We start from the raw sequence: 72,089 nt of genomic DNA, 5'->3' as shown, positions 1-72,089 counted from the left end.
GCAGCTATTGAAATGACCATATGATTTGTGTCCTTTTTCCCATTAATATAATGTATTAAACAGTGTGATTTTTATATGGTAAAACAACCTTGCATTTCTTGGATAAATCCTACTTGGTCATAATGTTTGATACTTTTTATATGTTGTTGGATTTGCTTTGCTAGTATTTTATTGAAGATTTTTGCATCTATGTTTGTTTATAAAGGATATTGGCCTTTAGTTTTCTTTTCATGTGTTACCTTTGTCTCATTTTTGGCATCAGGGTACTATTGGACTCATAGATTGAGTTAAGAAGTATTCCTCTTTCATCTTCTGGAAGGGTTTGCCAATAATTATGTTAATTTTTCCTTTAAATGTTTGGTGGAATTCACCAATGAAGCCATCTTGGCCTGGACTTTTCTTTGTGAGAAGTTTTAAAATTACTAATTCAGTCTCTTTACTTACAGATCTATTCAGATTTTTCTATTTCTTCTTGAGTCAGTTTCAAAAATTTTTGTCTTTCTAGGAATCTTTCCATTTTACATGGTATTCTAATTTGCTCCTTCTTTAAAAGCATGATAGATATCTGCTATGTATTCTGGAGGACCCTGAACTCAAGAACCTACAGTCTTGTTGGGAAGAAATATATGAACACAAGTAATTATTGTACAGTAAAAGGGTTGTGCTTAAAAAGAACAATGTATGGAAAATATCATAAACATTCAGATGAGAAAGATATTACTTGCAAGTGTAACTGGCTTATGTTTGGAAGATGGTGAGATCATATGAAACTATGTGAAATATGTTATTTTTTTCTGGGTCTGGAAGGATGTTCAGAACTAGCACTGTTGGGAGACCATTTTCTGTGTCTCTTGTGTTTCTGCACATATTGTCAGCAAAGGCACTGGTTACATTTTTCAAGACTATCTTTTCAAGGATATTTGTATAGCAAACAACTTTGGAAGTTAGAAATACTGTCTCTCTCTGAAGCAAAAAGGCAACATACTGTTCAGTATAAAAGATTTTCCTAAACTCAGGGTTCTTTTCTGTAGTGCAACCTATTGTGTATGTAGGTATTACTGGGCCCTTTTCATGTTGGCCTGTAGGAAATTTTGCTTGGGGGAAGGTTCAATGGGTAGGGTAAAGGCAGTTATACCTGGAGAAAGAGTATTGGCAAAGACATGTATGGGAAAAATGGTATAATTATACATAATGTTTTTGTGGGGCCGTGGTGTTCATGGACAGGAAAATATAAGCTTGGAAAAGGAACACAGGGTAGTAGAGTTTGATATGCCATGCTAATGTTACTTAAGCTTATTCTGTAGGAAAGAGGAATAGCCATTGGCCTTTGAATAGGTATATTTTATAATAGGTAAGAAATAATTATTTCCCAGAGTTAGCTTAGTGACATTTGGAACTGAAAAAATAAGATAAATATGAAAGGCTTTATGTAAATAGAGCAGCAATAAACCGGATGCTGTGTGTTGAGCAGAGATCCTGTCTGCTGTGGGTCCCACTGTATTTGTAGTGAATAGCATGGTGCATGCACATGATAGGTATACAACAAATATTATAGAATGAGAAGTTGAATGAAAGAATCAGCAAGAATTCTAACAGAGCGAGAGAAGAGAGAAACATTGCTTCTATTTGTTTTAAGTTGGAGTAACAGGGAGAACGATAGTATAATAAAGAGATATGGGAAATACTAGAGTGAGAACAGACTTAAAGAGCACAATAATGAGTTTATTCTTCAGCACATTGAATATGATGCTTCCATGGAACAACTCAGATGGTTCTGAACAGCAGACAGGAATGGGAGTCACAAATCTGAGAAAGTTCTTAAACTGATATCCACCAGCATAAAAGTGATCACTGAAGGGAGATAAAGTGGAGTTAAAAAAAAAAGAGAGAGAGAGAGAGAGAGAAGAGAAGAGAAAAAAGGGCCAGAGTTAAGAAAGGAACCTTGAACAATACCCAATCCAGGTCAAGAGGAGGAAGAAGTTTGAGAAGATAAAAGAGTAGTCAGATAAAACAAAGCACACTTATTTCAGAGTTCAGAAGCTTAGAGGGTGGAGCGTTTCAAAAATAAAATAATGGTTGCATTCACTGAGTTTCCAGCAAAAATTAGATGAAGAGGTCTAGAAAATGGTCATTCGGAAATTAGTGATATGTTTTTGAGAGAATAAATCCTATAGATTGATTAAAGTAGAACATAGATTGTAGAGGGTGGGGAATGTGAAGGTTTTTCCAAAAGGTTCAATGGCAAATTAAACTTTGGTTGACTAAGTACTTGATTTTGGATGGAACTGGAATGTGAGTGCATCTTGTAAGTAGTGAGGCTGCATATGCTTGCTGAGACCAAAATTCATGAAACTGTTATCAATTTAATGTAAGTGATATTCTATGGACAGGGCTATCATTGTAAATGATGGATCTGAACAATACAAAGATGCCTGGAGAATGTGGCCATGTTATCCAAACACAAACTACAAAACTATTTAATCCTGAAACTACTGCTTGGATGGAAGATCTGAGAAAAGAAAACATACTTTTTTTTTAAATTAAACATCTTTATTGGAGTATAATTGCTTTACAATGTTGTGTTAGTTTCTGCTGTATAACAAAGTGAATCAGCTATACATATACTTATATCCCATATCTCCTCCCTCTTGCGTCTCCCTCCCACCCTCCCTATCCCACCCCTCTAAGTGGTCACAAAGCAAAGCACTGAGCTGTTCTCCCTGTGTTATGTGGCTGCTTCCCACTAGCTATCTATTTTACATTCGGTAGTGTATATATGTCCATGCCGCTCTCTCACTTCGTCCCAGCTTACCCTTCCCCCTCCCCATGTCCTCAGGTCCATTCTCTACGTCTGAGTCTTTATTCCTGTCCTGCCCCTAGGTTCTTCAGAACCACTTTTTTTTTTTTTTTTTTTTTTTTTAGATTTCATATATTTGTGTTAGCATATGGTACTTGCTTTTCTCTTTCTGGCTTACTTCACTCTGTATGACAGACTCTAGGTCCATCCACCTCACTACAAATAGCTCAATTTCGTTTCTTTTTATGGCTGAGTAATATTCCATTGTATATATGTGCCACATCTTCTTTATCCGTTCATCTGTCGATGGACACAGGTTGCTTCCCTGTCCTGGCTATTGTAAATAGTGCGGCAGTGAACATTGTGGTACATGTCTCTTTTTGAATTATGGAGAAAACATATGCTTCTGCACTGAAACAAAATGAATATTTTCTTTTTTTGTAAGTAGCTTTCCACTTAGATTTGATATACATTAACATTTTGCTCAATACTATGGCAGAAGTCTGGTGTTAGTTTAGGAATCTTGAAACTAATAAATAGACAGGACTGGAATGTAATCACTCAGCCAGGACAAAGCCCTCTTCTTAGAGAATATAACAACCCAGGGTTTGCTGTTTTTAAGAGCACTAGGTGCCATGAGCAAGCCAGTTTGTTGCCACATCATCATTTACAGAACATACTGTATACAAGTGAAAAATGATCCTGAAATGAAGAAGGAAACACTGAGGCAGAGAGATGCTCCTTTCAGGAAAAATTGTTCTTGTCAGGATTTAATGAAATGTCACCTGATGAAGACAGTGTAGTTTATTTTTAAGATATTTAATTTAAAAACTTTTTTAGAAAAGAAAATAGATAAATCCACTAGTTGGAAGCTTCAGTTTAAAAATTAAATAGAATCCTTAATTGGATTTTAGCATGGATAGCATTCAAATACTTAACTCAGACAAGCTGCTTCTGCTGGTGGGCTCTGTGACTACACATAAAAAACTAGCTGAGGGATTGCAATGAGGTGATGTGAGCCAAGAGCTAAATGGTTGCTTTTCTGGGATTCCTGGGCACAACCAGGAGAGAAGATTAATAGATTTAAAAGCTGGTTAGAACATTGTTTCATAAACTACTAAACCTCCTCTCACCTTAATCAGGTTGTGTTTCTGAGCAGCTAAAAAGTTAAACAGCTTTTTGTCTTCTTGCCAAGCTTTAATGAAACCCACCAATCCTGCAGATAGGTTTCAATGTGTCAGCCATGTTTGGGGTGAGGGGTAACTTGTGGACCTACAGACGATAAGAGGACACTAACTGTAGGTCTACATGGGGTCTACTAGATGGTCCCCAAATTATAAGTAGAAGCTAAACATAGTAAAAAGCTGTTAGCAGCTCCATTTAGCAGACATAAAGAAGAAAACCTGATTTTTTTTGAATGCTGTGAGGTATCACGTTTCTTTCCTAGCCTGAGCAAGGTCAGCTTTTTCAGCAAGTGACCTTGAAGGAGTTGTGTGGGCATGTATTGCTGGGCCATTTATTTAGAAAGCTAGGGTTACGTTTTCAGTTGAGAACTTTAATTTTCTGGTTTTTCTTAGCAGGATAGTGGGGACTTGAGGACTCAGAAGTGTATCTCTGACAATGTGTGTATATAAATACCTGTCAGCAGGCCAATTCCAAGCCCCTTTAATTACTCTGGTGGTAGGGAACAAGCCTAAGAATTGATACCAGCAGAGGAGAGAAGTAATATATTTTGCAGTAACTTCAAGTGTTTTTTTGGGGGAAAACCTATGGGTTATGCTGTTGTACTTTCTGAAGATTTTAGATTTTAAAAATATGGAGACCGTGCTTTGTGACCTCTTTGGATTGCTTTGTATTATCATCATGATGCAGAAAGAAGATAGGGGGTCACTTTCTCATTCATTCAGTCAAGAAATATTTATTGAGGATGAACTATGTGCCAGGCTATGCAGTGGGATGAGGATATGATGCATTTCAAGTGGAGTCTGTCTTCTGGGTGCTGACAGGCTGGTGGAGGCGGCCAGAATAGGAGAGTAAACAGCCCATGATAATAGAGTGTAATGTGTGCTAGAATAGGAGTACACCCAGGGTGCCCGTCCTAGGTGTAGGAGATTAGGGAAGGCATCTTTGAGAAGTTTGCATCTAAATTAAATTTTAAGGAACAAGGGCTTCCCTGGTGGTGCGGTGGTTGAGAGTCCGCCTGCCGATGCAGGGGACACAGGTTCATGCCCCAGTCCGGGAAGATCCCACATGCCACGGAGCGGCTGGGCCCGTGAGCCATGGCCGCTGAGCCTGCGCGTCCGGAGCCTGTGCTCTGCAACGGGAGAGGCCGCAACAGTGAGAGGCCCGCGTACCGCAAAAAAAAAAAAAAAAAAAAAAAAAATTTAAGGAACAAATATAACTAGGCAGGTATAAGCAAGGGCTCGAGTATGCCAGCTAGAAGAACAGAATATGTGGTCTTGGAGGCAACAGAGAACCTGGTGTGCTTGTGGAACTATAAGTGGTTAACCTGTCCGAGCCATGGTGGTGTGGTTTGGAGGGAGCATAAGAATTTAGAGCCATGAGGATTTAACAGTGAGTCAGATGAGGATTTATAGGCACATTAAAGAATTTGGATTTCATCTTCCTCTGAAGACAAACAGGGAGCCATTTTAGAGTTTTGAGCAGAGGAATGACATAGTAAAATCAACCTGGTTGGAAAGTGTTCAGAAAAGGAGAATCTGGATATAGGGAGACCAGTTAAGAGGCAATTCAGTGAGTGATAATGGTGAGCAATGACAGTAGTTCCAGCTGAATTAAGATACAATAGTCCCTCCTTAGCTCTGGCAGATATATTCCAAGACCCCCAGTGGGTGCCTGAAGCCATGAATAGTACCCAACCCTATATAAACACTATGTTTTTCCCATACATACATACTTATGATAAGGTTTAATTTAAAAATTAGATACAATAAGAGGTTAAAACAATAACTAATAATAAGAGAAAAATTATGATATACTGTAATAAAAGTTAAGTGACTGTGGTCTCTCTCTCGAAATATCTTCTTGCTCTGTACTGACCCTTCTTCTTGTGAAGACGTGAGATGATAAAATGCCTATGTGACAAGATGAAGTGAGGTGAATGATGTAGGCATTGTGACTGAAGTATTAGGTTACTATTGACCCCTTGACAATAGTCAGAGGAGGATCATCTGCTTTAGGTGACCCTGGATCATTGAGCCATGACAATGTCAATGGTTGGATGTCAGGAGCTGACCACGTCACTGGCTGGGGATCCTGGTGGGGGTGAAGGGGACAGAGTGGGATGGCACAAGATTTCATCACCCAACTCAAAGCTGCAGACAATTTAAAATTCATGAATTGTCTTATAATAAATTGTTAATTCATTATAAAAATGAATTAATATTTTTGGATCACAGTTGACTGCAGGTACCTGAAATGGCAGGAAATGAAACCATGCATAAGGAGTGGTGACGGGGAGAGGTATATTAATTTCAGAATTAGCAAGTATTATTCTCATTGGTGAGGAGAATCTATCATTTTCAGTACCAGATTTCTGAAGAACCTGCTTCCACTACAGGCTCTGCTGCTCATATGACTCTCCCTCCCCCAGGGTTCCCATTCCTAGGTGGCTTAGTTGGAAAAGATTGGCAAGGTCAGTGAGAATCTCCTCTCATTTTTTAGGATTACGGGAACTGAGATACCAAAATATTGGATCAGTGAACATTGGGAATTTGATCTTAAAAATCGTATAGCTATCAATAAGTAAGAAGAAAGAACAAAATAAAACAAAACAAAAAAATCCTGTTGATCAGAGGGAGGAAAATGAAACAGATTTACAGATTATGGCAGAAATAAGAGTCAGGGTAGCATTTGAGAGACTGAATGTGGCTTGATTCTATTTCATATACTGCTCTTAAATTGCCAAACACAGTAATACTTGCACAACAACCATACTTTTTTGTACTTGAGCAAGTTAGGGTGAGATTTTACCTTAGTTTTCTTAGTGCATCTCCTCCCCTTCCTCTCAACTGCATAATTTAAGATTCATGTGGTTTTCAGTCTGGTTTTCTATTTGATATTCATGGAAAAACGTTGGATTGGCTGGACTGTCATCAGAGATCATTTTGTTTTTATTTTATGCTTTCTTTTTCTTTTTTTTTTTCCTGTACAGCTTATAATACTTTGTTCTTTGTCCCTAGCTTTTCTCTGTTTTCTGCTTGTTCTTTTCTTATCTTTGCCTTCCCATTAAAAGTTATCTGCTTTCTTTCCAGCTTTCCTTTTCTTTAGTTTTCATCACTGTTCTTCCTCCCTTCCTTCTTCCTTCCTTAAATATTTATTATGCATCTGCCATGTACTGGGCCAGGCATTGTGCTGTATGCTGTGTAACAGTGGTAAAAACACAGAGGATCCTCCCTTATAGACCATGCTGTCTGTTGCACAAGATGACATTATACTTGTAAACCCACAAATGAATCTATATTGAATAACTGGAAAATTTTATAATGAAAAAAGAGGACGCTATAAAGGAGAATAACAGGGGGCCTGTTTTACACCAGATGGTAGAAAAGTCCTCCCTGACAGAGATGTTACGCTGAGACTGGAAGGAAGGGAAGGATCTACCCAGGCACTGGCAGGCAGGAATCCTCCAGAGACAGAGAACAGTGGGAAGAAAAACCCCAGGGATGGCCAGAGTTCGGTGCATGAGAAACTGTCTAAAGGTCATTGTGGCTGGATCACAGTGTGGGAGCAGAGCATGGACTGGGGGATGGGGGATTACAGAGACCTTTCTCCTTGTTCCTTCTCCATTCTTTACACCCATTTAGGTTGGACATGAATAAAGTATTTATCTCAACATATCCTTTGATTTTTTTTAGGTTATTCTCTGCGAAAAATGAGTACAAAACAGAACATGATGAAAAATTTTTTTTAAAGTAAAACAAGAAGCTTTTGATGAAGGAACTAAGTTCAAATGGGCATTGAGCAGCCAAAAGTGGCTACCATGGTTTTCTGTGGTATATGAATTAGCCTAGTTGCTAAGGTACACAGCTAAGGTACACAATATGCCCCTGATTATAAGGTACACAGTTACAAGGGTTAAAGACCTGAACAGGATTTGCAAGTTTGTGTAGTGTGTGTTTATGTGCCCACCAGGGCACGTTTATGCTGCAAGGTAGTATTTATGCCTAATTCATAATCAAGTCTTTTCCCATGTATTAAAAAAATCTTATTTCAGTGCTCTAAGTTGTTTTGTGAACTAAATGTCTTTGTCATGCTTTTTCTTTGAAAATGTTTTCATCTTTTCAAGAACTATGAGAAAATATGATACATATATACACACATATATGTTTATATATTTATTTATAGATGAAACTGGGTCATGTTTTAGTGGTTCCATTTTGACTGGCTCATTGTAGATGAATGATAGAGTGCAAAATACAATCAAGTAGTTCTGAGAAATAAGAAGATCATATATCATGAGTCAGATTATGACAGAATTCTCTATGGGTACCAGCAACAAAACAGTGTGCAACCTCAAAAATAAATATGCATTCTTTCTAGATATAACACTTTAGTTAAATGTTTTTACACAACCTGTGAAGACATTTTATCTAAAATATGTTTTGTGAACAGAATAATTTAGGAAGTGACTTCACACTACACACTTTCCTAGAGATTGAATTTAATTTACTAAAATTTAATAAGAAAAGAAATAATTTTCTATTCATTCTTTCACTTTCTTAAGAAAGTGTTAAACAATATCAATAAAATATTTTGTAATGTAGCAAATGTGATGTAAAACTATGATGCAAAGTAGTTAGATTTGATATTTGGATACCAATTATATGCTACATTTGTGTTTTCTAACAAAGAAGGAGTTAAAAAAAGACTTAGGTAGTCAAAGGACATAGTAAGTGTTTGAGGGTCACATGTGGTTATCATAATTGATTGTTACCTCTTAAGAGTAAGAGATAATGCAGATCGGAACCAACTTGTTGGCATTAGGAATGAGGAAAATATTAAGGAAGGAGGGCTCAGTGACTGATTGGATATGGTAGATTAAGTAGAGGGAAAAATTGAGAATAATATTTATGGTTCTGTTTTACATGATTCATTGTAAAACAGGCAAGAGAAGGTCACATTTATTGGGAAGGCAGTGACTTGTGTGGTGAACTTGGTGGGCTTGAGCTGTCTACTGGGTATCTACAGAGAGACCTTCAGCTGGGAGCTAAATTTATAGTCCTGGTGATTGAAGAAAATGTCCAGGCTTAAATAAGGGACGTGAAAATCACTGGCGTATAAGTAGATGTATCACTACAGAGTCATAGAGGTGCCGTTTGGTGTAATGGAAAAAGCAATAGGCAAAAAATTATAGTGTAGACTTGATCACTTCATTTGATAATTATGCCATTTAGACATGTCACCTAGCCCAGTTCCTTTTAAATGACTCTCAGTGTAACACTCTTATTTTCCTTAAAACGTTGTTGTAAGATTAAAATGTCAGTATAAGTGAAATGTCTTTGAAAGTCTTATGTGTAATGTAAGTTCTTTCCTCCCTCCCTCACTCCCTCCCTCGTTCCCTTCCTTCCTCCCTTTCATCCATCACTTATCTGTCTCCCCAGTATTCACAATGAAAAAGGGATCTTTAAGAGTAGGGGATGGGATTTGCCTGAAGATGTCCTTGGAAATGTCCATGGGCTGGGTTCTTAGATTTATCTTGAGAGCCCAGAATTTTCTCTTTCATATAACTTAGGGTCATTCGGAAAATGAGTTTTGGAGGTTTAGGTTACAACTGAAGACCTTTAATGGTTTCTTAAAGATCTCCTATATACTCAACCAATATAGAACTAATTATTTAACTCCCTTCCTGTGAACTTTTAGAGTCTTCCTTTCAACTTACTACAGCTTCTCCAACTGGTACTTGATGATCACTCCTTTCTGGTCTACTTTCCTATACCTATCCATACTTTTACTAAACAGAAATCATTACAATTAGGAAATCATGCCTTGTTTTTGATCTCCTTTTTCTTTTTCCCTGAAATGTCTTTCTCTCCAGCTTTGTCTGTTAAAATACTGCCTGATTTTTTTTTTTTTTTTTTTTTTTTTTGGTGTGCGTGTTACGTGGGCCTCTCACTGTTGTGGCCTCTCCCATTGCGGAGCACAGGCTCTGGACGCGCAGGCCCAGCGGCCATGGCTCATGGGCCCAGCCGCTCCATGGCATGCAGGATCCTCCCGGGCCGGGGCACGAACCCGCATCCCCTGCATCGGCAGGTGGACTCTCAACCACTGCGCCACCAGGGAAGCCCACTGCCTGGTTTTTAGAAACCGTCTTAAATATTATCTTTCCATGATCTTTTAATTATCCACCCACCCACTCTATTCCTATCAGTATCATTTCATATCTATCTATGGAACATTATATTCTATCTTATTTGCATACTTGTCTTATTCCCTCACCAGCTTGTGAGTTCCTTGAAGGTGTGGACTCCATCCTCTAGCTGTTCCATAACTCCTAGCTTGGTAGCCTGTAGATGATACATCAGGGAATATTTGCTCACTTGACTAGTCAAAACAAATGCCACAAAGGCGACAAATTATCACATCTAATCCAAAGAAGCACATCCTGCAACTGTGAGCTTATACTCTCTCTAATCAAGTTCATTTTAAAAAAGGACTAAAATTTAATTTTAACAAAAGAAAGAAAGAAAAACCTTCAAAATAATTTGAGGCATTGTGCAATGGAGCACGCTTGGCTATACAGAATACTAAAAAAGTGCAAGTAACCCTGTGAGAGTTACTAAAAGTTCCATTTTCTTCTCAAAGCTCTCTGACAAGATTTGAAATGAAAAACACTAAGAACCTAGGTAGCCCAGGAGGATTCTACTTGTAGCAGTTTCTTCTTTCCAAATTGGGTTCTAAGTCACTCCTGCCTACAGTCCTAGATATTTTGTTCTATGTACAGTGATGTGTTGAAGTGAGTTGAAGAACTCAAAGTATATTTGGGTTTAGGGTATTTATTCTTCTTTGGTCTTTTTTTCTCTAAGGGATTTTCGTTGTTTGCCCTTAGTACTTTATAAATACATGTGCATGGTCTGGCAAGAGATTGGTTGCTGCTGACAAGTGTAGGATTTTCAATTAGGATTGATAATATTCTGTACTGGAATGGTTATGTAAACCAGCAGCACTAGTTTTGACCTGCTGAATCACTGGATTCACTTGGATAGGAACTTACAGCCAATATTTGCCTGCTGTGTACACTATCGTCTTTTTCTTGGAATTTCCAGAGTTCATGAGTCCACTCTGCAGTATTTATTGAGTAGCTTCTGGGTACAGAATTTGAGGCACTGTAGCAGGAGCTATGAAAAATGTTCAGAGAATGAGGGACTGTGCATACATCATGTATTATGGGTTATAAATGGAAGAAAAGTTATCAACCTCGATGGTTAGAATAGTCAAGCCAGGCGCTTGCCAATTCAAAAGCCCTCTCCTGGGAAGCCTCAAAATGCCTGTTTCATACCTAGGTGCTCTGTGATTCCTAATGAAAGGGTTGACATAATCTGTATCTCATATCTCCACCACCTTGGACCCAGGGTAGACCAGATCTAAATTCAATCTTCTGTTGACTGGTTAATGACCTATTGTTGCTCAGAATGACCTAAGGATGAATAGCAGTGTCCTATACTATATGACAGCTAGTTGAATCGGACTCTCAGGGACTTTGAATAGGCAATGAGACAGGAAGAACAGGAGTAATAGATGGAAAGATGGGGACTAGCTAAGTCACCAAGGTAGGGCTTGAGTAGAGAGCAGTCAGTGTCTACTGTGAAAATGCAATCAACTATTTGAGTTTCTATTTAGACATCATAACCTCTAATAGACTCCAGGAGATATTTCTTTATGCAGAATTCTAAGGCACAATTTCCTCAGTCTCTCAGAGGACCCTTGAGATGCAGCTAGAGCAGGATCAAACCCATTAAGGCACGTTTATTGTTTCCTCCTTCCTTGTGTACTTTCTCACTCCCTCATAGTGCTTGCTGAGATCACCCCCCAAATCTACTACGTGCAAAATATACAAATAGGCACTATTTTAGTGCCTATTTTGTGAGTTTAAACCAAAGTAATGTTGACTGAAAAAAAAAAAGAACAACCTACAAGTTGAGAATTATGTTTTATTCTGTGAACTTACTGAGGACTTAAGCCCAGGAGGCAACCTCTCAGATAGCTCTGAGGGACTTACTGAAGAGGTAAGGGAGGATCCAGGATATATAGGAGTTTTTGAAAAACAACAATAACAATACAACAACAGGTAGTCAGAACATTGAAAGATTACTGTTGACTAAAGAAAAACCAGAGATCTCAAGCTAATGAATTTAGCGCTTTTCTACATATGGAAGGATTCAAGAGTCTGGGCTCATTGAACTCATTCCTTTGATAGGCACCTTAACTGTCTAGGACCAGTATCCTGCTTTTCTCCATCCTGAATCCCCTCAGGATATAGAGTCTGGGGTGGTTGTAGTGGCTGGTGGCATGATGGCCACAACATCCTTTGTTTACTGATATGGCAAGTGACAATCTTTGTCCACAGTACTCTTCTCTTGAAATTGTGCTATACCTCTTTGGGGAAGTAAGAATTCAGGGACTAGTATAGGACATGGTCATTCAAATGGATGTTAGTCCTTATAGTGTTGCCATTTTTAACAGAAACTTCCTAGGCAGAAAACTGAAAGCTTGAAAACACTTCTAGAGGTGACTTTCTTGGCTAACACCCAGATCAGGCCTCTTGAATTAACCAAGATAATTATCATGTGTTAAAATATTATTCAGCTGTTTTAAATTAGTGATCTAATGCTAAGATTAGTTAATAAAGTTGCAATTTTTATTAAAATGAGCAATGATTCTATGCATGAAATCTTATGAGGAATGTTTGGATATCTTTTCTGGATTTTACTGTTGACTAGCTGTTCAATTGCGATCTATTTTCTTTAGAAAAACCTTCAGTTCTAGAATTTAAGAAAACATTTCAAGTCAGTTTTGTTAATTTTTTTCTCAAAGTAATAAAATCAATAAAATATGGAAGCTAATTAGCAAGCATTTTTTTAATTAATCACATAACCTCAAGGCAAAACAATGACAATTGAATTTACAAGTCTGCACATTTACATGAGGAGTAGTTCCTACAGCCTACACTAAAGAGGGGGACTCAGAATGCCTTGGTAAATAAATAAACAGAGGACTCCAGGGAATGGACATTTATGGTAGGAGAAGTTCTGCAGAGAAAGTTAAGTGGAAAAGCCAAATCTGTTTTCTAAACGGTAAATTGTATAATACTTTAGACATTTTTTTCTCCGTATAGTAAAGTTCTCTATGAGGTAGACCTGTCATTTAGAGCTATACACAGTCATGTCTGAAGTTGCATAATATGAAAAAAACAGTATCAAATAAAAACATTCTCAATAACCAAGATGTAGATATAGTGACAGATCAAATCTCATTTGCAGGTTTCCAAATAAAAGTTGATTTCTCATTTTGCTTAATTATGGATAAAGGCTAGAATCTTACTTTCGTGTTTTCTCACCAATGGTAGCTAATGAATCTTTGATCAAGTTCAAGATTTTATATTTAGTAAATAGGCCCATTAGAAACTTTACACACTTTTTTTGTGAAATTAAAATCAGATTGGTATTTTCATTGAAGTTCCAGAGCTGCTTGTGTGCAGAAAGTGTGTTCTGCCTATCTTTCTGAGTCTTTATTATTCTTTCTTCTGTCCTTGCTCCTGTTGCTTTCATTGTCCTCAGCTCAGCATGGGGTCAGCACTTGCACTTTCAAAGAGACTATATGGTGCATTCCCCAATCCCTTTCCCTAACATAGCCAACTACTAGCGTCAAGTGACTTTAACAGGGGATGTGTGTCTTTATTCATTTGTGAAGTCACACGATCTGTATAATGAAAGCTCTGGCATTATGGCTGAGGTAGGTCTCATTGTTCTCACACAATTTTACTGTTATCAGCCTAATTGATCCTGCTCTTGTCAGAAGGCAATTTGTGTCAGGCCAGCACAAAGGGAGACAACCAATAAAAGGCTATACTCTTCAGGGCCAAGTTATACACTTTTACAGAGCTGCTGTCACGTAGATTTTTGTCCTTTGGCATTATACAGGGAGTGGGAAAAAAGATAAGGGTTAAGAGAACTGTTTTCTCAGTGGACCAATTAGATGAGAGGGTTGGATGTGAAAAGTGAACAAGTTGAATCTCTCAGGTACAGACTACCTAACATTCAATTAACACCCATAGCACATAGTGTTATCATTAATTCATGAGTAATGATGAGGGGAAAATTCATTTCATGCTTAGAAGGGGTAATGTAGTGTTATAAAGTTTGAGTAAAAATGTTTCAAGTGTGCACAGTTTTCCTAATATATCATCCTCTTTGATGAGGAGAGAAAAAAAGGTTGTGATTAATTTTTGCTTTATGTATAATATGAGGGCTGAATTTTTCTTAAAGAAAAATAAGACTCAGGATACTTAAACTTTTTTTTTCCCCTGTAGTGTCTAAACTGATTTATATGAATCATAATGTTTCCTTTCTTAGCTGATTAACATTTTGGCACTGAATAAAAGCAAAAAAAAAAGAACAAGCGAATAAACAAACCACTGAATGACCAGGTGGGCCAGAGTTGAGTAAGAGAGAGGTTTGGAGAACTCCTGGAGCCATAGCAACTTGATATGTACTTGATACAAGCACACACACAGAAGCACATACTCACGCCAGTGATAGTCACCTTGATATTATAAAACAATAGATTTCTGGCATGCAAAGCTCACGTGTAAGAAGGTAAACACTTTGATGGAAAAATCATTGCCTTGTATTTTTATTTTTTTATTTTATTTTTTAAATACATCTTTATTGGAGTATAATTGCTTCACAATACTGTTAGTTTCTGTTGTACACCGAAGTGAATCAGCCATATGCATACGTATGTCCCCATATCCCCTCCCTCTTGAGCCTCCCTCCCACCCTCCCTATCCCACCCCTCTAGGTCATCTCAAAGTACGGAGCTGATCTCCTTGTACTATGTTTCTGCTTCCCACTAACTAACTATTTTACATTTGGTAGTGTATGTATGTCGATGCTACTCTCACTTTACCCCAGCTTCCCCCTCCCACCCTGTGTCCTCAAGTCCCTTCTCTATGTCTACATCCTTTATTCCTGCCCTGCAATTAGGTTCATCAGTGCCATTTTTTCTTTTTTTTTAGATTCCATATATATTTGTTAGAATACGGTATTTGTTTTTCTCTTTCTGACTTACTTCACTCTGTATGACAGACTCTAGGTCCATCCACCTCACTACAAATAACTCAGTTTCGTTTCTTTTTATGGCTGAGTAATATTCCATTGTATATATGTGCCACATCTTCTTTATACATTCATCTTTCGATGGACATTTAGGTTGGTTCCATGTCCTGGCTATTGTAAATAGTGCTGCAATGAACATTGTGGTACATGTCTCTTTTTGAATTATGGTTTTCTCAGGGTGTATGCCCAGGAGTGGGATTGCTGGGTCACATGGTAGTTCTATTTTTAGTTTTTTAAGGAACCTCCATACTGTTTTCCATAGTGGTTGTATCAATTTACATTCTCACCAACAGTGCAGGAGGGTTCCCTTTTGACTACACCCTTTCCAGCATTTATTGTTTCTAAATTTTTTGATAATAGCCATTCTGACCAGCATGAGGTGATACCTCATTGTAGTTCTGATTTGCATTTCTCTAATAATAAGTGATGTTGAGCATCTTTTCATGTGCCTTTTGGCCATCTGTATGTCTTCCTTGGGGAAATGTCTATTTAGGTCTTCTGTCCATTTTTTAATTGGATTGTTTGTTTTTTTGATATTGAGCTCCATGAGCTGTTTGTATATTTTAGAGATTAATCCTTTGTCTGTTGTTTCATTTGCAAATATTTTCTCCCATTCTGAGGGTTGTCTTTTTGACTTATTTATGTGCCTTGTATTTTTAAAATATTAATTTGACAAGAAGGAAATCAGTTTTGTTTGAGAACAATTTTCTGGAATACAAATTTTATCTGTCGGTTGGTTTTGGCATTTCTCTGGATACCTTTTCATCAGAGGGACTTATCTGGATATTTCCTGTGAGTTTTTCATTTCTACACACCTGTCTTTAGGATTTTGACTCATCTTCACACTTTCAGATATGACTGAGAGGTGACCTCAACTTAAAGCTGAATAGAATTAGAGCTAGAGAATTCTTGTAAATTTGATGAAGCTTAAGACTTCTTATCGTAGGACTAGAGTAGTATAGGATAGCATATCCATCTAAAAAGTATTCTTAATAACTTCTTTTAGAAGTTGCTGATTAGGGGCTTCCCTGGTGGCGCAGCGGTTGAGAGTCCGCCTGCCGATGCAGGGGACACAGGTTCGTGCCCTGGTCTGGGAAGATCCCACATGCCACGGAGCGGCTAGGCCCGTGAACCATGGCCGCTGAGCCTGCGCACCTGGAGCCTGTGCTCCGCAACGGGAGAGGCCACAACAGTGAGAGGCCCGCGTACTGCAAAAAAAAAAAAAAAAAAAAAAAAGAAGTTGCTAATTAATTTCAAGCAACACGCTGATCCTCATTCTTCTTTTTCTTTATCATTTCTCTATATTCTTTGATTGTCCCTTTATACATAGCTTGAGCACTCATAGTGGATACCCTTTGTGGGAATGGATAAAATATAAACTATAGCACCTGACCATAAATAACTTAAAATCACTTACTTTTGTAGGTGATTACCAGGTATTTCTGGTAAGTACCAGGTACTTACTTCCAGGTATTTCTTCCTGGAAGGAATGTGTATGTCAGTCAAGAACTGGAAATGAAATTGGAGATAGGTAAGCAATCTCCTCTGGCTTTTTTAGGAAAGAAAGTTTGCTTTCTAAGACTGATATTTAAATTTCAAGTATTTATTAATGGAAATGTACACATAAATATTTCCTGACACTTGATTCTTCACCTGTTTAAGAATTTTTTTATTACACGTAGAACATCTACAAATTGTTCTCTCATAATACTGGCCGATAAATAGACTGCACATAAGCTAATGTTTTAATATCAGTTTATATCTTTTTAGTGCTGAGAAGGCAGTCAATTCAACTTTACCCAGCGTGAGTGTATCTGTGTTGAAAAGCTGGCCAGAATGGAAGAATAATCTGTACCAGAAATAGATGCAATCTTTGAAAATTTTCTACTCTGATAATATTTCCTCGCAATTTTATAACCTTTCCAGGAATATCAGTTATGTTTTTAGTAAGATCCAAAAGTATAAAAGTACAGAAGACTCATTTCCTATGATATACACACAGGCATTTGGTAGAATGATATTTGCAATATTAACTTATGCATTCCTCTCCTTCCTCTGATGTTTTTCAAATTGTTCTGTGACCTGCTGTCATTCCAGCAGCTAGACAATGAGGCATCCAAAATGTCAGGACTGTCTTATTACAGCAGAAAGCAGAGAATGTGAGTCAAGTTTTTAATTTTTGAATTAAAACATCAAGTATAATAGAAAAAAATTGAAAAGATATAAGATAAATAAGAGGCAGGTTTTGCCTTTTCCCACTAGGTATATAAAGAATATCCATACTGGGGAGTGGTAGGGAGAAGAAAAAGATGAAAAAGAACTCTTAGTTTCTGGTGGATTCCTGAAAAAGGGCAAGATATACTTTTTTCCATTCTCCACCCTCAATTGCCAAATCCAGAGAGGGGAAACATCCCCTATCCCCAAGTGGACTTGGTGAACTTTGAGAGTGGAATGATCCTGTGCTCTTTTTACAGGCAGATCCTAAGAAATAAAGGGTTCCATAGTTTCTCTGTCAGCATGGTACAGAAACATCTGTGTGGGTTTCTAGGCAAGTGGGCTTGAAGCAGCCCACTGGAATATCCACGTGCCCCTGCAGAGCTCAGGGAACAGCAGAAATATTTTTCTGAGTGGCAGAAAGCAGTAGGACCATGACACAGAGAGCCAATGAAACTGCAAATACCTTGTTTTCAAGACAAGGAGGCTGTGACAGTGATGTGCATGAACTAAAGACAAAAGACTGCTTGGAACACAAATATCTAGCTGATTGCAAGGTATTACATGCATAGATGATGACGGAAAATGCCCAGCTTTCTACCTACATACTGCATAACCTGTCACTATATAATTCCTAAAGAATTTAGCAGCTAATTCAGAGAAAAGATGAGAAGAGACACTGAAATGACTAAGTTAGCACCACTCAATGATTTAGATGCTTAGAATACAAATAAAATTTAATTATAGCAAAAGAAGTTATATTTCTTGAACATTTTATTTGGTAGAATTAGATTGATATTTACTATGTATTTTTTAATATGTCTTGAATGTATCATTGGTGTTTTTGGCTCTTGTAATATAATAAATAGTTCTAAATATTTAAAATATCTAAATAGTTCTAAAACTTTAATTATCAAATACACAGACAACTTGTGTTGCCCCTTTTCATTATGAATAGTGGTGATGAAAGTCATTTAGTGAAAGATCTCTCACCACAATTTATGGCAGCCATAGTCATTTGAATATTTTCATGTATTTAATGCCTATCAGAGTTGCAGATATCAAAACTTCAAATGTTGTAGGATTGTAACTGAAACTCTAATGAGTGAGATTTTCAACCATTTTAATATTCTCACAATTATTTTACACTTTTATCAAAGTTTGGCAAGTATTTAAGAATTTATTTTTATTCCTATAGAGAGAGAAATAAACAAATATTTCCAGAAAGCAAGAAAAGTACAATGGATATCTTATGTCTTTTTTTCTCTTGTTATGATTTCAAAAGCCTCAAAAATGAGGGAAGTGTAGGAAACCAAAACACAATTTATTATGTCCCATTTATATGAATTAAATTACACCAGAAAAACAGTTTCAGTATCCTCTCATAATGTCTGTCTTGCAAAAACACATCACCTTTCTTTAAGGAACACTCTATGAAGGACTGATGCTCTTAGAAATTCTAAGAATGACTGTGATGGATGTAGAAGGGAAAGAGCGTGCTCTCTGATAACTATCTACCTCACCCACTTTAGTAATGGCCTCTTTCCCTTGATCATTCCATCATAATGAAACCTAATTTCCTCTTAAAATTTTACCTATTTATTAATAATATATTTTTTTCAGAAAGAAACAACTGTGCTGAAGGCAAATTAACTTGATTCTTAAAAGTATGATGAAGCTTCTCTTTACTCACATTATAAATTTCAAATTGAATCAAAATTAGGTGAAATTAATTGTTTCCCTAGGTATTCTTATGCTTAATAAGATGAAGCATGACTAATTTTAGGGTGATAATCTAATTTGACATATGAGTAATGAATAACTTTCTGCCACCCTAAATTATAAAATGTATCAGTTATCTATTAGGTTAGTACAGAGAGAAATATATTTTGGCAACCTCTGAGTCATGTTATTGAAAATAATCATGATTAATCTGATTACAAATAATTAAAATATGTAAAGTTATTTATTCAAGTTCTTTGAGGAGACTTGTTTTGCTTGACCTGCTGCTTCTTAATTATTTGGTCAGATTATTTGTGTTACTTTTATTGAAGTAAATAAAAGGTGCAAAAGGACATTTTGTGGCTAATATAGCATGTTTCATTAGCCAATGGAGTTCAGCCTTGTTCAAATGATGAGTCCTGGGCTCTGCTTCCTGTTTCAGTAGGACCAGGCAAGGCGTGGTTCTGGGAACCTGGTTTATTGGACTCTTTGGGTAGATTCTTCTGCAGGTGTGCCTAGGACAACGGTTTGAGAAACATTTATGTAGAGTCTAATTTATGTAGAGAGTAATTATTACTTCTGTTTGTCATCTAGGAGCTCAACCAAAAATGTAATATATTCACCATTAACTTATTTTTTAAAGCTTTATATTTTAAAGCAATTCTAGATTTACAGAAAAATCGAGCAAGTAGTTCCTATATACCCTGTATCTGGTTTCTGTTATTATTAACCTTTACATTAATGTGGTACATTTGTCATAACTAATGAACCAATAAGGATATATTATTATTAGATGAAGCCATACTTTTTTCTATTTCTTTATTCTTTTCCTACGGTCCTTTTTCTGTTTCAGGATCTTATTCAGGATGCCATGTTGCATTTAGTCATCATGTCTCCCTAGGTTCCTCTAGCTGTGACAGTTTTCTAAGACTTTCCTATTTTCTTAGTTTCCTTGCTTGTGCAGTGTTTTGTCAGGTTTCTTCATTGTAAAGTTACTCATTTTTTTTCCCTTTTCATATTCTTTGAAAGGAAGTTTACACTTAAGGTGTGGGCAGTTAAGAGAGGAGTATCTACCTAAATTATTTGAATTCTTCTGCACAGGATATTTATCCCTTTTCCCTCATTTATTCATTTAGTCAAGTATTTATTTATCAGTGTGGACTCATATTTATTTTACACTTGGATTATAATCCAGTACTACTTAATTTATTTTATTGCTTAAATTTTTCCAGCTTTTGCCATTGGGAACTCTTTCAGTTGGTTCCAGTACCCCTTTTATATACACCCACTGTTTTGTTTCTATGTTTGTTTTACTGTCTATTTGATTTGATTTAGCACTTCTTTACTTTCCAGCATTGCAGGATGGTCTTGGCTCATTGTGTTTATCTCCTCCTCAAATTCTAGAAGTAACTATTTCTTCAACAAATCCTGGTTCCTTTAACTGGATGGTAGCATTAAAAACCAAGGTCTGGGTGCTGGGTGCACAATTATCGTTCTAAGAAAGAGTAGTAATAAATGATGCAAAATGTTAACAAGATTAATTGATGATATTTAAGAATAGCCTATAACAGCAAATCTCAAATCTTTTGTCTTAGGATGCATTAAAAACTATTTAGGACCTCAAGAATCTCTTATTTATGTAGGTTATATCTATTTATATTTACTGAATTAAAAAGAAAAATGGAGACATTTAAAAATATTCTTTCAATAGTTCTTAAATGAACTATTAAAATGAAACAATGATAAATGCAACATTTGTTTATATAACTAGTACTTGTATGAAAATTGTTTTCAAAACCAAAAATATTGTCAAGAACAGTGTTGTCGGTTTACATTTTGCATATCTTTTTAGTAGTGTCCAGCTTAATAGGAAGAAGGTTGATTATCAGATGTGCTTCTTCATTCAATCTGTTGCAATTTGTTGTTTTGGTTAAAGTCTATGGAGAAAATCCAGCCTTATACAGATATGTAATTGGAAATGAGAGAACTATTTTAGTAGCCTTTTAAGATAATTTTGGATATATCATGTAGCCTCTGGAAAAATCTACTGTATCTTTATTAGAATTAGATAGATAAATAATATCTTAGTATCATTATGTATATAGTTTTGACCTTGTGTACTCCCTGAAAAGTCTCTGGAGCTCACAAGGGTCTCCAGACTATATGTTGAGAACTGTTGGTCTTTATTATACTGTTTCAAGAGGGAAAATAAAAGAGTCTACAGACTGAGTCTTGTACTATTACTTATCCAGTGTCCATTTATTTAAGTAGTGATCATAACTGATTAAATAAACCCTTCACAGTTAGTGGTCAAATTGTCACAGTTAGTGTTGGATTAAATGTCAACGTAAAGGTAGGCAAAGCAAGTAAAATTAAGTAATTTATGGTTGGACAATTCGTCTTCACTTGGTATAATTTGCTCTCTATGCCTTCTCCATTTGCTTTCTTCGTATTTACACATTATAACTTGTCTTACTGTCACATTCTCAGTTTGGTTTAGGGCAGCTGTGTGACATGTCTGATGAGGGGTCACTGGGAGGCATTTTTTATGCTTTACGTTGACCATCAATCAGCCATGATAAATGCCTGTGTGAGCAATTTCAACCATGAAAACACCTTGTACGGACTCGACAGTGAAAGAGGAAAGAAAGGTTTGGCAAGAATGAGGAGACAAGAGAGGGAGCCCAACGCCAATTTTCTAAATCTGTCGCTCTGCTGGAATGATTGTGAGAGATGATGGATGACTGATATCACTCTCAAATGTCTTTTATCCCTTAGGATAATTTTGCCAATTTTCCGGTGAACTTAAATGTCCACAGATGTTTGAGATGAAACCTGCTGATTTGTAACTCAAAGGCTTTAACTGCCAAATTGCTGGAGAATGTCAGTGGAAACTGGCAACTTGACTACAGTGTCAGCAAAAGACCACTGAGTGTCCTGAAGATACTCTTATAATTTTTCCCTGGCACAAATGTCAAGTCTAATGATTTTTTTTTCCGGTAGATTAGGAGTAAGACTGGAATGTTAAGTGTTGCTAGTCTGGTCTCACAATTGGTGAATATATACTATACCTCCTGTCTGTTGCTTTTAATATTCTTCAATTCAGGAAAAAATGTTAACTAAGAAGTTAGTTTAAAATTTTGTTGTGTTTTACATTTATTAAAATAACTGTGGGGCCTCCCTGGTGGCGCAGTGGTTGGGAGTCCGCCTGCCGATGCAGGGGATACGGGTTCGTGCCCCGGTCTGGGAGGATCCCATATGCCGCGGAGCGGCTGGGCCCGTGAGCCATGGCTGCTGGGCCTGCGCGTCCGGAGCCTGTGCTCCGCAGCGGGAGAGGCCACAACAGTGAGAGGCCCGTGTACCACAAAAAAAAAAAAAAATAACTGTGAATACTAAAAAAGAATTTTAAAGAACGTAAAGCTAGAGGTTTTTTAGAAAAATAATCACCACTTATATGAAATGGTTCCGAGATGAAATGAAAAGAATGTCTCTAGTTAAAAGATTACTCTGAAATGTGTTGAAAAAGAAGTTGACCTCTCTGTGTCTCCCTGGTGTGCAGACTTCATCCCACCTTTGTTCTCTCCTTTCCTTAATGCTCTGTCAGCGCTTTAGGAAGATGACTCAATGTTTGGTGAAAAGGAAGACTTGTCTTTGTTTCCGTTTCATATCCTCCATTAAGTATATTAAATATTTTAGCCGCGGTTCAACCCTTTTATTGTAATTTTAAAAATATAGAAACTTTATATTCAAATTTTAAGGTATTTATAGCCTGAATTTCATAGTGAATTATTTTTTTAATTGTACTTTTTTCTGAAAGATCCATGTCCATTTATTCTTTGTCCTTTTGTCCTTTTAACATGCTAATAACCATATTTACCCACAATGTTAGCCAGAATTTCTCAACTTGATTGCATATTAGAATACCTAGAAACTTAAAAAAATTATATAGATGCTGGATTCCAAATTATATTGGTACAGACCAAATTAATCAGAATCCCTTGAAGAACCAGAGTATTGGTATTTTTTAGAAATTCTCCAAGTGACTCTAATGCACACCTGTAGTTGAGAATCACTGGTCTAGGTTATGGATGACAAATAAGCTTTCACCAAACATTTGCTAATAGCTGTCTACAGAACTGTGTAAAGAATTATTCCAAGGTCATGTTTGGGTTCAAAGTAAGATGATACACATGATGTCTGCCAAGGACTCTAGAGAGGAGAGTAGTAGCTCACATGTCAGGTTCTTTCCATCCCTCACTATGGCCTTCTGAATTGATATTTCTTCCATCATGAGTACTGAGTCCCTTCCCTATTTCTCTGGTCTGTATCCATAATATGAAGTCCACTACACGTATGTCATATTATTGATACTGAGAAATTTTATTTTATATAAATTTTTTTAGTAGTTTCACTAGCAAAAGAGTGGATTCTAAGATTAAGTACTACACACACACATACACACACACACTTCATTGCCAAAGTGGGCATTTTTTATGGCCATAGTAAAAAATAGAATGGATCATTTTTTGCCATGACAATTGCCAATATATATTAATAATTAAATATTATGAACTCACAGTGAACGGGAAAAGATCTTTACATTCCTTGTTCTATTAATTCAACTTACTCTGTGACTTCTGCTTGCTATTTAAACTGACTGAGCATCAGTTTTATTTATATATTAAATAGAGCTAACATTATTATGTACTTCATAGTGAAAATGTGAGAATCATACGACTTATAATGTATACTTGTAAATACTTTGTACAGAATGAGTCCTCAGGAAACGTCAGCCATTTTTAGTTATAATTATTGTCACATGGATCAGCTGATTATCCATAACAATGTGTCAGTTCAATTCGACTAGGTGCTATTGTCCATCATACTCCCTAGCTGCCTCTAAGCAATCATCTAATGCACAGAATATGAAACATTGTGGGGGAGATCAATATGCTGTAGAAACACCCAGTCACCACCACAACTAAAATTACTGAATAATTTATTCAAGGTCTTACAGCAAGTGGCAAAATCAAGATTGAGTCCCAGGTTGATGTAGATACACTTTAAGCTAGCTGATAGACAACACTTCACAATTTACAAAACCTACTGATTTACATTATCTCATTTGATACTTATGCCAACCTGTGAGGTAGGTTTTGTGGAGCTGATTTTATAGATGAATAAACAGAGGCTCAGAAAATTAAAATGATATGTTCCAGGTGGCTCAGCTAATTTTAATTAAAATTCTAATTGCTAAAACTGTAGCTGTAGTGTCACAGATTTTTTTATTTCCACAGCAAAATGTTTTCCTTAGGCGGTATTCAGATAACATATACTTTTATTTTACTTTATTAAACCGTTTTAAAAAATGTTTATACAAATTTTAAAAGTTACTTTCCATTTACAGTTATTACAAAATATTGGATATATTCCCTGTGTTGTACAGTACATCCTTGAGGCTATGTTACACCCAACAGTTTATACCTCCCACTCCCCGACTCCTATATTCCCTTCCCCCCCACCACTGGTAACCACTAGTTTGTTCCCTGTATCTGTGAATCTGCTTATTTTTTGTTATATTCACTAGTTTGTTGTATTTTTTTAGATTCTACATATAAGTGATATCATACAATATTTTCTTCACATAATGTATACTTTCATGTATACTTTTAGATTATCATACTCTTAATGCCAAAAACTGAGAATTGATAGAATTCATTTTTTGTTGTTGTTGTGCAAGATTCTATCTTAAAATATTATATGTTGTTTTTTATAGTTTATTTTGTGAAAGTTTTAGGATGATGGACATTTTATTTCTGATGGTGATTTTAGTTAACTATCTTGTCTCCTTTGAAAAAAAAATTGGAATGGGCAAATACTTCTATTCCAAATTCAACTAGTTGAGATTACTTCTTGTGTAGAAAGAATGAGATTTCTTCCCTTTTTCCACAGGATGACCATTCCATCTATATTTACAATGAAGATTTGTAGTTTTGTGAGATGTTATTGTATCCTGGATACTACAGGTGTTAAACATTTAAAGGTCAACATTTCAAAGAAATGTCTAAGTTTCTGTGCCCAATAGCGTTTGCATATGTTTTCTCATGCCCTTGAATTAGCCATGCATGCAGAAAATGCATGTGCACACCATATGGCGAGAGATCCATGTGTCACTTCCAAAAATCTCTTGCTGCAAGGGTCTGGGTTGCAAACAAGCAAAATCGCAGTTGAAGCCTATGAGGGCTTGGATTCCCAAATGCCTGATCAAGACCAATTATGGATTTTACTTTAGAATAAAGGAGCAGACTCTAAGAATACCTAAGTGACTCTTTCAATCAGAACATCAAGCACAGAAGCAGGAGTGTTAACTCTTTGGGGAACCATGTATTAAATTATGTCTAAATGCCTCCCCCCACAAAAAAAACCCACATTATCTGAGGCAATAATAAAACTGCAACAGAAGCACAAAAATAGTAGGTTAGCTGACTTACCATTTTTTAATGGAACCAAGTGAAGAATCATACCCCATGAAGAAATATAGCTCAGAGGTAATGTATTTGATTTTCTTTATTTTCTTGTTTCCCACAGGCCTCACCACTTCTTGTGTGTCAAACCCTGCCCAGTAGGTTGCTAGTCTGGCTCCTACTGGCATCTGAGTTTGTAACTCCTATAGGTAACCAGGCTCATAGTCCTCCACAACCCCCTCTCCACTCTGCCCCTTAATGCATTTTAAACCTAAATTAGTTTGGTTCAAGTTTCTGTATGCAGGATAAGTTAATCATGCTTTTCATCATAGTGAAGCAATGGTACTGCCAGAAGACCGGACAGGAGACATTTTCAGTACTCCATTATCTTAGGTGAGAGATGATGGTGGCTCAGACCAGGGAGATATTAGTAAGATGGTGAGAAGGTGAGAAATGATTAGATATTGGGTATTTTTTGAAACTAGAGTCAATAAGTGGATGATACATTTAAGATGTGAAAGTAATTAGAAGTCAAGCTTACATCAAGGTAATTAGCCCAAGTAACTGGAAGGATAGAATTGGCATCAACTGAAACGGGAAAGGTGGTGAATAGAACAGTCATTGGTAGAAGAATAAGGAGTTCAACTTTAGACTTTTGGGGTTTAGAATGTTCATTAGATACCCAAGTATAAATGTTGAATAGGCAGTTGAATTTACAAGATTGGAATCTGAGAGAGAAGTCTGGGATGGTGATGTATATTTTTCGTGGTGCTTTTCCACATTTCTTTCATTTTATCTGTCTATGTCTGAAAGAGATTTTCCTAAAACCTCTTTCAGTTAATATCCTTTCCATAGTATCCCACCCGTAGTTTATCCATGTAGCAATTTTAATTTTAATTACTATACTTTATAACAAGGATTTTTTTGATACTTTCAAATCTGGCTCTTCTTGTTTCATAGTTTTCTATTGTTTTATGGGCTTAATGACTTTGTATAGCTTTTTAACATTAAATGTACATATTTTCAATATCCTTTTAGATTGTTGGATTGGCTCTAGGGCTTTGGATGCAAGTTTTTCATTTTATAAAATCTGAGGGCTTTATTGTTGGCATTGTGCTTTTTCATATGTTTCATAATTATTGACGAACTCATCTTTCCTGGATATTTTCTTCCTTTAAGAATCTTTGAGTGCTGTGGATAATAACATCTTCCCCTTGAGTTAATATTGAATATAATTCTAATTGATCCTCAGCATTTTTACCTATTCTAGCCCAATTTTTATGTCAACTTCTTAATCCAGGCTTTTCATAATGCACGTAGCATGAGTTTAGGCTTGCTCCCATAGGCTGGTAAACTTGAGATCTTGATTTATCGAAGGGAATTCTGTCTTTACACATCATTTAATCAAGTTCCTAATATATCTCTGGGTCATAAACAGATATTTTTCTGGTCTCTTTTAAGACTTGATATAATATTTTTCTTGCTCAAGATTCTATAAGTGAGCTCACTTGCTGACTTGCATAGGACTCAACCTCTACTACAGATCATTTACAGAAGTTAAAGTTCCCTGGTTAATAATCTACCCATATGTAACATGCTTCTTCTTGTTGCTGAGACTATGGATATAGAACATATCATTCATGCATACTATCTGAGGAAAATATTTGGGAAAGAATTATATAAACAAAACAAAGCAAATGAACTAGAACAGTGTCCTAAAGGTAAAGGAAGATGAAGAGGAAAGGAGCAGTAGCGAATAATAATATACATTATAATATAAATAGATATTTATAAAGTAATAATGATAGATCACCTAAAAATTAGTAAAAATTAAAATTAAAAAAAGAGTAAATAAGGACTCAGAATAGAAGAAACAGAAAAGAAGGATTTCCAGAATGGCTGAATAAGAAACTCAGCAAATCCTTTCCACAAAAAACAATGATAAAATTGGACAAAATTGTCAAAAACAATTTTAGGACTCTGGAAATTGAATAAAGAATATAATAAATTTAGAAGCATTTATTCAAGAAAAACTACTGAAACTTGGTAATAATAGTAAGATTCTGTGGCATTTTAACCTGGGGCTTCTTTCATCCTTTTCTTGCCGTTCCAACTCAAGCAAAGCATTATTCAGGAAAAATCCAGACTTCTAAGCTAAACCTCAACATGAATATACATGGTTCAGTGATGTTAGACTTGATTTAAATGGTAAAATTCTTAACAAATTTCCTTTATTTCTACATCACAGCATGTTTTTAAAAATGGAAGATGAAATCAATAGTCAAAAGTAAATGTCTATTTTGGTGGTAACAGAGTTACAGATAATTAATAAAACTCCTATTCTTTAAAGACCTTTAAATATGCTATATTTATGGATGTATAAATTATTAAAAGCTAAGTATCCCTGGAAGAAAAAACAATTGACATGGAAGGGTCAGTCCATTAGCCAGTACTAATTAAATGTTTATTATTTTTCAGCATTGGTCACGAATGATAAGGGCTGCAGAAAAATTAATAGTGGTCTGTAACCTATGGCTGGGTAGTTCTTTTGCTGCCTTCACCTGGGCTCATTCATGCAGGTGCACCCAGCTAGAATTTGGCTGGAGGCTTGCTTCATCTAAGACATCTAAAATAGCTTGATGTCTCTCTATATGTGGTCTTTCATACTCCAGAAAGCTAAACTGAGCTTCCTCACATGGAGGCAGCCATATTTCAAGAGCACAAGACCCAATTGCAAATGCTTATCAAGCCTCTGCTTGCATTACATTTGCTGATGTCCCACTGGTAAAAGCAGATCCCATGAGGGATCATTATGAGGAGTATCATTACAGAAAGGTATGATTCATTGGGTTCCATTTTGGTAACAAACTACCACATTCCAACCTCTGGCCTCAATGATTCATATCTTTCCCATACACAAAATACACTCGTCACCTCCTAGCACCCATGACTTCATCCAGACATGGCATCACTTAAGAAGCCCATGATCTCATAAAGAGGATCGGGTCTGGATATGGATGAATCATTTTGGATGAAACTCCTCTTGAACTAAATACTCATGACCTAAAAAAACGAGTTATTTGTCTTTCACATACTTAACATGGAACAGTGAATCAGGAAAGGTAACAGCAATAGACACTGCCATTCAGAAAGAAAAAGAATAGAACATAGCAATCATTGGACCATAACAATTCTAAAAGCCAGATAGACGCTTAGTTATCAGGACTCTCTACACTTGGGGAGGGGGAATATTCCTAGATTAGGGCCAGTTCTTCCTGGGAGTCAATCTCTAAAATATTGTTCACTGTTGCTCTTGGCTCTCATCTCTGAAAATCTGGTTCTGTCCTATGAGACGTCTTTTTTTTTTTTTTTTTTTAGAAATGACCTGCTTTTGTTGCTGAGTAGCTTTCTCAGCCTATTTGCCTTTAGTAGACTGGGGAGCCAGAAGCTTCTTTTCCTTTTAAACTGGCTCTATCTCTTTTAGTCCAAACTGATAAATTCCCTTATAAACTTTGTGACCTTTCTATAAGTCAGGCTGGAGTTCATTTGATGCCCTTGGAGCCACATCTACAATTATTTTGAAGGCAGACCTCTTTATGTGCTTTAGACTCCATCTGTGTCTGCTGTGAGGCAATGCTTGTAAGATTCTTAGAAGCCTTTCTGTCTAGATAAGAGGGTCTACTAGGCACTTTCTTAACTCTTTTCAGGTCTTAACAAAGGGTCTTACAGCCAAATCACTGATGTGGTAAGTACCTTAAAGGCATATATTTTTCTGAGAATCCTTTGCTGGCTGGAGAGACTGAATATATGAACTAATTTTATTTTCCAACCAAGAAACTTTTGGCTGTTTTATATAGTCTCTAAATTCACCATGCAAAGTCAATTTTTTTTTAGCTCCTCTTTCTCTTCCCTTACTCTATGATACACACATAAGACAGGACATATGATACTTAAATATTCTATCTAGAATTCTTAGCCAGATCTACAAGTTTATTATTGAACGATTATGCATATTCTCCATTTCCCAAAATATTGCAGAAAACAGTTTTGCCATTACTTCAATGCTACAAAACATCTTTCTAGCCTCTAATAGCAGGTTCCTCAATACTGCTTCATCATTCACCTACTGCCCAGTCCCTTCAGCATTCACCCACTCCCACAGCCAGTACCACAATTTTTAGGTTTGTGTTACAGCAGCCATTCAATTCTGGTACAAATTTTCAAATCCGTTGTCTATTGCTGACTTAAAGCAATGAAAAATATTATTTCTTAAATTTTCATGGGTTGTTCAATGGTCCTCTGTAGCTTTATCTTGATCTCACTCATGCAGATTCATTCATCTAGAGTCTATAGGGAGCTCAGCTTGGCTGGGACATTTGTAATGGCTGCTTCCCTCTCCATGTGGTCTTTAATCCTCCAGAAGTCGAGAATGGGCTTCCTTACCTGGTGACAGCAGTATATCATGAGGGTAAGCCCCAGTCTGTACATGCTTTCCCCATTGGCCTAAGAAAGTCACATGACCAAGTATGTGGGAGGGGACCACACAAAGATATGGATACTGGGAAATGTGATTCATTGAACTCCATTAGAATAACAATGTGCTACATGATCTATCTTCTTTTTTTTTCATTAATTTTATAATTACATTGAGCTATGCAATCACATGTAAATATTACAATGGGTGATAAGAGATTAAATTTAAATTTTCTCAAAAGACAGGTACTATATTTTGATATTACTTATTCTTACAAGGACATAATTTCTGCTGTAAAACAACATATTTCCTATCATAAAGTTTGACAAATTCTGGTTTATGATACTAATCCTTGTTTAACACAGACTACTTCCCATAGAGTACCTTAAAATGGAAAACAAATTTCAATTTACTTTTTGGTTGTCTCTTCTGTTTCTAAATTTCCTCTTCTAATATTGGTACTTACAAGCTCTGTTGGATTGAGAATGTCTAACAGCACTCAAGTGACCAGTGCATTTTGATTTTGTGCTCTGAATTGTGTAAGAGGAATGGACATTCTTATAATGATTCTCTTATTAATATAGTTAAATCTAATTTTTTCTCTTTGGTAGAGGGTGATAACAGTACCTATCTCATGGGATCATTATAAAAATTAAAAGTAATGCATGTGAGTACTTAGCACAGTGTAGGAGGTCATCAAACGGAAATTATACTAAGGGTTAGCACAAAGACACTATCATACTGACTTGTATATGATAACTCGTGGTCTCTAGGAAGATAGTTACAAGGGCTTTAGCTGGCTTCTTAGCAGAGGTAGAATCTGATCAAGGTCTTAAATGAAATTTACAGGATGGAGAAAGTAGAGAAGGTAAGGTCACATGGCACTAAGAAAAAATGTTGAAACAAGATCAATTTTTTTTTTTTTTTGCGGTACACGGTTCTCTCACTGTTGTGGCCTCTCCCGTTGCGGAGCACAGGCTCCAGACGCGCAGGCTCAACGGCCATGGTTTATGGGCCCAGCCACTCCGCAGCATGTGGGATCTTCCCAGACCAGGGCACGAACCCGTGTCCCCTGCATCGGCAGGCGGACTCCCAACCACTGTGCCACCAAGGAAGCCTCAAGATCAATTTTTGACTGAGTTAAGATTTATGGTCAAACTGGACAGTTTTCTGACATTTGGAAATCTTTTACTATATAGAAATTTCTTCCATAGTAGCACTAATAGAAAATTCATAGATAATTGTAGACATTTGTCAGTTTTGCCTGACCAGAATCGATTCACATTTCTGCTGGTATTGGCATCCTTGTATCACTTTAGGTATTATTTCTCTTCTGATTTGATCTGTCTCTATTGAGACTGTCAAATCAGGAGCTTGGGATGAACATACACACACTACTGTATATAAGATAGGTAACCAACAAGGACCTACTGCATAGCACAGGGAACTCCACTCAATATTCTGTGATAATCCATATGAGAAAGTAATCTAAAAAAGAATGAATATATGTCTATCTATAACTGAATCACTTTACTGTACACCTGAAACTAACACAACATTGTAAATCAACTATACTCCACTAAAAATGTTTAAAACATGGGTGTGGATGTTCCCCAAGCTAGGTCAACCTGAATAAGTCAATCTTTCCTCTCCTCTCTCCATTCTTCCCTCTTTCTCTCCCTCTCTCTCTCTCCTCCTCCTCTCTCCTTCCTGCTCTTTATCTCTCTTCCCCTCCTTCCCTGGTCTCACTTATTACTTGCTAAATTTGAGTTTGATTATAGTGAGAAAGAATAGACAATGGACAATAGTTGGAGTTTTTCTTGTTTTTGAATTTTACAGAAGTTTATAAGCAGCAAGAAAACATTTTTGCAATCAAAATTTTGATTACCTCTAGGGAGAAATGATTGGGTCTAATGAAGAAGAGGCACATTCAAGGCTTCTAAGAGTACTGTTAATGTTCTATTTCTTCATCAAAGTTGCTGCTACATGAGTATTTGCTTTGTCATTATTTGTTAAGTGATACATTTATGATTTGCCTATTTTGCATGCATTTTAACATATAGTTGGAATTCAGTTTTTTCCTTGACAATAGCGTGCTGAGGAGACTGTGCATGAGTTTCTGCCATGTAGCTCCCCAGGTCCTTTTAGGTTCCTATGTTTTCTAAGATCTGTCCTTATGATTTCCTTAGGTTTGATATCATCACATCTTTTCAAATTAATTAATTTTATTTTGCCTAATTTACTCTGACTTTATTTCTGTTACTTATAAGAACCCTAAGTGATTTAATGGACAAAAATAACTGAAATAAAATTTTTTGTTTTTAAAAACAGCAAATGTTTTCAGTTTGTCAGGAGGCCATTTAGGTTTTAAGTTATTTGTGGGAGCTAACGTGAAATTCAAACGTCAGTTGAAACGTTAAATTTCCAAAAAATCTCTGATTTCCCTATTCTAGTGTAGAATTAATCACTCCCTCATCTGTGTTCTCAGAGAGCTTGAGTCATTGCAGGTTTGTGGGTCACATGAAGATGTAGAGGAAAGGCTATATTTTAAACAGCACAGGTAAAATTGGACTTACATTATAATTATTTGGTTTCCTGTGGTTTTTTTCTTCCTTGATTGTTAGCTAATTGAGGGCAAACAGCCTCATCTCATACTTATTTTTGTATTTGTAATACCTATTTCAATGTCTGGCACTATTAGCAGATAAATAAATATTTGTTGAATTGATTTGTTGAATTGATTTTTTTCCCCAGAATTCCTTGTGAGGGATCAATAGATATCCAGGGATGTTTGCTTTGTAAATCCTTGTAAAAATAATGCAGTAATAGGCTTCATAGCCACCAAAGAAATAGTGTATAGCTGATTGTTTTTTTTTTTAAACAGGGCAGTTAAAATTAGGAGGCCTTGAATAACTGAAGTGTCATAATTCATGCTAATATTCTCATTTGTGACATTAAGTTTTATTCCTGAGACGGAATAAAAACTCAACATGGATAGCTATAATTAATGTTGTAGTAAGCTCCCTTACGTACGTTTGGAGTCAGTATGTCAATATTAAGCATCCAGAGGTTGCATGGCAAATTACTGGGATCTGAAACTCTTAAACACTCTATTTCTAGACAAATAGAATTTTCATTATCTATGTCAGTGTTTTTGTTAATATCCTAACTGCAACTTATCTGCAACCCTAACGTTTCTAAGGATATCTGCTTCTCTGAAATTACTTCAGACTTTGCAAGGGTTGTTAGTAGATGACAAACAAAATAAGTTTTCTATTTCTTTTATTACTTTAATCTACTTAGGTTGCCTAATGATCTTTGATGAGTTTGAAAGCAGAAGAAAAGATTTCTGAGGATCACTTTTTGCAGGTAGTATTCAATTTTTTTAACATCTTTATTGGAGTATAATTGCTTTACAATTGTGTGTTAGTTTCTGCTTTATAACAAAGTGAATCAGCTACACATATACATATATCCCCATATCTCCTTCCTCTTGCGTCTCCCTCCCACCCTCCCTATCCCACCCCTCTAGGTGATCACAAAGCACCAAGCTGATCTCCCTGTTCTATGTGGCTGCTTCCTACTAGTTATCTATTTTACATTTGGTAGTGTATATATGTCCATGCCACTCTCTCACTTCGTCCCAGCTTACCCTTCCCCCTCCCCATGTCCTCAAGTCCATTCCCTATGTCTGCATCTTTATTCTTGTCCTGTCCCTAGGTTCTTCAGAACCATTTTTTTTAGATTCCATATATATGTATTAGAATACAGTATTTGTTTTTCTCTTTCTGACTTACTTCACTCTGTATGACAGACTCTAGGTCCATCAACTTCACTACAAATAACTCAATTTCTTTTCTTTTTATGGCTGAGTAATATTCCATTGTATATATGTGCCACACCTTCTTTATCCATTCATCTGTCGATAGACACTTAGGTTGCTTCCATGTCCTGACTATTGTCAATAGAGCTATAATGAACATGGTGGTACATGACTCTTTTTGAATTATGGTTTTCTCAGGGTATATGCCCAGTAGTGGGATTGCTGGGTAGTATGGTAGTTCTATTTTTAGTATTTTAAGGAACCTCCATACTGTTCTCCATAGTGGCTGTATCAATTTACATTCCCACCAACGGTGCAAGAGGATTCCCTTTTCTCCACACAGTCTCCAGCATTTATTGTTTGTAGATTTTTTGATGATGGCCATAGAATTCAATTTTGATCATGCTTGTCTCTTAGTTTAATTAACACAGAATATTAAGTTAATGAGGTTAAGCCCATGGATTTAATTGCCAAATATTCTGTGCTAAGCTCCAAATCCAGAAAAATCAATGCCTTAAGATGAGTAGCAAAACCACTAGGCAGAGAAAAATAGCACTTAAGTTTGTATTTTATTTCTTCCACTAACTTACTATGTAACCTTGGGCAAGTTAATTAACCGTCTTGGGTTCAAGAGTGAAAAAACTAGTATTAAATGAACTCGAATTAATTCTTAGAGATGTTGGAAAGATCTAATATAATAATATATGTGAAATAAATTTTAAAACTGTAAAACAAATGGACACATTTATTATCATTATTGGGTCGTGGATGAATGATTTGGATAGATTATCATAAAGTCTGTCACTTTTATTATAAAAGCAGTTAATCACAAAATCTCTGTATGGTATCATCTACTTATCATGTATCAGTTTTCTATGAATGATAACACATTCCCAATACTTTAGTTCTAGAATTTTGAATGAGCAGTATTTCTAAATATACTACTCTCTCTATATATTATTTTATTATTTGTGCTCATGTGTAACTATTAATGGAGCTCAGACTCTATTCTCGAAGCTAAGCTTAGGGAAATAGGTGGCATGTGGGTTTTCTAGCTTATAGTTTGGGGCTTTGAGAAAACATATATGCCAGCTTCTTGATTTACTACCACATTTCATTGTATTCTTTGGAGAAATTAAAATGCAATAAAAAAGTACAAAGAGTGGTATGATATGTACATATATTCCAACTGTCTATACACAGCAGCAACAATTATTTTTTGCAGTTGTAAGTCAAGCACCAGCCAGGCCAAGAAATAGAACTTTGCTTGCCACCTCAGAAACTCCTTAAGAGTCCTTATTCCAGTCATGATGCCCTCTCTTCTGTCATTAGTAATCACTGTCCTGACATTGAGAGTAATCACATCTTTGTGATTTTCCTTTTATAGTTTTATCACACAAATATGCCACTAGAAACTATCACTTGGTTTGCCCATGATTATAATATCATAGAGATAATTTGGATGTTGGTGGTTTATCCACACTCTCTTGTATTTGGAGAGGGGGGTTGTGGAGATATTTTATTACCTAACTTGTTGGAAATGGTTTCCATTGGGTTTTTGGTTTTGTTATCTAGTTGCTCTGTCTGTTTTTATGTAGGGATTCAGAAAGGTTGAAAAACCTGCTGTCACTGCTGCTACCATCTTTCCAGACAAAATTGTCATTTTGTCATCTTTACCACATGTCTTTTTTTTCTTTCTGCTCAAGATAAAGTGTTACAAATGTAGCCAAAGTCTTACCTTTATCCAGTATTAAGTATCTGTACACACATAGGTTTGTTCAAAGCTTTACATTTGGCTCCACTGATTTTCTGATCTGTTCTTTCACCTGTACCATGTTGTTTTTATACTTTTGTTTCAAACTTTGTTTAATATCTGGTCCATTTTTGCTATGCATTTTTGTTATAGAATGTATATTTAAATATTCATGGAGTTTTATTTTTTCACATAAATTTTAGATTCCATCTACTGAATTCCTTTAAAAAGCCAATTAGAATTATGCTTGGAGTAAATTTATTCATTAGGAGAGAATTCTATTTTCATAGTATTAAGTACTCCAATCCAACACCACAGAATCTCGCCACTGTTCTTCCTTTATATCCTTTTGAACAGTCTTAGTATTTTTGATGAGATGATTGCTAGATACTTTTAACTTTTATTAATATTATAATTCTTAGTTTTTGTTACTACTAATAAACCCTACTATTTGTATTTATTATATTTTATATTTGATTATTTTATAGAGAAATTTAATCCATTCTAACATTTATCTTGATTTCAGCAAGTATGGTGACATTTTTTATTGATATTAATGATCTTTCTATTCATTTTGCTGACTTTTCTATGTAGATGAACTCTCCCTTAATACTCCTTATACCTTTTATTAACTTTATTATGATTATTATATTGGCCATTCTCTGATCAACAATAGTGGTGATAGTAGCTACCCTTTCTAATTCCTGATCTTAAAGGGCTTTTATATACATTTTTTCCTTTAAATATAATTTTTGCTGTACTTTTCTGAATTACAGCCTTTTCCGAATTCAGGAAATTCCTTTCCATTCCTAGCTTAATAAGAGTTTTTGTTCCAAATAAGTGCTGAACTTTGACAGTTGCTTCTTTTGTGTGTCCATTGAAGTAATTATATAACTTTTATCTTTAGTTTGTTAATGGGGTATCATTGGTAAATTTTCTCATGTTGATAAACTAAGCATGATTTATTACTTATGAATATATTTATTTTAGAGTTGTCCTTCTATGTTCATAAGTGATATGAACCTCTGATTGCTTTTGTCCTTATCTGATTTTGGATAATATCACTACCTTCATTAAATCAGATTAGCATTGTTTATCTTTTTCTATATTCTGGAACAGCTTTTATTAGATAGAACTTATCTGTCCATTAAAACATTCATAACATCAATAACAACAGCAGAAAATATTTATATATTTGTACCTATTCTTCTAATTGATTTATATTATATTTATATTTAGTAATTTGCTTCTTCCAACAATATAGCATGATAGATAGTACTCTTATTCCCTTTTTATAGATAAGGAAACCATAGTACAAAAGGTTAAGTGATTTGCCTTTTAAGATTCCTAACTTGAGGTCTACGAACCAAGGGTTACATGGATGGAATTCAGGGCATCCAAAAATTTGGATGGGGAAAATGTACATGTTTATTTTCACTTACCTGAAACTGAATTTTAGCACTTTCTCCAACTATGAATATAGGCAAAACAACACAATAATGCAATATTAATAGTATCTGTTACTTGTCCAACGACAGTATTTAGGTACAGTTTTATATCACTTTTCAATTGTTGCAGATATCTCAAAATAATATTGATGTTCATCACCTTTTTCAAATCATGGTAGATATAAGAATCACTTTTAGAACTTATTTACTGATTTACTGCATTAACAAAGAAGCAAGACATACATTTATTTATTTATTTAGTACTTAATATTTAATAATCGTACTTCAACTTATAATTGTTTTCTTTGCAATTTTGTATACAGTCCTTGCTTTGCATAGTTTTGTGGCAACTAACATAGACTCTGTGTTACCATATAGTATTTACTGTGCAAACCAAGGACTGCTTGCATTTATTTTATGCATTTAAAAACATTATTCTGAGGTGGAATTCATCCACTTCACCACAAAAACAGGTTAAAATCATCGGCATTAGATCAAATTAACTACTAGATATGTCAGTAGTAGTGTGGATATAGAACACACTAGTAAATGCACAAGAACTAGGTTTTTATGAGAGAGTCTTGGATTAATATTTCAATATGTTTTAAATTATTGGTATATTTAAAATTCTGTTTCTTATTGAGCCAATTTTGCATTGTTGTATTTTGCTGAAATGAATCCAGTAAATCAAATTTTCTGATTTATAACTAAATAGCTATTCATAATTTTATTTTACATTTTACATCTCTGATGTATCTATAGTTATTTATCCATTCCTCTGTCTGATCTTCTTTAATTCTTCTTTTTTTCACTTGTTTGGTTTTGTTAGACATCTGACTTATTAATATATTCAAAGGTCTCACTTTTTGTTTTGCTAATTTTCTATAATTTTTGTCTACTTTTATTTATCTGTATCCCTATTTTTTTTATTTGGCTTTCTATTTCAAATTTTTCGAGTTGAATGATTTTCATGATTTTTTGTTTCAAACTTTTTTGTCTAAGTGTATTTCACTTAATTTTGTTCCTCTATAACATTAGATTATGTAATGTGTTTGTAATCATACAATTTCTTTCCCTGTGAACGCTGCCAAAGACCATTCTCACTGCTTGGATTTCATTTTGATAACCTTTTAAAATAATTTCTTGCTTGAATCTGGCCAGATAGGAATGTTTTTAGTAAAACTTTAAAAATATTTTTTGAAATCCAGGAATTGAAAGTCATGCAAATAAAGACTATAATAAAACCATAAAAATTAATAGATCTTTACCCAAAGTGGTTGATATGAGGTCTCTGGCCACAGGTCTCCTTTTGCCTGAACCATCTGGGCTTAATGTCTGAGTTCAGAAAGTTACATCATTGACAGGAAGAAACAGGAAATAAATTTAAGCAACATCTGTTTTCCTCCTTAGACAAATTTGTCTATTTGGATCTCATCTTTTACAGCTGTTTTCCCTTTTGTTCTATAAACTTTAAAATTTTCTGGTTCTCATCATTCCTCTGACCTCAGCAATATTGGATGGTGACACATGGAGCTCCCTGGATTCCTTGGTCAGTTTATTTGATGATGAGTACCAAATCCCACATACCATTATGACAGATGCACAAACAATATTAGATTGAACCTAAAGCCAGCACATGATCAGGATGTATAATAGTAAAGTGCATGTCTTTGTTCACCCGAAGTTTGTTCTGCTTTTCACTGTGCCAAAACAAAACAAAAACTCTCAATCTTGAAGAAACAGTATTCCAGTATGATTTAATTTATCCTTTTATGTATATTTCTTTATTAACTCAAAGATATTTTCATGTTCTCTGTGTCAATATATTTTATATGTATTATCAGGAGTAGAATTGAAGGTACCCATATGTGGTTTAGGAGATGGAAATGAGGACATCAGTGACTGAATTTCCATTGACTACCCTGCCTGCTCTCTGCTTTTTTTCTACCCATGTTTGAAGGTGCTAGTTCTCCTAACCCTGCCTGGTTCTCTCTCTGTTTCTTTAAACTAAAGAGTATATAATTTTTTTTAAGTGCTTAATGATGTTTTCCTGTGTTTCCCCAAATCATTTTTGTGTATTTCTCCTACTTGCTGCCTAGCTCATAATCTATTTGGAATCCATAAAATGGCAGGGACAATGCTAGAAAACAATAGGTGCTTACAAATCCCTAGGGGGGAGTGAAGATTGATGCAAGTAAAATAGTCTTATTTGGCAAAATAGAGATATATCAGAATTTTTGTTATGTAAAATTTAATCGCTAAACTCTGGGGGTTTCAGTCATTGTAGCTTTAGGAGCTGAGAATGCAATAAGAAAGCTAGGGATGAGGGATGAATAGCTGGCTGGCTTCTCCCACAGGGTGCAACCGCAGTACTCTGTGGCCCTTACATACAGTGCTAGAGGAGCCGCTGGATAAACCCACTGGCATAAAATGTCTTTTAAGTGTTGTTTTAATACAAGTCCTTTTGAGTTTCTGTAGCTATGGTATTGTTTTGGGGCACTAGTGGCAAGATTTTGTTTTGTGGTAATATTCAAAATGTCACTTCCTGATATTATGTATTTCACAAAATGGCAAAAAACCCATTTCTCTGAGCAGAAAACAAAAGTGTAGCAGGTAAAATGTACCATGATTAAAGAGTCAAATCTTTTTCTACAACAGCCATACACATTCACCATGAGCTATATTTCTTTATTCAGTAATTTATTCACATACTCATCATATGTTTAAGGAGTTATATTTCAGACACAAAGTTAGACAATTACATATTGGACCTACTGATTAAAGGAAAATCAGAAATGATGAGGCAGGCACAACAGCCTAGACATGGATAAAGAGGGGCACAAATAAACATATTAGGAAGAAATGGCTATAATTTTCTCCTTTTTCCCATCCCCAAATTCCACAAGATAAAGATTGAGAACAATAGAAGCATTTAATTGAACTCTTCCTAGAATAATCAATCTTGAACACTTCCAAGAAGAGAAGCCATTATAAGTAATATATTTCCTTTTTTTATGTTGCTTGAACTCAAGGAGGACTAGAAAAGAAACCAAATGTGCTACTGAGCAACAGAGGCTCATTTATGCCAAAGGAAGGGAGATGTGCCTTAATAGCCATAGTGCTGGCCCCCAAATTAGTGCCTGCCGTAGGGAAAGATCTTTTGTTTAATCTAATAGTTTCAATAGCCACAGAACTAGATGAGCTTTCATCTCATATTAGAGACATCAAAAGTAAAATCCAAGCTGGAGGAGCCAATTTCAGACTGGATCACAGAACTTGGAATGCCTGAGCCCCCTACCTGCTATTCTAAGAGATTTCTGTCACTGGATGGCCTTCAGAGTCCCAGGTTGCTTCTCCAGACAGAATGTCATAGACTTAGGCTTACATATGGAGTAAGGGTAGAATGAATACAGGGAGCAGGATCCTACATGTGGTCTGAGATGGAGTTTTTTAACACAAGAAGGAGATGTGAGTATGGGAACTCCCAGAAGAAGACTCATGGATGAAAATTCTCAGATCTCAGGGTAAAGGAGAGAGATTAAGATGCAGGGAATGCCTATAAGGACACTTCTAATTCTTTAAAACCTTTCACTTTGGGACTTCGTGAAGAGTCAAAATTAATAAGAACTTTACATTTCCCTTTCTACTTACTTATAGTAGCCATCCTATATATTTAATACAAAAATGCACTTGTGACAACACACTTAATTGTCTTAGGAAAACTGAAAAGATAGGTGGCAACACAAAAGGAAATCTTGCTCTATCCCACCCCCTTCATTGGAGAAAATGCATCCTCCCATTTAGAGGATTTGGGATTATTTTGGTGGCTGAGTAGTCACCACTGACAATGAGGAGAAAGGAACTGATGAACTTGAGGAGTAATCTTTTTCCTTAACCATTTCCTTAGTGCTTTTATTGGAATGTGGCAGGTCTTTGAAATGGGGAGAGGGTAGATATCTAGACAATAAATTAGAAAAAAATTAACAGATAATTAAATCATACAGGATAATTCAGAAACATTCATTAAAATTATTTATCATTAACCTATAAACTGAACTAAAGGACCCTACATAATGATCAAGAGATCAATCGAAGAAGATATAACAATTATAAATATATATGCACACAACATAGGAGCACCTCAATACATAAGGCAAATGTTAACAGCTATAAAAGAGGAAATTGACAGTAACACAATAATAGTGGGGGACTTTAACACCTCACTTACACCAATGGACAGCTCATCCAGACAGGAAATTAATAAGGAAACACAAGGTTTAAATGATACAATAGACCAGATAGCATTAATTAATATTTATAGAACATTCCATCTGAAAACAGCAGATTACACTTGCTTCTCAAGTGCACATGGAGTATTCTCCAGGAGAGATCACATCTTGGGTCACAAATCAAGCCTCGGTAAATTTAAGAAAACTGAAATCATTTCAAGCATCTTTTCCAACCACAATTCTATGAGATTAGAAATCAATTACAGGGAAAAAAACGTAAAAAACACAAACACATGGAGGCTAAACAATATGTTACTAAATAACCAAGAGATCACTGAAGAAATCAAAGAGGAAATCAAAAAATACTTAGAGACAAATGACAACGAAAACATGACAATCCAAAATCTATGGGATGCAACAACAGCAGTTCTAAGAGGGAAGTTTATAGCAATAAAATCCTACCTCAAGAAAAAAGAAAAATCTCAAATAAACAACCCAACCTTATACCTAAAGGAACTAGAGAAAGAACAAACAAAACCCAAAGTTAGCAGAAGGAAAGAAATCATAAAGATCAGAGCAGAAATAAATGAAATAGAAACAAAGAAAACAATAGCAAAGATCAATAAAACTAAAAGCTGTTTCTTTGAGAAGATAAACAAAATTGATAAACTTCTAGCCAGCCTCATCAAGAAGGACAGGGAGAGGACTCAAATCAATAAAATTAGAAATGAAAAAGGAGAAGTTACAACAGACACCGCAGAAATACAAGGCATCAGAAGAGATTACTACAAGCAACTCTATGCCAATAAAATGGACAACCTGGAAGAAATGGACACATTCTTAGAAAGGTATAACCTTCCAAGACTGAACCAGGAAGAAGTAGAAAATATAAACAGACTAATCACAAGTAATGAAATTGAAACTGTGATTAAAAATCTTCCAACAAACAAAAGTCCAGGACCAGATGGCTTCACAGGTAAATTTTATCAAGCCTTTAGAGAAGAGATAACACCCATCCTTCTCAAACTCTTCCAAAAAAATTGTAGTGGAAGGAACACTCCCAAACTCATTCTATGAGGCCACCATCACCCTGATACCAAAACCTGACAAAGATATTACAAAAAAAGAAAATTACAGACCAATATCACAGATGAATATAGATGCAAAAACCCTCTACAAAATACTAGCAAACAGAATCCAACAACACATTAAAAGGATCCTATGCCATGACCAAGTGGGATTTATCCCAGGGATTCAAGGATTCTTCAATATATGAAAATCAATCAATGTGATACACTGTATTAAACTGAAGAAGAAAAACCATATGATCATCTCAATAGATGCAGAAAAAGCTTTTGACAAAATTCAACACCCATTTATGATAAAAACTCTCCAGAAAGTGGGCATAAAGGGAATCTACCTCAACATAATAAAGGCCATATATGACAAACCCACAGCAAACATCATTCTCAATGGTGAAAAACTGAAAGCATTTCCTCTAAGATCAGGAACAAGACAAGGATGTCTACCCTCACCACTCTTATTCAACATAGATTTGGAAGTCCTAGCCACAGCAACCAGAGAAGAAAAAGAAATAAAAGGAATACAAATTGGAAAAGAAGAAGTAAAACTGTCACTGTTTGCAGATGACATGATACTATACGTAGAGAATCCTAAAGATGCCACCAGAAAACTACTAGAGCTAATCAATGAATTTGGTAAAGTTGCAGGATACAAAATTAATGCACAGAAATCTCTTGCATTCCTATAAACTAAGAATGAAAGACCAGAAAGAGAAATTAAGGAAACAATCCCATTCACCATTGCAACAAAAAGAATAAAATACCTAGGAATAAACCTACCTAAGGAGGTCAAAGACCTGTATGCAGAAAACTATAAGACACTGATGAAAGAAATTAAAGATGATACCAACAGATGGAGAGATTTACCATGTTCTTGGATTGGAAGAATCAATATTGTGAAAATGACTATACTACCCAAAGCAATCTACAGATTCAATGCAATCCCTATCAAATTACCAATGGCATTTTTTACAGAACTAGAATAAAAAATCTTAAAATTTGTATGGAGACACAAAAGACACCGAATAGCCAAAGCAATCTTGAGAGCAAAAAAACGGAGCTGGAGGTATCAGACTCCCTGACTCCAGATTATACTACAAAGCTACAGTAATCAAGACAATATGGGGGCATTCCCTGGTGGCACAGTGGTTGAGAGTCCGCCTGCTGATGCAGGGGACGCAGGTTCATTCCCCGGTCCGGGAAGATCCCACATGCCGTGGAGCGGCTGGGCCCGTGAGCCAAGGCTGCTGAGCCTGTGCGTCCGGAGCCTGTGCTCCGCAACGGGAGAGGCCACAACAGTGAGAGGCCCGCATACCGCAAAAAAAAAAAAAAAAAAAGACAATATGGTATTAGCACAAAAACAGAAATATAGATCAATGGAACAGGATAGAGAGCTCAGAGATAAACCCAAGCACCTACGGTCAACTAATCAATTAATCTATGTCAAAGGAGGCAAGGATATACAATGGAGAAAAGATAGTCTCTTCAATAAGTGGTGCTGGGAAAACTGGAGAGTTACATGTTAAAGAATGAAATTAGAACACTCCCTAACACCATACACAAAAACAAACTCAAAATGGATTAAAGACGTAAATATAAGATTGGACACTATAAAACTCTTAGAGGAAAACACAGGAAGAACACTCTTTGACATAAATCACAGCAAGATCTTTTTTGACCCACCTCCTAGAGTAATGGAAATAAAAACAAAAATAAACAAATGGGACCTAATGAAACTTAAAAGCTTTTGCACAGCAAAGGAAACTATAAACAAGATGAAAAGACAGCTCTCCAAATAGGAGAAAATATTTACAAATGAATCAACGACAAAGGATTAATCTCCAAAATATATAAACAGCTCATGTAGCTCAATATTAAAATAACAAACAACCCAATCAAAAAATGGGCAGACGATCTAAATAGACATTTCTCAAAAAAAGACATACAGATGGCCAAGAGGCACATGAAAAGCTGCTTGACATCACTAATTATTAGAGAAATGCAAGTCAAAACTACAATGAAGTGTCACCCCACACTGGTTAGAATGGGCATCGTTGGAAAATCTACAAACAACAAATGCTGGAGAGGGTGTGGAGAAAAGGGACCTCTCTTGCACTGTTGGTGGGAATGTAAATTGTTACAGCCACTATGGAGAACAATATGGAGGTCGTTAAAAAACTAAAAATAGAATTACCATATGACCCAGCAATCCCAGTACTGGGCATATTCCCAGAGAAAAACATAATTCAGTAACCAGGTCATGGAAGCAATGTAAATGTCCATCGACAGACAAATGGACAAAGAAGATGTGGTACATGTACACAATGGAATATTACTCAGCCATAAAAAGGAATGAAATTGGGTCATTTGTAGGGACATGGATGGACCTACAGACTGTAATACAGAGTGAAGTAAGTCAGAAAGAGAAAAATAAATGTATATTAACGCATATGTGTGGAATCTAGAAAAATAGGACAGATGAACTGGTTTGCAAGGCTGAAATACAGACACAGATGTAGAGAACAAACGTATGGACACCAAGGGGGGAAAGAGGGGGGAGGGGGTGCTGGTGGTGGTGGTGTGATGAATTGGGTGATTGGGATTGACATATATACACTAATATATATAAAATAGATAACTAATAAGAACCTGCTGTATGAAAAAAATAAAACAAAATTCAAAAAAAATCATTTAAAAAATAAAATAAATTTTATGCATTTTTTTTGTTTTAACATCTTTATTGGGGTATAATTGCTTCACAATGATGTGTTAGTTTCTGCTTTATAACAAAGTCAATCAGTTGTACATATACATATATCCCCATATCCCTTCCCTCTTGCGTCTCCCTCCCACCCTCCCTATCCCACCCCTCTAGGTGGTTACAAAGCACTGAGCTGATCTCCCTGTGCTATGCGGCTGCTTCCCACTAGCTATCAGTTTTACATCTGGTAGTGTATATACATATACATGCCACTCTATGCGTTTTTGCCTCTTGTTTTATAGAGGATGCTTTTTAGTACAAGTAATAAAAAAAATAGCACAGAGTGGTTTAAAGGTTAACATGGACTCTCTCTGGTTCAGACAAGAAAAAAAAAAAAAAGAGAGAGAAAAATCTACTACCAAATGCCTAGAACTACTGGATTCAATGAAACAAATTAAAACAATAACATTTTTTGTAATTGGATAATTTACTGACAGAGAGGAAAGTAAAAAGCAGAATATTTTTATGAATTTAGGGTAGGAATATTTCCTTAAAGAAGATACAAAAGCCATAAATCATAAAAGAAATATTGAAACTAAAAAAACAAATGTTTTACCCTGCTGTGTGATCAGACCTTTGTTTTAGGAAGCTCACTCTAATAATAATGGAGTCAGGGACAACGATAGCCTGGTTGCAAAATTATATATGGCAGTATATAAATTAAAATTGTATATCTAAGGCACTAGCTATGGGAATGGAGAAAATGGATATTAGCAGGAAAATGTGACATGATTTAATAACAAATTGTATTGTAAAAGTCTGGGATGATTCTCAAGTTTCTGGCTTGGATGGCTATATGGATGACAGTTTCATTCACTGATTAAAAATAAAAAGGAGGAGATTTTAAGAAGACAAACTCTATTTTGGACATATGAGGACTAAGACTAAGGGGAAGTATTCAAAGGAAAATGCCTAGTCGAATTGATTATATAAGTCCAATTGCCCCACATATCACCGAGCTTCTTAGAACTACTAGTATTTGCTACCAGGACTTCAGGCAAATCAGTTGGTCAGGGATTGTTAGGAAGAAATAAACTCCATGGCATTTAATCCGCTGACTCTCCACTGGGAAGAACAGTGGTGGAGTGACTGCCTGAGGGCAGGCAGGACAGCCTGCACCTGTTTTCATTAGTTTCCACTCCATGGGCTTACAGCCTGCCTGATGCTTCTCCACTGACTCCACTATTACTGTTAATATCTATGAGTAACACAGGCTACAATGGTCTCAAGGGATTCTGGGGGATAAGTGAGAACAGAATTTAAATACTCCATCCCAGCCCCTCCTTCCACAGCAGTGTAGGGACACTTTGCCACAGGCTTTCCCACTATTCTCACCAGTTTTAAGACCCTACACACACACACACACACTAGTTCAGGGTGGTCTTTTGTTTCTTTTTTTAGTATTGGTTTCCTGAGGGCTTTGCATTCTTTTTAATGTTAGTTCTTCAGATCCATGTTTCTATCTTACTTGCATAGTTTCTCACACGCTGATTTTAGAGAGTGAGCCAACAGCCCATGCTAGTTGGACATCTTGTCAGGATTTCAGGGCATTATGAATCAGTAATGTCCATCTCATTTGTAATTCTTCTGAAATAACAGTCACTATGATCTTTTCTGAAGTTCGGGCTTCTCAATATCCTTAACCTTATGTAGTATTTAATCCTCAATGACAACTCTTCAGCTCTAATTCTGTACTGTCTTGGTATCTAGAAAACAATATATACAACTAGGAATGCTCAGTGCCAGCATTATTGTTATCATTGTTGAAAATCAATGACATTTAAATCAAAAGTACCATATAGACTCAAATGTTTCTACTGAAATGAAGAGAAAGGTCAGCTTCTTTCCCAAGTGATCCTTAGTAAATTTGCATTTAAAATGACTTTTTTTTTTTAAGAAATATCTTTCAAGAAATATTGTTTTATTAGGTCCACTTCAATTTCAGAAGCTTTTCACATGGTACATTGGGACCTGTAGTGAAAAGATTTCTGGGAGTATGGTCTCTACTTATTTTTATCTGTAGCACCAATGAGAAAAATAATATAGAGACTATCTATTGCAATTTTATTTCTCCATTTCTTGCTGAAATGTGGCATAAAACAATCTTTATCACCGTCAATTCTTTTGTATTCAAACAGCTACACTTTTGTCAAGCTCAGCACCATAGAAATGAGGATTGGCTTGTATTTCTGAAGCATTCCTGACACTCCTATAAAACTTGAGACATTAGTATATCTATATTTTTGTCTACTAATAAAAACCCTAGTTTCTGCTTTCTTTTTTCTCAAATTAGCCAGGCCAACTGAGTTCATTATCTATTGCTGCCTAACAAACCACCCTAAATATTTGTGGCTTAAAATGACTATTGTTTCTCATAAGTCTGTGTCAGCTGGATGCATCTGCTGATCAGGGCAGGACTGGTCTTAGCTGGGCTTCTCCATATATCTGTAGTCAGCTGGCAGTTTGACTAGAGCAACAGGGGTGATTGAACCCTGGGCTGTCATTAGCCAGCCGGCCAGTCCAGACTTGTTTGTATGGTGGCAGCAAGTTTCAAAGAAAGAACTTGGAATCATGTATGCCTCTTGGGGCCAAGACTTAGAATAGGCACAACATTTCCACTGTTGGTCAAAGCAGATCACAAGAGCAGCTCAGATTCAAAGGGGAGTGAAATAGCCTCTTCTTCATGCGAGGAGCCTCAAACTTACATTGGAAAGGGACATAGTTATCAGGAAGAGAATAATTGCACACATTTTGAAAACCTCATAAATCTGGATGGTTGTGGTGCTCCACTTTCTGACTTTTCCTCTTCCTTGGTCTTGTCCTTATGAGCCACTAAATTAAATGATAATCGAGAGGTTGCCTTCTAAAATAAACATTAATATACAGTTCTTGAAGGCAGAGTCTGGACCTTTTTTTTTTTTCCTTCTAAGGCGTGTTTCTCTGGATTGTATACAGTGCTAATATGCTATACAGGAGTTTTTTTTTTTTTTAAACAGAAAACTACTGTTCTAGTGCCCGGCTAGCTCAGTCGGTAGAGCATGAGACTCTTAAACAGAAAACTACTGTTCTGATTGGGTTAGTATCCATTCTGATTGGTCAGTACTTATGCCATATGGAAGGTTAAAGATTTTGAATATCGTCCCTGATTTAATACATATCTATACTTGGTCATTAATTAATAAAACAACTCACTAAGAAATCTGGAGTTCAGCTCTGAACTGAAAGCTCAGATCCCAAGTTAGGATAAATAAGAACCTTGTTACCTACCCTCCCGAGTCAGTCCCCAACAAGGTTCCTTCTGCTTGTTGTCATTCCAGCAAATAGAATGAGACCTAGTTTGGTTCGGAAGCCAAGGAAAGCTTTATTCTTTGATCAAAGAATGGAGAGGTGAGAGCTTGTGCTCTGGAGTCCACACAATCCCCACTCTCCCTGAGGGGCCACAGCCGGGTCTGCATTTGGATAGCTCTTGTTAGCAGGGAGGGGGCGGAGTTCTCGCGGGTGTGGCGCAGTTCTCACGGGTGTGGCGCAGTTCTCGCGGGTGTGACGCAGTTCTCGCGGGTGTGGCGCAGCTGCGCTGCTCACGCTCCAGATTGCAGTGCCCGGTCAGCCTGCCCCTGCTGCCGCCATCTTGAGTTGTAGTGTCGTGCGCAGCAGTTCCTCACGTACCCGCTGACCTGAGGTGCCAGGCACAGCCGTTTCACACTAGGAACTCTGGTCTGAAGTGCCGTGTCCGAGGCCTGTACATTGCACCCTGGAAACAAGTGAAACTAGACGGAGCAGGAAGGAAAAGGGAAATAAAAGGTTAGACTTTTTTATTACCCAGATGCTATTTTTATTTCCTAGGAATTGTTAATGGGCTTTACCTGTGACAACCTCACTCCTTTTTGCTTAGGGGTATACACTGTTACTACTATTCCAGCAAAAGTAAGAATTGAATTCTATATGCTGAATATAGAACTCTGGAAATTACATCCAGGCAACTCTGCATGTAGAATTATTTTACAGAAACAAAGCTGTTTGACTCATAACACTGCACATGCCAGACAATTTATATGAATGCATCAAGTCTTGGCACCAAATAAATAAGAGCTCTTTTACCTACCCACTGAATTCAATTTAGCAAGAGCAAAATGTTCAGCTACCTATTTTCATCATTTTTATTTTTTTAAATTTTTTATTTTATTTTAAACATCTTTATTGGAGTATAATTGCTTTACAATGGTGTGTTAGTTTCTGCATTATAACAAAATGAATCAGTTATACATATACATATGTTCCCGTATCTTTTCCTCATCATTTTTAATGGTGTTCCTCTGAAGTACCTCATGGTAATTATCTAAATGTCTCCTTCCCACAACTGAGTGGAAAGCCATTATTTTATTTTAATTAGGAAGTTGGGACTTGGATACCATCAGAGAAAATCTTTCTGACTTAAAAAATTGAAGATTTTTCATTTAAAATTGTCTCAGTTTTACTAGTGAAGAAACATGCTTAATTAACAAATAGAAGTTTAAAATGAAGCTACAATTTGCTTAATTCTAGTAAATGTTAACTCGAATAACTTTTCATTGTTTTCTGTGGAAGCTCTTCCTTGTGAGGTTTAAATAAGGGAAGAGTTTGTGTTTTCCTTACTATTACCTTAAAATGGTTGAGCTGATTATGATTAGTGAAACATATTTAAATATCAAGGGCATACACTGACTTTTCTAAGGCACAGAGCTGGCTCTACCTAAACTAGTCAAGTAGGAAGAGTTTATACATGGTATCCAGAGTCTCTTTTCTCCAACATTATTACAAACTTTCCCTCTCTTTTCCAACTTCCTCTGAGGTATTGTGTCCACCTGGCTTCTTCTGCCTTTCCCCTGTCTCCACCTGCTCTCAGAAAATCACTGACATAAAGAAGACATGATTAATATGCATTAGAACTGTTCCTTCCAATGATAGATATGTTTTAGTCTGTATTCTGGATCATAATCTAATATTAGAAGTCTCATCTGGCCCCCAGATGTTTTTGAAACATTTTGAACTAGTTGCTAAAATGTGGAAATAAGGAGATTTAGTAAGAACCGCCAGATTTCTGGTAGCTCTTGAGAGATTAGAATATCTACCAATCCTAGACCCCCCCTCTTGGATGGCAACAGTTGGGGAATAGAGCTGTTAGATAAAATACAGGATGCCCAGTTAAATTAGAATTTTGGGAAACAACAGGTGATGTTTTAACATAGGTATGTCCCATGCAATAATCGGGGCATACTTATATAAACAGAGGTTTATCCCTTCTTTATCTGAAATTGTAATTTAACTGGGCATCTGTATTTTTGTTTGCTAAATGTGACAAGACTATCTGAGAATGAGCAGTGATTTTTCACCTTAGAAGGAACAGTTTGCAGCAGATCCACTGAGCCTGTGTCACTTCTTCATGTGGCCTGCATGACTTGAAAGCTTTTGAGGTTTCACTACTGTCTTACATAACTGTCTCTACTAATATTTCTGTTCTTAATTCTACAAACTGAGTGTGAGTATTTTAGCCAAAGTCATCCCAGGAAAGTACCTGTCAGATGTGAGGGTCCTTGTGCCATGGGCTCCTTTCCTACCTATCCTTTCAAAGGTCTCAGCAGTGGCCACTAGAGTGGGACCTTGGCCTCTATCTATTCTGACCCTCTTTCAGCCTTTTCAGTGGTTACCCTGTCAATAAAACAACAGTGAGGGGCCCTGGTTTTAGACCAGTGAGGAGGCTTTAAATCTTGGGGATTTCCTTTTAAGCCAGTAATTTTGCCTCTGTGAATAGATTCCAACCCTAAAATCTAGGAAAAATGTTAGGGGAAAAAGTATTTATGGAATTAACATTTAAAATTACTAAAATTTGGAGCCAATCATAATGTTTAACAGTATGGGAAGAGTGAAATAAATTGTGGCACATCTCTTCTGTGGACTAGTTTATCCCTATTAATCCCATTTGTGTAGTGTTTAGAATCATACGGAAAATGCCAGAGTTAAATAAAAGGAAATCCCGATGGGAAATTGTACATAGAGTATTATCATAGTATGTAAAGAACCATATGCACAAAATAAAACACAACTGGATAGAAATAAATCAGAATGATATATTGTTGGTTATCTGTGGTTGCTAGAGTTATGGAGCATGTTTTCCTTTTCTATTTTTTTCTGTACTTTTTCCCCCTAATTTTTCTGTAATGAGTATGTATTTATTTCTGCAACCACATTTTGAATTTCTAGGAATTGTTTGATTTTTTATAACTATATTAAGATGCTAACATTGGATCTTTATGTCTCAGTTTTGTCTGAGGCCTGATGACAGTAGATATCAGAAGCCACAGTGAATTATAAGGTAGACCACCATGAAAGCTTTGCAGAAAGTAGGTGGCCAAGGATTTGTTACATAATTTTAAAAAATCCCTTATGTACATTGCAGGTATAGAGAGAGAGAATATTTTGGAAAAATCCCTGCTCCAACCCTGAGAAAGGGGTCAGAGATTTCTGCCTGCCACATTAAACCTAGTAAGAGGCTTCAGTAAAACCACTGAGAGTTGCACATACAGTATGTGTCTTGTGATTGGAGGGGTGCAGGGGACTAACGTCCAACTCCCATATGGAAATATCTAAAAGCAAAACTGGACTGGTTCATTCCATCAGTGGTAGGGGAAAGGAGAGATGGTTGCATGGGTCAGTTGCATTTTTAGAGTTTGTTAGGGTAGAGGGATCAGTAATGTTATCTGTGGTTGGGTGAGGTCCACATACACCACAGAGGACCAGCGTGGGAGTGATCATAAATCTTGCCTAATAGGGCCTCCTGGAGAGGTAAACAAGCTTCAGGACAGAGAAACTATAACCAAGGATTCTTGTGCCTCCAGGAGGAGAAAGCTATGAGTCAGAAAAGATGCATCAAGGGCCCTGTGGGAGAATCCACAAGAGTGTCCATTAAAGAACAATCTTTATACATTGTCCAGGTCCAGAAAGCACTTGACACATTTCCAGCTTGTGACATTTCCAGACAAGCCAGAACTTTCCAGGCTCCCCTAACTCCCTTCTTTTCTATTTTCCAACTTCGGAGGGCTCAGAAACTGGAGGCAGCAAAATAACATAGTGAAAGGAGTTGGAATAGAGACAGTGGGTGTCACCTTCCCAGGGAGAGGTGGATTAGCCATAATTTTGATTCACATTGGAAGAGTTGAGTATTACATGGTACTGGGCATTTTAAGTACAGAAGTAAGGCTGTTTTGTGACTTGAAATGACCAAAGGTAGCAGTTACAGAAGATGGTTTGCTCATATTTCCTTGGTTTGCACTATTATCATGCATAACAACCTGACAGCTTCCAAACAGAAACACCTGCAACTCTTTACCTAAACTCTTTTTTCTGATGCTGATAACTTTCTTCACCTGTGGGCTGGGCGGCTAGTATTGCCAGGTAGTTAATACTTATCCTCCCATGAACAGCCCCCATTCAATGACTGATGGTAAATGATGGAAAACTATCCCAGCTCACTGGCCTCCGATGGGAAAACCTCAAGGTATATGTTATCAATACATTGTTACTCAGTATTTCCCACTGGAATTGAGCTCCAAGTGTCTTTTGCAGTTACCTGCTCCATATGGCATCCTTTGTTGCTTTCTTCCCTTTTCTATCTAATTTTCCCACCCTTCTATCAGTGCTTCCTAGAATCACCTTGCAAATAACTACTTTCATTAAATTCATGTTTCAGAATCTGCTTCTTGGGAAAGCCAATTTATAATAGGTGGTAACAGAAGGGGTCTTAGTATACAGGCCCTCAGGATAGGGTTGTGGAATTGAATCACTGATGGCCAGATGGTAACAAATACCCTATTCCAGGTCGTCCCTGGAGTGATGATCGTTCCTGGCATGCTGTCACATCAAAACTACTTAAACTCTCATTTATAGGGAACTGAGATTGAATATATGTAGAAGACACCATAGTTGATGCAATGTCTCTAGTACTTGAATGATGTAGAGACATTGGTAATTATAAGACTTGAAATATCGTTGGCTGTTAATTGCCATTGAAATGTTGAAAGAATACATTGAAAGTCTCAGTTCACCTATCAACTCAAGGAATAATCATGAACTCCATGGCAGCATTAAAAAAGATACTTATTAATATTTCATGTAGCTGGAGAACATATTGTAGTAAAAATCAGACCCAGGTACTAATAGTGAGAGAAGCAGAGTAATAAAGAAGGTTGAATCCATATTACTGGAAAATCTTCTGTGCTAAAATCAGAATCCTGATAGGGAAGCAGTGAAGCCCTGAGTCCTGGGGTAAGGATATTTGGGTTGAATGCACTTGATAATATTAAATCCCAAGATTCACCTGAATCCTATGAGCTGACATAAATGACCCCCTTCCCCTTGATAGAGAAGAATGCCTTCCTAATGTCTGAATATCATGCAAAGATTTCACCTGAGTTAAGTGTTCACAAGATGATGCTGTCTGGCCCCTAAATCTGCCCTTGAATTCCTCATTGCTTCCAAACCAATAACTAGGGTCAAATCTTATTAGGGAAGTATTGACTCACCAGAGAAATAGTGACCTGAATAGAGGAGTACTGTCCCTGCTACAGAGCGAGATTTATTAAAAGAGCTGCAGATCTGGCTAATACATGCTGACAAGAACCAGAGTAACATATTTGAGAATAGATTTTAACAGTGCTGGACCCGAGGTAATGCAGAATATAATTCCGATATATAAATAGGTGAAATAAGTTACACGGAGATAGGTAAATACCTTGTGATCTTTCTTATATGTGAAATCTTAAAAAAAACAAACAAACAGAAAACCAAGCTCATATAGTGAACAGATTGGTGGTTGCAAGAGGCGGGGGGTTGGGGAGGTGGGGAGAAATGGGCAAATTGTTGTTATTGTTTTTTTTCAGTTTAAGTTGATTGAATATAAATAAATCGGTGGATAGATGGATGGATGGATGGATAGATAGATAGATAGACAGATTAAAGTCTGTTGAGATGGGGGCACCTTCCCATGACTCAGGATTCAAAAGAAGGAGAATTAGAGCCTGCCTCATTCTGTGTCTGGCATTGCTCTTTGAAGTATGGAAACAACAGTGGCTTATAGTAAGTGAGGTAGTGCTGTGGAACTGCTTTAGAGAAGTATTGATCAAGTGGTCAAAAGTCTCAAAGAATAGGAGTATTATAATTGATTAATAATGTTAGGCCAGAGAACACACAGCTGACTGTGTGCTTTGGCAGATACTGCATGATACTTTCTTCCCATAAACAATATGAATACGTCAATGAAGGGGACACATGCATTGTTGAGAAGCTAGTAGTAGATTACTATGGATTTGGGCTCCTGATATCAATGGGGATGATAGGAATACCAAATAGCAGAGGTATGGTGATAGCATTTAATAGTCAAAACCAAGATAAAATGCAGTGTGAGCATGGACAGAATGGAAATCAGAGAGCCTCGAGTGACTGGAATTTATGGATTTGGCTATAGATCATGATGATGCTAAGTTTGAGATAGTTGAACAGCAATCCAGGATACTACTTGCCTTATAGGACCAGAAAAAATCAAGAACAAGGAAGAGAAGGTTAAAGTCATCACTGTAATGGAAAATTATAATTATTTTCCCAGGTTCCAGACTTGACCTAGTTCTCAAACCCAGAACCCATAGAATGAAAAGGAAACCAACCAGTCCCTGTGGGAAAAGACCCTATATCCCATAGCATGTCTTACAGTTACCCCAGTCCTTCTGCAACGGGATCTATGGCCATTTTCCAGAATAAGTTGGCTTTGGAAAACAGGCAGTACCCAAATTATTTGATGACTGTTGGGGACAGGATCTAATCTGTTGTTGATTCAGTGGAACAAAAATATTATTCCCCCTTTAAAATGAGGGCATGCGGAGGCCCGGTAATAATGAAATCTTGGTGCAAACTCATTTCACAAAGATCTAATGGCTTTATGGACCAAACCTTCAGTCATTTCCTTTATCTCTGAGTGCAAAATTGGAATGGTTATAGTTAGCAGCCAGCATAACATTCATATTGGTTTCATGAACTGTGGAAAGGAATTATGGTAGGAAAGTAAAAGTGGCAGCCCCTGAAACTAACCCTGCTCTGATTCTGACCAAGATAGTAAATCAGAAACAATACTGAATTTCAGTTAGAAAAGATTTGGCTCTAATTAGTGATATCTTCAGAGACTTAAAGAATATGGGGGTTGTGGTACCCACCATATTTCCATTTAATTCACCGTCTCAGTTCCTTTAAAAACCAAATGTATCACAGATGATGGTGGAATATTATTAAGTTAACCAAAGAGTTACCTGAGTTGCAGTTGCCGTGGCATCTCTACTAAAGTTGATTGATTTAGCTCCTGGAACTTGGAATGTGGCTACAGATATGGCAAATCCATTTTTTCCCAATTCCTATCAGGAAAAAAGATCAAAAGCAGTTTGCATTCATGTGGAGTAGACAGCTGCATGCATCTATAATCTTGCCCCAGGACTATGTTAACTATCCTGCTCTGTCACAGTATAGCCCAAAGGATGATAATAACCTGGGCTTTCCACAGAAATGTTTTCCACTATTTTGATGACATTGTGTTAATCAGACCTCAAAATAGATCTTGAATTTGTTTTCTCTACTACTGCTCTCCTGGTTCACTCCTTTGTATTGAAATAATCTCTTGGCTAGTCCCTCAAACTCATTTTTCCCTACTCCAGTGGTTCTCAATAGTGTCTCCTTGGGGCCACATTTGGCATTGTTTGGAGATATTTTTGGTTGTCACAATGGAGGGGTGCTACTGGCATCTAGTTGGTGGAGTACAATGCTGATAAACATTGTACAATGCGCAGTACAATCCCTCACAACAACTGTCCAGCCCAAAATGTCATTAGTTCTAAGGTTAGGGAACAGTGCTCTGCTCAGTCTGCTCTTAGTACCGTAATCAAGTATCAAGGACAGTGAAGAGTGTGACATTTTACCTCTACTTGCGAGCTTATAAGTTAAGCTACCACAATTGTTTTGATACTTGTAGAAGACTTCATAGTAAGAGACAAAGGAATTTATTCCCTATGGCCCAGCAAATATAATAAGCATGAGCATATATGCATCAATTCTTCCTACCTTCAAGTCCACCAGAATGACACAATGAGCCTAGATAAATGCTACCCATTCAGTGGCTTTACCTCTCAGCTGAGAAACCGGGGAACCCAGAGGCTTTGGAGAAAGCAACACGCATTGCAGCAAGATGCAAACAAGCCATCCCCCTTTTCTCCTCTGGGATGTGATCAATTACACAGGGGATATACTGTAGGTGCCTTAACCTGCTTATTTTCTTTTGTGACTAACTACAGAAATAGCTCAGTATCTGGAGATGGGTAAGGCTTGTGGTCTGATAGAATTAGAAAGAACGTGAAAGGATGCTCAGAGAACACGGTGAATTGTCTATACTCCACTGTTTTATAGTATAAAGTTCATTCTGGTTTATGTGGCAACATAAGACCCTTGTGACTTGACTTCTAATTCAATCTTCACTTCTTAACAACAAAAATAGATTTCAGGGCTTGCCTGGTGACGAAGTGGTTGAGAGTCCGCCTGCCGATGCAGGGGACGCGGGTTCGTGCCCCGGTCCGGGAGGATCCCACATGCCGCGGAGTGGCTGGGCCTGTGAGCCATGGCCATTGAGCCTGTGCTCTGCAACGGGAGAGGCCACAACAGTGAGAGGCTTGTGTACTGCAAAAAAAAAAAAAAAAAAATTAAAAATAATAAGAAACTATGTTTACATGCCCACCATGTTGCAAGTACTGTTTGAATGCCAGGAATACCCAGGAACAGGACCTAGTCCTGACTCCCATAATTTAAATATCTAGTTCCAGCTAAATATTATCAAGATGCATCCTGCATTTGTGTCTGTGTGTGTATGTGTTCGAACTCACATGCCTCAAATCCTGAGCTATCTCCCTATTGTCACAATATATTTGCAAAGAAGATATGCAGAGAAAAGGTAAGCCCCTGGAACCCAGTCTTGGATACCAGCTAGGCCATTGCCTGCCAAATCCTGACCTGGATTAAACTATGTGGAGCATTGTCTAGCCTTGTTCTCCAAGCATATCCCTGTGTACTGGGGCCTAGGGTTCCTGTGGGAGATGCTTGGACAGGCTTTGAGGGGTTCTAGGTCCCTTCTTGACTCCCTTTCTCTCACCACTACGTCTGTGAATTTCTCTCTTGCTACAGTAGAGAAATGACTATTATATTTAACGTATAGCTGCCATAACTAAAAAGTGATGATGGAACAAATAATGACTGGAGGATTATTTTATCAAGACTGTATTTTCTTTTTTGCTTTCAAGTTGATATGTTCATTGCCTGCAAAGAATTGTGAAATGGCACCATTAATTCCTTCTCCTAACTACCCTATTAATTCAAAGTGCCATGGAAGCACTGTTGAATTTTTAAATTGCTTTTAGTTTTTAATTTTGAGTTTGACTTAGCAAAAACTAAGAAGAAACTGGAACCTGATAAGCTCTTAACAAATTAATATGTCCCTGTAGATATGCAATGCATTCAAATGCACAAATATGATTATATATAAATTGATGCAGATTTTCTTTCTGATTTTGATAGTACTGTAACTGATACAATGGGAGTGCCAAGTTACTTTTCCCTAACATTTTACTTCTTATAGAAGTCCACCTAAACTAATGCTAGTGAGTGATACCATATGGAGTGGGTTTATTCACATTTTAATTCAACCATGAAACAGCCAGATGTGCACTGTGTACCTTTCAAATCTACGTCCCTTCTTCTGTTCTTCAACCAGTGAGAATGACATTGTTCAGTGAAATGTGAGCTAACATGCATTCCAGGTGCAGATTTTCTCTCTGTTTTTTTTTTTTTTTTGTGGTACGCGGGCCTCCAACCGATGCGGCCCCTCCCGCCGCGGAGCACAGGCTCTGGACGCGCAAGCTCAGCGGCCGTGGTTCACGGGCCCAGCCGCTCCGAGGCATGCGGGATCCTCCAGACCGGGGCACGAACTCGCGTCCCCTGCATCGGCAGGCGGACTCTCAACCACTGTGCCACCAGGGAAGCTCCTTCTCTCTATTTTAAAGCTGCAGTATAGAACATGGCTTTGAAAAAATGGATTAAGCTTTTTAAAAATAAGAAATTATAATAAAACTGTGCACAGGTACATTTTCTTTTCAAAGAATGAAACTTTTGCTCTGCTCTCAGTAAGATAAAACAACAGCTACAACTGCCAGGACACAATTTCATTTCATTGCAATTTGATACAGATGTTCAACTTCCCATTGAGAAGAATATTCCATATACAATATTGAAGATAAATTAGATTAAGAGAGACAGAGTAATTGCCAAAAATTGAAAGACGTAAGTTTTATTTCCATTAACAAAGCAAAGTATTTCTGGAAATTTGGAGCAAACATTTGGGTCTTCTTAGTCCAAAGCTGAATTGAAATAATACTGCTGTGCTTTTGGAAGTAGCCACATCAAACCCTCTACTTAATTCTCATCACCATCATCCATTCATACAGGTGCCTTCCTACAATATCTATTTGTCAACACTCCTTAAGGAAATAGTGGAAACACTATACCTATTTAAGTATCTCTGAGATACCTTCTCAGTATATATAAATCCAACAAATTCTGTACTAATAAAACACCCACTACTTGTCAGATTCTTGTTATCATACTTAATTCCTGTGAAGTCAGGAATATTACCTCTCTTTTACAAGTTAGTAAACAGGTCAAGAGGCTTCAACATACAAATTTGAGGGGACAAAATTGGGTCTATAACAGATGGCATGCTGGGTGGAGACCCTTTGATCTATTTCAGTGGGGATATGTTAAAATGTTGGGACTACGTATGGCCTCAGTGTTACAGCACTGACCAATGTGTCCCTTCTGAAGTGTAGTTCACAAAGCACTGATTCCAGCAGAGCAGACCAAAAGCCAACATGGACTAGGCAGGTAACATGAATATGGAAGGAAAAGTCTGGTTACAAGAAAAGCAAGGATGTGTTAGCTTCTTTTTTTCCTCCCACCTAGAGGCATGGCAACACAGAAATATTTCTCACTGTAATAAAGCAGCAGAACAAGCACAGTGATAAATGGAAGTGGACCTTTAACTTTGGCTAATAATGGAGAGATATTAAGGAGTGGTGCAGACTAGGACAAATTGGGCCTTCATGTCATCTTAAGTGGAGCAGCTACCATGTAGGAATATAGAATTTCTGTTGTCAGAACTTCTGATTTTTTTTTTGAGAAATATTGGAAATACGGATTTGTTTTAATGAAACCTCTTGATCTGTAAACAAACAAAACCTAATAAATGAGCTGTTTTTAGCATGTACAAATTCAGAATAAAGTAAATAATGAAGACAAGAAAAGAGATGGGGCTTTTTGATGTGGAGAGATAAAGGGGATGATGCAAGCAGAGAGAGGCTGAGAGAAGATGCCAAGGAAGGTAGAGTACCAGGTCCAAGGGTTGAGTCTCCACCCAAGATACGCTGAAGAAGCCTATGTAAAGGAATGATGGGAGCTGGCCAGCCAGTCGTCCCACGAGATGCAGCTTTCACCACCACATCTCCAGCTGGTACCAGTTGACTGTCCAGTCTACAGTCAGGAGACATCTTGCCCTGAAGGCTGAAGGCACTCTCAGCAGCTGGACTTCCAGCTGGAGCACTCCCAGACATGTTTCAGGACTTTGCTCAGCCCTTTCATATATGCCATAACACCATGTCCCAACAATGCCCTCAGGACAATTATATGACCACAAGAATCCCTTGACATCTAGCAGGATGGCTGGGGGAGTCACATTTGGGGTGGAGGAGGACAACTTTGAATGGTTCCCTTTCTAGAGCCTGATGTTGGGACCACCAGTAGACACTGATCCATACAACAGCAGTCCCATAGAATGCTGAGGAGGTGCAGTGGGGCCCAGGAGGAATCTGTAGTTTAAAATGTTCAAGAAATGCAAAATTACATCAAACAAAAGGTGTGTTTATTCAGAGCACTCAGATAATGTCTATGCTAGTGAATTTTATAAATCTGCAAGCGTGGGTGTAGCATCTATTGGGTTTCTTATTTATGTGGCTACAGAACTCTCTCTTTAAGAAGCTTCCGGCCCAGAAATCTCACAATGGCAGCCTCACTAATATGTTTTGTCCCACAGAAGTCTGGTGAATAAATTTTTGAGCTGAGAGCTGAAGGAGAAGCACATGAGATAGGAGGGTGTGGGTAGGAAGATCTTTACAAAGGAGCTGCATGAGCAAAGGTACAAAGGAAGGAGGGCAGACTATTCTAAGGACCTGAGAGAAAGTCACTGTAGCTAGAGTTCAGAGAGGGAGCTTTCTGTGAAATGAGCAATTGGAGATCAGACCACAAGGTGTCTTTTTTTTGTGTGTGTGTGTGTGGAATTATTTTTTAATACAGTTATCCTTTCATTTAGCTTTAATTTTTTCCCAGGCCCATATAAAACCCAAATGGGATACTTTTTGTAATTTATATCTTAATTGGGGAAGAAATTATATTTTTATTAGGTTGAGTCTTTCTATTCAGCAACATATATTCCATTCAGTAACTTCTTTTCCATGGATCCTGATCCTTTTGAGGTAAATTTATTCCTGGATATTTTAAGGTGTTGTCACTATTGTGCATTGAAGTTTTCCTTTTAAATTTCTGAGTGATGATTATTATTACTGATATAAATTTTTTAAAGCTATTGATATTCGTATATTTTTTTCTTGCATTCTGTCACCTTACCAGAGTTTCGTGTTAGTTCTAACAGAGTTCTGTAAAGTTTCTTGGATGTTCTATTATACAATTATATTACCTGCATATAAAGGTAATTTTGCCTCCTCTGTTAAATATTTATATTTTCATGTCCTTCTATTACATTGGTCAGATCCTTAAAATTCAATAATAGAGCTGATAATGGCATTCCTATCTTGTTCTTGATTGTAATGGCAGTGGGTCCAGTATTTCACAATTTATTATGATATTTATTATTGATTTGAGATAAATAGTCTTTTGTGTATAGGGAGTTTACTTCTGCTCTAATTTTTCTTGGATTTTTAAATAAATAGGTACTGAGTTCTATCATTTTTTCATCTATTGATATAATCATGTTTTCTTTAAGAGGTTGACTTATTTTCTAATTGTATTGAAAATTTTCTCATATTGAACCCTGCTTGCATTGTTGGGATAAGTTCCACTTGGTCACAATATATTACTCTTCAAATTCACTTCTGGTTTTCATTTGCTAATATTTTATTTAGAACTTTTAGAATTATTTTCATGGTTGAAATTGGTTTATAGTTTTCATTTTGGAGCATCATTGTCAGGTTTTGGCATTAAGATTATGCTAGCTCTGTAGAATTAATTGAGGCATGTTCTTCGTTTTTCCATAATCTGAAAATAGTTTTAATATCAAGATAAGCATCTGAATATTTTAGTGAATAACTTTTTACTTATTATTTACATGTAACACTCGTTCATCTATTTTCTTGCTCTTGTTTTTCTGTGTTATATCATTGCAATAGCTGTCCATTATTTACTAAGACAAATAAGAATCCAGACTGATAAGAACTTTCAAACTCCAGCACAGCAGAGATTATGCTTTAGTGACTAACTGTGAATTCATGTATATGGATATTCGTAAGAACAAGTAATTTCAGTTGTTCTCTTTAGTGTGTTTGCTCTTATGGGGGGATAAATGCTGCCAAAGAGATGTTACACAGGAACTCAAAAACCTAAGAGTTAATGTGCACTTTAACTTATCTTAAGGTGTTTTAAGATTCATGTTAAAGAGTTAGTCCCTTGAGGGCAAGGGGAAGCCTTTGAAGTGTTTTAAGCAACAGAGTAATGTAATTAGATTTGCTTTTCAAAATAATGACATTGACTGCTTGTGCAGAACAGATTGCATGGAAGGCAGTCCAAGTGGGTGTTGGAAGATCAGTTAGCAGTTTTGAAGCTGCTCAGGTGAGAGTAACAGTGGCTTGGATTCTGGTAGAGGCAGAGGAAATGCAAAGAATTAGAGTAGAAAGAGTTAATTACTGGGAAGTAATGATATGTCCAGTGAATGTGTTAGTGTTCATACTGTCCTTTTGAAGTCCTTCAGGGGCAGGAAATACAGCTTCTTAAACTTTCTTTCATAATATTCAGTATAATTACAGTTAGAAATTTAATAGATGTGTCTCATCATAAAATCATAGGCTTGTAAAGACCCTGAAAAGTTGTTCTACTTTACTGCCATTCCTTAGGATAGGAAAATACAGTTTCTATTAAAAATATTTTTATTCTTCTGGTAATCTAGGTAAGGGGGTTTTGTATTAATTTTGGACTCCCTCTCATTAAAACTTCTTGTAATGTAATCAGCCATGGGAAAACCCACTGGTATTTTCCTATCCTTCACTATAACTTGGTTTTGGATGCTCTTCATGACCCATCTGGATTATTTCTAATAGCTTCTATGTCAGCCTCTTTGACTACAGCTTTACAGTGGTGTAACCAAATAGAAGTTAATTTTTTAAAATCACATAACAAGAAGTCTAGAGGTAACATGATTGCTGATTTTGTTAATTTTATGTGTCTATGTATTAATGTCTCCATGCTAAAGTTTCTGTCATTCTCTTGGACTTTTTCACATAAGGTCACAACATAGCTGGCATTATGTCTCCATTCCTAGTGGGAAAGTAAAAGAGGTATAATGAAGAAAACAGAGTGACAATTATATCAGAAGGGCAAAGGATTTTCCAGATAGCCTAAGAGAAGTCTTCTCATTGGCCAGTATTGTCACATTGTTTCTCCTACGTGAAAAGGAGTCTTGAAAGATGTGTCTTTTAGCTCACCATACTTTATAATTAAGGAATGCTAATAAAAAGGAAATTGGAATCCGTGCTAAGACAGCCAAACTACAGTATATACCACAATTTCCTAAATAGTATTTTTTTTCTTATTCTTTGTCCTTTTAACTTTCCTACCCACCTATACTTCCCAATACAATGCCAAGTCTTATCAAATTAATCTTTGCAAAAGATCACTTTTGCCATATAATTTCCCATTGACTACAGGAAAAAATAATGCTTCTTAACCTGGCATTTAAAGATCTTTACAGCTTGGTCCTAAACTACTTGTTAAAATTTATCTTTAAATATTCTTATATAGAAATGCTCTTACTCCAAGCAATATCTGGCATGTTACTATCTTATGTCCTGCGTTTTCCTAATTGTGTTTTATATGATCTTTACCTTACACAGATTCCATCTTTCCTCCTTTTATACATTCATCATACACAACTTCCATTTTAAATTCTCTCAGACCCTCCCCTCTTCCCCCAGCAGTAATTATCCCTCCCTTTCAGTTCTTATGTATATTTACTTATTTGCCTTGTTTTTTTTTTTTTGCGGTACTTGGGCCTCTCACTGTTGTGGCCTCTCCCATTGCGGAGCACAGGCTCCGGACGCGCAGGCTCAGCGGCCATGGCTCACGGGCCCAGCCGCTCCGCGGCATGTGGGATCTTCCCGGACCGGGGCACGAACCCGTGTCGCCTGCATCGGCAGGCGGACTGTCAACCACTGTGCCACCAGGGAAGCCCCTATTTGCCTTGTTTTTACACCTTGGTTTTATTAATTGTTTTATGCAGTGTACCAATTAAGCTGCAGTTCTGTGAGGGCAGGGTCTATGCCTTTTGCCTTTTCTTGTGCCTGTATATCATATCATATATCATATCATATCATATCATATATCATATCACGTAGTGGGGGCAGAACACATATTTGTGGGTTTAGACCATGTTGAAACAATTTCAGACAGGAAAATTATTTTTATTTAAAAATCTTTCCAGTACTGCATCAGAGTTTAACTACCTCTAGGTTTAACCAGTTTTCTCCTTATGTGCCCCCAAATCAAGATAAACAGCTATATTATGCTAGGTTATTTTAATATTAATTTACAACTATAAATGTTTACCTTTTCAACATCTGATCAGCTGCATACAAGATCAGCATTTTGCATTTATATTGAATTTTCTTCATCATATAGTCTTGTTTCCTTAATCATTTGCACATTTGATAACAAAATTGACTTATTACATATAAAAGGTTCACAAAACAGAATTCACCTCATGACCTTTTCTTATTGTGTTTTAATGGTCTGTATGGTATAAATTGATATGATTATGTCAGAAAATAGCAGAGACAAACAAATCATATGAACCTATAATGTATCCAGTGATCTGTGAGCTGAGAATACATTTTAAAATTTGTTTATATTTTGGGGGATACCTCCCAAAGACCCTATTATGATGAATTGAATAACATTTCAGTGAAAATGTTTATAGTGTTTCAGAGTAACAAAAGCATTTACTACTGGAGATTTTCAGACTAGACAAATTTAATTAGGCCAGCCAAGAGGCAAGCAGATGAAGAAAAGAGCTGCTTGCCCATTCATTTTCTACTAGCCAGCTGAAATTTCAAATACAGCAACTTCTTTCTGTATCAATCACAGGTGTATGGAGATAAATCAAAACAAACTATTTCTGTAACTTTATAGCAAACTGCATCATGAGCTAGCACAGTGGGAGTGGTATCAAACAGATACTCAATTTGTGAAAGGAGTTATCTCAAAACAGGCATTTGCTGAAATACTTTGCTAAACACTGATATGTTAACTTCTCAACAACAGAGCATTTTCAGTCTTATATTGAAAAGGTGGCATTTTCAATCCAAATGTCTGTAACACATATGATCCAAATATTTTTGTTTTTTATATTTTATTGGGACTGGTGATTAGTTTGCTTTATTGGCATACCAATTTCTGTGGCTTATACAGAGGTTGCAGGATGTAGCTCATAAATTTCAGAATAAGATATCTGGGTGTGAATCTTACATACATTACTTGTTAGTGTGGGCTAATTAGTCTTTCTGAATCTTGGTTTACTTACCTGTAATCACAGTATGGCTGTGAACATTAAATACAAAAAAAACCCCTTTATAAATAGAATAGTACATGTAATAATTGATGATTAACTAATGTTAGAATCCTTTTTCTCTCGTAACTCATGTTTCCAATCCATTAAGCACTTTCCTAATTGTCACCTTAGGGACCCACCTGGCCCAGTTTTAGCATCATTAAAACAAAACAGAAATACTAGTATGTAAAAAAGGTAATTGCTATGTGATAACAGTATATAACTTGTATCTCTCAAATAACTCTAAATTTTAATCGTTTATCTCATAAAAATACTTCCAAAAGTCTTCCTTTTTTCCTCTTCTTGTTTGTTTACAGCCTACAGGTTCTGATAAGCCTCTTATTTTTAGAATCTTTCACCCTTCCTCTCCAAAAACATTGCCTGAACTTTAACTCATGAAGATTCTAATGTCTTGATTTTTCTTCCTGCCTCTTTAGTCATGTTTCTTTCTACTCATTCTTTATTTTTTTAAAGTATTATTTCCATTTTATTGTCTTTTCAGAGAACAGTGTTTCTTCAGTCTTTAAGGACTTATCTCCTTACACGGGCCTTGGTGGACTTTGTGGGGCAGCACTCATAGATCTAAATTGGGGTGAAGGTGCTTGGTTCTTCCTGGCTTCCTGAGAACAATTCCTGACTACCTTGTTGTGAACACAACTCACGCAATAATGTAGTTTCACATACAGCTTGGGAAACACATAGGCATTGAAAACACTCACTTCAGAAGTGTCCCTGAAAGCTGTGGCCTCTACTGTGTTCCAAATGACGAACTTCTTAATGGCCTTGTCCTTGGGCATGCATCAGGCACAGTTGGTGCAGCGAATGGGCTGCACATGGCCATGGCCCTTTGGGCACGACCATTGTTCCTTCTTTTCTTGGTCATCTTGGATGCAAGACATGAGAAAGGACTCTTTCTACTCATTCTTTAACTCCCTATATGAACTTTGGGAGAATGGTCTGGTAAAAGTACATTTTCTTGAGGGATGAAAGAAGGTGAAGGCAGGAAAGAGCAAAAAGAGAAGTAGAAGAACATTAACATTTCAATACATCTTTTTTCAGTTCTTGCCACAGGTGAATGAACTACAATATTTTTAAATTGTTTTAGGCAACAAAGTTTAGTCTTGAGTTATCAACTTCATCTTGAACCTCAAAATCGATTCTTCTTATGATTTAGATTAGAGTACAAAACTATTAATAACTCCTATTTCCTAGAAATTAAAAAGAAAAGTTTTTAAGATTGTTCATCTCACTTCATTGAGAAATCAAGGATACTCTTTTATATACATTTCATTCTTCCTATTCTTTCGAACATTGTCATTCAAAAGTATATCCTTTTCAGATTTATTCTAATCATAAAATTACAGAAAATTTCCTTCTTATTTTATATTTGGCATTTTGAAGTAGTGATTGAACAGTCAACAATCACTTACCGAACTCCAGATATATGTTAGGGACTAAATCATTTACTAGAGATACAAAGTCTAAGAGGATAGAAGCTCTGTTCTTAAGGCCAGTGATAGTAAACTCCATGTTGTCCTAGTTACTATATAAGAGGGTGCACTTTATGAGAAGTTACAATTCCTAGATGACTCATAATGATACGTACCCAATTATATTGACTTGTGCCATATTCTGGTAGTAATGCATGCTTCTTATGGGAAACACAAAATTAGAGGGATAAAAAAATGCCCCATCCAAAAAAAGGCCAACTATGTTTTGTCATATTTTTGTGGAGAATTAAGATGTTGGGGAAGGACATAGTTGTCAGGTAGAAACTTAGGAATTGTGAAGGGTATTCTAAAGGGCAAGAATAATCCAAACTGTTTTAGTGGCTTTTAGGACATAGGAGCCAAACTACTTTTCTCTTGAGGGAGAAACGTATACTTTTTTGGCTGAAACACAGCTCTACATGCGTTGGAACTTATCTAAAAGAAAAGGGGAGTTAAGAAAGAAGAATGTAGCTAACAGAAGATTAATTGTGAAAATATTAGTTAAGTTTAAGGGCTCATCATTCATTCATTGATCCAACAATATTTATTATCTACCATGTGCCAGACATTGTGTCAGATGCTAAGAATAGAGCAATAAAGAGGTAGACGCCCCATCTTTCATCTTTGGGAGCTCCCAGTCTAGGAATAAAAAAAAATGTACATTTTTATTTCTCTGTGTGTTTAGTGTCTATGAAAAGTTATGTGATAAACAGGCACCTGTGAAATATTCAATGAGTAAGACCTGTATGTCATTCATTAATTATTTGCTGAAAAAAGGACACATTGCCTGACCTTAAGAAACAGACTTAATAACTCACATTTAGAACTTCTGGGTAAGATGGCGGAAGAGTAAGACGCGGAGATCACCTTCCTCCCCACGGATACACCAGAAATACAGCTACACGTGGAACAACTCCTACAGAACACCTACTGAACGCTGGCAGAAGACCCCAGACCTCCCAAAAGGCAAGAAACTCCCCACATACCTGGGTAGGGCAAAGCGGAGAGATTCCCACACAGAGGATCGGTGCCGAGCGGCACTCACCAGCCCGAGAGGCTTGTCTGCTCACCCACCGGGGCGGGCGGCGCTGGAAGCTGAGGCTCGGGCTTCGGTCAGAGCGCAGGGAGAGGACTGGGGCTGGCGGCGAGAACTCAGCCTGAAGGGGGCTAATGTGCCACAGCTAGCCGGGAGGGAGTCCGGGAAAACTCTGGAGCTGCCGAAGAGGCAAGAGACTTTTTCTTCCCTCTTGGTTTCCCGGTGCGCGAGGAGAGGGGATTAAGAGCGCTGCTTAAAGGGGATCCACAGACGGGCGCGAGTCGCGGCTGAAAGCGCGGAGCCCAGTGACAGGCGTGGGACGCTGAGGCTGCTGCTGCCGCCGCCAAGAAGCCTGTGTGCGAGCGCAGGTCACTGTCCACACCGCCCTTCCGGGAGCCTGTGCAGCCCGCCACTGCCGGGGTCCCGGGATCCAGGGGCGGCTTCCCTGGGAGAACGCACGGCGCGCCTTGGGCTGGTGCAACGTCACGCCGACCTCTGCCGCTGCAGGCTCGCCCCTCACTCCGTGCCCCTCCCTCCCGCCCGGCCTGAGTGAGCCAGAGTCCCCGAAGAGGCTGCTCCTTTAACCCTGTCCTGTCTGAGCGAAGAACAGACGCCCTCCAGAGACCTACACGCAGAGGCGGGGCCAAATCCAAAGCTGAGACCCAGGAGCTGTGAGAACAAAGAGGAGAAAGGGAAATCTCTCCCAGCAGCCTCAGAAGCAGCGGATTAAAGCTCCACAATCAACTTGATATACCCTGCATCTGTGGAATACATGAATAGACAACAAATCATCCCAAATTGAGGAGCCAGGAGTCAGTGCTGTGCCTCTGAGGTGGGAGAGCCAACTTCAGGACACTGGTCCACAAGAGACCTCCCAGCTCCACATAATATCAAACGGCGAAAATCTTCCAGAGATCGCATCTCAACACCAGCACCCAGCTTCACTCAACGACCAGCAAGCTACAGTGCTGGACACCCTATGCCAAACAACTAGCAAGACAGGAACACAACGCCACCCATTAGCAGAGAGGTGGCCTAAAATCATAAAAAGTCCGCAGACACCCCAAAACACACCACCAGACGTGGACCTGCCCACCAGAAAGACAAGATCCAGCCTCATCCACCAGAACACAGGCACTAGTCCCCTCCACCAGGAAGCCTACACAACCCACTAAACCAACCTTAGCCACTGGGGACAGACACCAAAAACAACGGGAACTACGAACCTGCAGCCTGCAAAAAGGAGACCCCAAACACAGTAACATAAGCAAAATGAGAAGACAGAAAAACACACAGCAGGAGAAGGAGCAAGATAAAAACCCACCAGACCTAACAAATGAAGAGGTAATAGGCAGTCTACCTGAAAAAGAATTCAGAATAATGATGGTAAAGATGATCCAAGATTCTATTTCCAAGATCCAAAATCTTGGAAATAGAATAGACAAAATGCAAGAAACAGTTAACAAGGACCTAGAAGAGCTAAAGATGAATCAAGCATCGATTAAAAACACAATAAATGAAATAAAAAATACTCTAGATGGGATCAATAGCAGAATAACTGAGGCAGAAGAACGGATAAGTGAGGTGGAAGATAAAATAGTGGAAATAACTGCTGCAGAGCAAAATAAAGAAAAAAGAATGAAAAGAACAGAGGACAGTCTCAGAGACCTCTGGGACAACATTAAACGCACCAACATTCGAATTATAGGGGTTCCAGAAGAAGAAGAGAAAAAGAAAGGGACTGAGAAAATATTTGAAGAGATTATAGTTGAAAACTTCCCTAATATGGGAAAGGAAATAGTTAATCAGGTCCAGGAGGCACAGAGAGTCCCATACAGAATAAATCCAAGGAGAAATATGCCAAGACACATATTAATCAAACTGTCAAAAATTAAACACAAAGAAATCATATTAAAAGCAGCAAGGCAAAAACAACAAATAACACTCAAGGGAATCCCCATCAGGATAACAGCTGATCTCTCAGCAGAAACTCTACAAGCCAGAAGGGAGTGGCAGGACATAATTAAAGTGATGAAGGAGAAAAACCTGCAACCAAGACTACTCTACCCAGCAAGGATCTCATTCAGATTTGATGGAGAAATTAAAACGTTTACAGACAAGCAAAAGCTGAGAGAGTTCAGCACCACCAAACCAGCTTTACAACAAATGCTAAAGGAACTTCTCTAGGCAAGAAACACAACAGAAGGAAAAGACCTACAATAACGAACCCAAAACAATTAAGAAAATGGGAATAGGAACATACATATCAATAATTACCTTAAATGTAAATGGACTAAATGCTCCCACCAAAAGACACAGATTGGCTGAATGGATACAAAAATAAGACCCATATATATGCTGTCTACAAGAGACCCACTTCAGACCTAGAGACACATACAGACAAAGTAAGGGGATGGAAAAAGATATTCCATGCAAATGGAAGCCAAAAGAAAGCTGTAGTAGCAATTCTCATATCAGACAAAATAGACTTTAAAGTAAAGACTACTAGAAGAGACAAAGAAGGACACTACATAATGATCAAGGGATCGATCCAAGAAGAAGATAGAACAATTGTAAATATTTATGCACCCAACATAGGAGCACCTCAATACATAAGGCAAATACTAACAGCCATAAAAGGAGAAATCGACGGTAACACAATCATAGTAGGGGACTTTAACACCCCACTTTCACCAATGGACAGATCATCCAAAATGAAAATAAATAAGGAAACACAAGCTTTAAATGATACATTAAACAAGATGGACTTAATTGACATTTATAGGACATTCCATCCAAAAACAACAGAATACACATTTTTCTCAAGTGCTCATGGAACATTCTCCAGGATAGATCATATCTTGGGTCACAAATCAAGCCTTGGTAAATTTAAGAAAATTGAAATTGTATCAAGTATCTTTTCCGACCACAATGCTATGAGACTAGATATCAATTACAGGAAAAGAGCTGTAAAAAATACAAACACATGGAGGCTAAACAATACACTACTTAATAACGAAGTGATCACTGAAGAAATCAAAGAGGAAATTAAAAAATACCTAGAAACAAATGATAATGGAGACACGATGACCCAAAACCTATGGGATGCAGCAAAAGCAGTTCTAAGAGGGAAGTTTATAGCAATACAATCCCACCTTAAGAAACAGGAAACATCTCGAATAAACAACCTAACCTTGCACCTAAAGCAATTAGAGAAAGAAGAACAAAAACATCCCAAAGTTAGCAGAAGGAAAGAAATCATAAAAATCAGATCAGAAATAAATGAAAAAGAAATGAAGGAAATGATAGCAAAGATCAATAAAACTAAAAGCTGGTTCTTTGAGAAAATAAACAAAATTGATAAACCATCAGCCAGACTCATCAAGAAAAAAAGGGAGAAGACTCAAATCAATAGAATTAGAAATGAAAAAGGAGAAGTAACAACGGACACTGCAGAAATACAAAAGATCATGAGAGATTACTATAAGCAACTCTATGCCAATAAAATGGACAACCTGGAAGAAATGGACAAATTCTTAGAAATGCACAACCTGCCAGGACTGAATCAGGAAGAAATAGAAAATATGAACAGACCAATCACAAGCACTGAAATTGAAACTGTGATAAAAAATCTTCCAACAAACAAAAGCCCAGGACCAGATGGCTTCACAGGCGAATTCTATCAAGCATTTAGAGAAGAGCTAACACCTATCCTTCTGAAACTCTTCCAAAATATAGCAGAGGGAGAAACACTCCCAAACTCATTCTATGAGGCCACCATCACCTTGATACCAAAACCAGACAAGGATGTCACAAAGAAAGAAAACTACAGGCCAATATCACTGATGAACATAGATGCAAAAATCCTCAACAAAATACTAGCAAACAGAATGCAACAGCACATTAAAAGGATCATACACCATGATCAAGTGGGGTTTATTCCAGGAATGCAAGGATTCTTCAATATACGCAAATCAATCAACGTGATACACCATATTAACAAATTGAAGGAGAAAAACCATATGACCATCTCAATAGATGCAGAGAAAGCTTTCGACAAAATTCAACACCCATTTATGATAAAAACCCTGCAGAAAGTAGGCATAGAGGGAACTTTCCTCAACATAATAAAGGCCATATATGACAAACCCACAGCCAGCATCGTCCTCAATGGTGAAAAACTGAAACCATTTCCACTAAGATCAGGAACAAGACAAGGTTGCCCACTCTCACCACTCTTATTCAACATAGTTTTGGAAGTTTTAGCCACAGCAATCAGAGAAGAAAAGGAAATAAAAGGAATCGAAATCGGAAAAGAAGAAGTAAAGCTGTCACTGTTTGCAGATGACATGATACTATACATAGAGAATCCTAAAGATGCTACCAGAAAACTACTAGAGCTAATCAATGAATTTGGTAAAGTTGCAGGATACAAAATTAATGCACA

The sequence above is a fragment of the Hyperoodon ampullatus genome (genome assembly GCF_949752795.1).
Source record: "Hyperoodon ampullatus genome assembly, chromosome: 4".
Taxonomy (NCBI): Eukaryota; Metazoa; Chordata; class Mammalia; order Artiodactyla; family Ziphiidae; genus Hyperoodon; species Hyperoodon ampullatus.
This window is presented reverse-complemented; position numbering follows the sequence as displayed.